General features: G+C 36.8%; 1 protein-coding gene across 1 annotated transcript; it reads right to left on the reverse strand.

Moving 5' to 3' along the window:
- Nucleotides 1-23,433: 23,433 nt before the first annotated feature.
- Lrrc4c (leucine rich repeat containing 4C) lies at nt 23,434-59,152 on the reverse strand. Its single transcript, XM_038331794.1, has 2 exons — nt 59,101-59,152; nt 23,434-25,398 (listed from the first exon to the last, which is right to left on the reverse strand). The coding sequence occupies exon 2, from the start codon at nt 25,354-25,356 to the stop codon at nt 23,434-23,436; it is 1,923 nt and encodes a 640-aa protein (XP_038187722.1). The 5' UTR covers nt 25,357-25,398; nt 59,101-59,152.
- Between the last annotated feature and the right edge of the window lie 12,937 nt (nt 59,153-72,089).

Genomic DNA, 72,089 nt, shown 5'->3' on the forward strand with positions numbered 1-72,089 from the left:
CTTCTGATGCTATTATCAAAATGTATTTGAAAGAGGCCTAATTTATTCTTTTATCCTTTCTTTGATGTGACTATAGATGGAAGTAGAACACAGTGTAATTGTGTTATTACAGACAATAAAACAAATGATCTACCACAGAGAAGTAATCAAGCCATTCAGATTTTCATGGTTGGTTGAACACCTGTCTCATTTCCAAAAGCCTGACTATATTTTCTAATACTTTGGAGGGAAAAAGTCCTTACAAAACCATAAACTTTTCCTTGGGAAAATTACATTACCTGGAGTATATGATCTATACAAATATGTGTCATGAGATGGTATAAAAGTTTTGAGGGAATATTTTAATAAGAATTATCATTATTTCTTTCCTTATTAAAGTAAATCGCAGTTGGAAATCTCTTTCTATTTTGATTCTTATGATAGGCTAGTTAATTTGCTTGATACAATGAAAAAGATTTCAAGGTGGCTTCAAACTCAGCAGCATAGATGTCACCACCCATTGGTATACAGGTATAATTTGCAAATTTCTGATTCAATTAAAAAATTTTAAATTGGAATTCTGCTGTGCAGAACCTTTTAACTCTTTTGACAAACTTCTAGTGAAATGGTGAGTATAGGTAGGAGGAATAGCTTGGATTAGTTTGAACAAATGAATCAAATGTAGATATATTCTGAAAAATGTTCCTCTCTTACTCTCTTGAATTATCCTCAGGTTTTTGGTAAGTGCGAATAAATTTCACTGCAAACTCCTTGCATCTTTACATGTGAATTATTGTGGTGTTGTCATCAAATTATCTCATTTATCAATACCCTCAGACTATATAAGAAATCAAAACAAAGACAGAATTCTTACACCTCATAAAAATAGTCACTTCTAAAGTCCCCACAAGTCAATACTGTTGACAGCAATCTGAGACAGGTCGAGACATAAGGTCCCAGGCACTTATGTGATGCCAGTTCTGATTAGTGAGAGTCATGAGAAACATGAAGCTGAGACATGGGTTTGGCAGCAACTTTGCAAGAGTTAACTGATGTGGGATTTCACTCTGTGTGCTCTGAATATGTTTTATTATCATTGGTTAATAAAGAAGTTGCTTTGGGCCTATGGCAGTGCAGAATAGACCAAGGCAGGGAATCCAAGCAGAGATAGAGGAGAAAAGAAGGCAGAGCCAGGGAGGCACCATGTAGTTGCATAAGGGAGACAGATGCCAGGCAGAACATTACCATGGGCTTTGTGGTAAAATACAAAATAATAGGAATGGGTTAATTTAAGATGTAAGAGTTAGTTAATAAGAAGCCTAAACTAATAGGACAAGTAGTGTTTTAATTAATATAGTTTCTGTGTGATTATTTTGGGTCTGGGCAGCTGGGAAATGAATGAGGGTCCTTTGACAATACATTGGTGCCTAATGTAGGGGCAACTACATACAAAAACCCGAGAGAGCTTGAAAAAGAGTTCTACACACATACAAAAACCAGGGTTAAGCACATCTTCTTGATAACTGCATTTTTTTTGGATGGGTTCTATTTGCTGGTGGCTAGCAGGGGCACCACAGCTTTTTTAAGAAAGGTCTTCTTGACTCAGCATTGTCAGCAGAAGCTGTATGGCTTCTTTAGGGGAGTGTTTTTTGGTTCATGCTAGTTGCCTGAACATCTCTAACTCTTTCAGGAAGACAAGCACTTAAATGAGGCTTTTTAGTAGTATGTTATAATTGCTTATGGGTGACATAGACCTACTGTGACCCTGGAGCTGGGGTGGTATGCATGGCTCTCAGAGGCAGTAAACATGCCTCTGCCAAATTGAACTGGGTGCATCCAAAAGGTAGGGCTTCTTAGTTGGTACTAGCCATGTCCACTTAGAATTTTTAAATAAAACCACTCCTACTCAAAAAATAATTACAGATATTCATGCAATAAAGACAAATTCATATTAAAAAGACCTCTGAAGCATCACAGTGTTGATAAATGTATGTAGGCTTGGGAGAAAGAAGAAAAAATATAGGCAGTTATAAAAAAAATAAAGCCTTTAACCAACAGAGTACAGAGAGTTATAGATTAAGGGATTAAAGAAAAATAAGCCATGTATAGATGGAAAATACACAGAGAGTCTGGATTATATATATTATTGTGTTTTCTGTCATTTTTCTTTTTTTTTTTTTTTACTGTGAATGAGCTAAGTACAGAGAGACATTTCATTGTACAGGCTTCTAAGCTAAACCAACATATATATTTTAAGGATATCTTGACATCAAAATTTGGGTCTAAGGTTATGTTGCTTTGAAAAAAATGGTTCTGTTTTTGTTTCCACAGAGGATGAGAATCTGTAGATTACTTTCAGATTAATTTGGTTTGGACCAAAACCCTCTAAAATGTCTCTGTCAACCCCAAAAAATACTTGGCCCAACAAAAAGCAGAGAGCAGTTTGGAGGGACTTATGCCCAAATTCACAAATATTGTTTATAAATATTTGTTTTCATTTAAAGGAGGATATGATATAGCATAAATGTTTGCATTGGTAAGGGTCTTGGCCTATTGATGCAAATTTAAGGTCAGTTTTGTTATATGGAGCATTTGAATGGCATTTGTGTGCCCACTCAGGATTGGCAGGAAAGTGGCTGATACCATGCCCATGGCTCAGCACTCCCCACCTGGGCAGGTGGCAGGATCAGGCCTACTAGGCTTGCACAGGCTGGAGAGCATGGCGGATTCCCACCACCATACACAGAGATGTTTCCAGGCTGTGCAGTGCTCTGCGTGGCAGATTTGGCTGTTACTTAGATAAAAAGTGTTTGTGTGCTGCATGCTCATCTCAGGGTTGGAGTGCTGAGTGGGGTTCTTGCCTGGTAGCCCCAGAGCTTACAGTGGTGGTGCTTCCAACATTTTAAAAGAGGAGAGAGGTGGAGCCAGCATCCAGAGCAGCTGCAACCAAGCTGCTTACCATTTGAAAAGCTCTTCAAGACAGAAAATAATTACAGATATGCAATAAGAACAAATTCAGATAAAAAGACATATAAATGGGTCACACTGATGAATAAATGTATGTAGGCTCGGGAAAGAAAAGTAAAAGAATATAGACAATTATAAAAAGAAGCCAATGGTTTAAAAAAAGGTAAAGTCTTTAAAGAGATGGAGTTCAGTCATAGATTAAAAGGAGTAAACAAAGAGTAAGCCACGTAAAGATGGAGAATTCACAGAGAGTCTGAATTATGTATATTATTGTGTTTTCTTTAATTTTTTTACTTTGAAGGAGCTAAGTACAGGGAGATATTTTAGTATATGTGTTCCTAAGATAAACCAGCATGTATATTATAAAGATATCTTAACTACAGAATTTGGGTCTAAGGATATGTTGCTTTGGAAAAGAGGGTCTTCTTTTGTTTCCAACAAAAGGATGACAACCTGTCTATTGCTTCCAGAATAGTATGGTTTGATGGACAAGACCCACTGAAAGGTTACCTTGAACACCCCTCAAAAAATTACTTTGCCTAATAAACAATAGGAAGCAGTTCGGAGAGTACTATGCCCAAATTCCCAAATATTATTTATAAAGGTTTCTTTATATTTAAGGGGAATATGCTATAGAGATTTGCATTGGATGGATCTTGGTTTATTGTTGCAAATTTAAGGTCAGTTGTGTTATATGTGTATTTCTACCCTTGATTAAGGTGTTGTGTTTGTCTAGCTCACTTAAAAATATAATGCATAATTAAGAAATATAGGTTAATAGATACTCATCAAGCTTGTAGTCATATTAGTTAGATTTTCTAGTTGTATGGAGATCTATTTCAGATGAATAGGCATTTTTCAAGTCTTTCAAAGACTATAGAATATGCCATTTAAAATGTTTAAGAATTTAGGACTTTTGATTACAATGAGACACATCTGCTCCTGGAAGCATCAAGTTACATCAATAGGAAGATGGGCATCAAAGAAGCTCTTTATATAGTTGTTTAGCCATTTGTTAAGAAACTGCTCTTGCCTAGACTGTTGAACAGGACCCATGGAGAACTGACTGCTGAACGTGTGACATGATCATTCAGGTTCCTGCTTCATGAAAGAGTCTGCTAGACACTCTGCAGGACACAGAAGAAAGAGGAGACTGACAAATGGCCAATATAGGCAGAACTGTCTTTGATATTTCCTGCTATGTGAAAAGTCTGATAGACACTATGGGCCTGTAGGCTGAATATGGATGCCCCAACAGTACAGAAGAACTTTGGGTGACTGTCCAGGTAGCGAGATGTCTCTGTCATTCTTAGAGTTTTGGAAGTTGCTTACAATGTATTTACTGTTTACTTAGGTAATATTATATCCTTCTGGAGTCTTGCATGGAATTAAAGAAGTTATAGTTATGGTTTTCTTTAGTTATGATAAAACATAAAGTAGATATAAATATTGTAACTATAATTCTTGTTTGATACCTGTTTTGTTATATGTAATTTTATTATGTTAAAGATAAAGCCTTCCTTTCTGTTTAAACAGAAAAGGGGTAATGGTCTTTTTGTCTATAGGTTGCTTTTATTGGTTAATGAATAAAAAACTGCTTTGAGCCTATGGAGGGAAGAACAGAACTAGGCAGGGAAAGCCGTTCTATAGGAAGAAGGGAGGAGTCAGAGAGATGCTGTGGAGCCGCCACTGGAGACAGACATGCTGAAACTTTGCTGGTATGTCATGACTTCGTGCTGATGCACAGATTAATGGAGATGGATTAAATTATGATGTAAGAGATAGCCAATAATAAGCTAGAGCTAATGGGCCAAGGAGTGATTTAGTTAATACAGTTTCTGTTTGATTATTTTGGTTCTGGACAGCTGGGACAAACAAGCAGCTCCTCTTCCTACATGTTTATATTTCTGCTCTTGATTAAAGTATTGTGTTTGTACAGCTTATTTTAAAATATAATGTATAATTAAAACTACAGGTTACTAGATAGTCACCTATAAGAGACAAACTGTAGTCACGTTAGGCTTTATATGTATATATATATACATATATATTTCAGATGGAAAGGTATTCTTCAAATCTTTCAAAGACATACAGAATATGACACTTAAAATACTTTAAGAACTTAGGACGTTTCATGATAGTGAAACATGTCTGCTTCTGGCAGCACTAATTACTTCAGGGAGATTGATGGACATTGAAGAAACCCATTATAAAATTTGCCTTCAATATGACAAGGCTAGCCATTTGAGTAAGAAACTTCTCTTGCCTGGACTGCTTAATTGTATGTTGTATAAACTGGACATATTGGACCCACAAAAAATGACTACTAAAGTTGCCTAAAGGAGGTAAGACATTCTTGCTTCATGAAAGAGTCTGCCAGACATTCTGCAGGACACACAAGAAAGTGACTGACACATTGCCAATATAAGACAAACTGTCTTTGTAATTTCCTGCTTCATGGAAAAGTCTGCCATACACTGTGGGCCTGAAGGCTGAAGATGGATGCCCCAAGTATTATAACTAAATATTATAACTATAATTCTTGCTTGATAACTGTTTTGTTGTATATAATCTTGCTATGTTAGTTAAAACCCCTGTATATAGACAAAAAAAAGAAGTGATATGGGATTCTGCTCTGTATTCTCTGAATATTTTTATTTCCATTGGTTATTAAAGAAGCTACTTTGGTGCTATGGCAGTTCAGAATAGAGCAAGGCAGGTATTCTAAGCACAGATAGAGGAGAAAAGAATGTGGGGTCAGGGTGATGCCATGTAGGAGACAGATGCCAGATGGAATCTTACTAATAAACTACGTGCCTCATGGTAAAATGCAAAATAATAGGAATGAGCTAATTTAACATATGAGTTACTTATTAAGAAGCCTGAGCTAATAGGCCAAGCAGTGTTTTAATTAATACAGTTTCTGTGTGGTTATTTGGGGTCTGGGCAGTTGAGAAAAGATTGAGCAGTCACCATCAACAGTTATCAGCTCTACTTTCTACTGTTAATTTTTTTACATGCTTAATGGATTCCTTCAGAGCTATTGTCCAAAGGTCTCTGTTTCAGGTCATTGGTCTGAGTTTATCACTCTGTTATATACATAATATACTTAATACTCAGGAAGACTGAAAACAAGTTTAGTGTCAGAGTGCTTTGGACAAATTAACCCCTTTGGACTATGCTCCTTTTTATGGACCTAAGAATCTGTGTTCAGCTAAATAATTTTAAGATATTATTAGCATGTCCTCAGATCTTTCCTTATTTTCACAAATTTTAACAAATATATGTGTTTATGTGTGTGTGTACCATTCCAGTATACAGAGATGTATATGTATGCATGGGTACAGTTGCATATTTGTTTGCAAATGGAGGACAGAGGACAATCTTAGGTTTTTATCTTCAGGTTGCAATAACCTCATCATTAGGACAGGATCTCTAGATGGCCTGGAACTCAAGGAGGCTATGACATAATTCCTACAAACCTTAGTATTCTCTCTGTCTGCTTCACTGGATTATAGAGAGCCAGCACAAACCATCATACCTGGAATGTTTTACATGGGTACAGGAAATCAAACTGATGTCAGATTGCTTGCTTAGGAAGTGATTTATCAAATGATCAAGAGCCTGTAAGTTAAGGTCACAGACAAAGTAATAGATTGCACTATGACATTTCTATACACATATGCCTCTATACTTTCTTTTTATTTGTTCCTGTAATCCACTATCCTTTTCTAACTTTCCTGCCCCCTCATTATTAACCCTTTAGTTTTCCCAAATATTTCCTCATCTGCTGTTGATGTAAACATACAAAAGACATGCTTGTTCATGATTCTTTCATGGAAAATTTAAAGAAAAGACAATATATTGGGAGATGCTATATTTTTAACTCTTATAGTGCTACAGCTTCAATATTTTAAAGCTATTCAAAGTTGGCAAACTAAAACTAAAGAAAATGGGTAGATTTAGAAGTTTTAAATTACTGAACAGGAATGACTATTGTCTTCCTATTATTAAAAACTGATGAAATTTATATGACTGAGGTAAAAGAAAGAAAAATATAGTCATAAAAGTCAAGTGAGTCATTTTCAAATGTACAATGTACACAAATGATACGGAAAATACATACTGAAGCAAATACTGCCATCATGCAATTTAAGATAATCAATTTTAAACAAAACATTTGAACCTCAAAATATAAAATAAAAAGTGTTAGCTAGTAATTTGCTGTCCATTTTTTAAAAAAATTTTGAGAAAATGCAAATAATAGAAGTTAGAATATAAACATTTATTTAATAATATTTGAACATTTCCTTTATCCTTCATGTCTATTATAAAATTTCCACTGAATGGAACTGACTGTCAAATTGGTAAATATATTGGTTATAACTTGAATAAAAAGAAATCTGTCTACTGAGCTTGTCTCCTATGCTTAAATGAAACACTTTTATAAGTCAAATGTCTTTAATATTTATTTAATGTTTTTATGTATGTATATGGTTATGCCTGAGTATAAATATGTACACAACATGCTTTCAGGTGTCTTCAGAGCTTGGAAGAGGCATTGAAACCCTAGGACCACAGTTATAGGTAATTGCAAGCCATCCAATACGACAGGTAGAGACTGAACCAGGGTCTTCTGCAAACAAGGGCAACAAGTGCTCTTAAACACTGAGCCATATATTTTAATATATGTATATTTCCTCATCATGGTTCATGTGAACAAAAGTTTCTAGGTATATCGTAAAATAAAAAAATTAAAGCCATTTGTTTTATGAATATGTCTGTGCTCACCTTCTGAAGACCAAGTGAGAAAATAATTATGAAAGTAAATATGCAATGCATGTATGACTAATTGCAGACACACAGATTCCATTTAGATGTTTTATGGATTAAAATTAATAAAAATCTACAAAAGTTAGAATATACTCTAGACAAGTAGTCTATATGAAGTCTGCACTAGTGCTACATTTTTTGGCCTGATAAGGAAGTAAGCAATAATTATTTCTTCCTTCTGCTGTGATGTGTCAATCGAAGAATGTGAAAAAATAAGGAAAGGAGAAACTGATGCTAAGTCATATCACTTGTCTTAGCTATAGAACACAGGCTGTTTTATGAAAGATACTTTGTGTCATTATTTTCTGCTTGTTTACACTATGTCAATTCTCACCTTTATTTTTTACTGGTCAACTTGAGATTGATCACTCACAATTCTTCATGATTTGCATTAATTATTGTTGTATGTTTTGGCATGAGGCAATCTGAGGATGAAGTTTCTAGGTTATATATAAAAATTGTGTGTGTATGTGTGTATGTGTACACATGCACTCTTTAAAGATACCTTCTAAGAATGAAGTTTCTAGGTTATTCATGAACATATGTGTGCGTGTGTGTGTGTGTGTGTGTGTGTGATTTAAAGATACCTGCTAGGCTGTGTGACTGAGTCATACCATGTGCAAGGCTCCCTTAGAAACCTGTTATTGATACTATAGTAAGGTATTATTTATTATAAATACATTTTCTATTTTTCTAAATCATAATTATCTAAAATTATACACAAGTGTTTTAGGTAAAAGAACACTAGGGATCTTTGTCATTTACTTAACAATATAATATTGTTTCTCTCAGAAAAAGCCTGAAGACAAAAGGCTACCTTTTAAAAGGGCAGTAGATCTTGGATTAATAATAAGTGCAATACAGCTAATTATTGAGTTGGAAGTCCTCAAGCAGATAAAATGAAGACACACAGCTTCCATTCCAGTCTGCCTGTTGGTACTCAGAACAGTATGATTTCCTGTACTCTGATTTTCCAGATGTTTTTCTCATTACATGCTGATGCTCCGTAGAATTCTTTTATATTCTAATTGCAAGCTGAAAAGCCTTCATTTTCCCCATTCATTGTATTCCATATCTGTTTATTTTACAAGGGTGCTTAGACTGTTTCCTCTGAACTTTTATGATTCAACTAATAAGATGTTAAAGGCATGATAATCTAATTTTATTTCTGCAATGAATTTCATAGTATTTTGAAGTTCTTGCTTTATTGTTCTTCTATTAAATGAAATTTTTTTCTTAATTCATTGTATATCAAGGGAAGAAATTCCTAAAGTGGATTAATTAGCCATTTAGGAAACATCAAAATGTTTGTTCTTCATTCCTTCAAATCACTATAGATACTAAAGTTGTTAGAGTATGTCTCACTGAATATATATGTATGATATAATAAAAATAATTATATTTTATATATTATATATTTAGTATATATATATATAATATAATGAAGTATATTTTCTACTTACAAAATTTTAAATAACATATAAAATAGAGTATATTTTTATTTTAAAGTACCATAAGTATTTTCTGTTATATCTTGCAGTTTAATTAAGTTGGAAATCAAGGTAATGCCACTAGTTTTCATCTCATTAACAAAACTTCATAGTTCTCATGTGAATTTTGGCTACTATGTAATTTTCCACAGCTACCTATTTTGCTTTAAAACAGACATAACTTCTTTGGATTGACAGTACTTCATTTTTTGTTGTAATTTCCTCTGACATCATGTATTTCCCATTGGGCAAGGGACGCTAGTGAAGACACCATATATTTTTAGAGGAGAAGAAACATGTAGTCATTCAGGGAAGTTCATTATGACCAAGAAGCAAACAACTCAAAGGCATCAGTAATTCCCCTGATGTATGCAATAAGGACTCTCAGGCAATCTGAGCTGCCTGGGAGGGACACCCTCTACTCTGTTTAGCTGCCTGTGAATTGTGCAGTGACTTCATGGTTCTAGCTCTCACACCACCCACGCAGAGGTGGGTTTTTGGTACTGCTGGTGTATTTGGGTTATTTTTGTTCTTCTAAGTATTCCATAACTTACACTTCTCTGAGTAGACCTAATAAAACTGCTTTTTAATACATTTAAAATTAATGGGCTTTCTCTTTTTCTTCCTATCTACCAACTCTTCTTATTTCTCACAGTTCTGTCTTTTTCTTGCTGGATTCTTGTATTGCATACTGGGTACTTCCATAAATTACCAGATTCCTTTACAAGTTCTACATTGAAGATTATAAAACTAATAATACTAGGTCAGAAAAGTTTCTTGTCAATCAGCTGTAGTGGGAGTTTCCATCACTGTTTAAACTCCATATCCCAATAATTCAGGAAAGAAGTCACCTTCCCCTCTTTACTCTCCTGGAAGTACTTATCCATCACCAATTATTAACATCTCCCTTTTCTCCCTGTCCAGTATCTTTTCTCTTTAGTAAACTTGAGATCAGGAATCCATCTGATTTGATTGTTCATGGGATGAAAGCAAAGAACCTAGCTCCCTCTGTTTTCTTTATGCATTGTATTTCTTATTTTGAATGTTTGAATTGCACAATTCAGTTCTAGCTGATTTTCAAACTATTTGGAGTATTTATTAACTTTATGTTTGACAGTTGTATACATTTATATGATGCATTCAGATTTCTCTTCCCACCTGCCTTATCTTCCACATATTAATTTCAACCACTCTTTGGGGTGATATTTTGTTTGTGTTTTAACAAATAAAGCTTTCCTGAAAATCAGAGTGCAGAGCTATCCACAGTAGTTAGCCATAGAGGCCAGGCAGTGGTGGTACACATCTTTAAATCCCAGCACTTGGAAACAGAGGCAGATGGATCTGTATGAGTTCAAAGCTAACCTGGGCCACATGAGATTAAATCAGTCTAAAAGAGAGACAGAACCAAGCAGCGGTGGCTCACATCTTTAATCCCAGCACCAGGGAAGTGGAGATGGGAAGTGGTATGGTTGGGTGGAGAGAGGAATATAAGGCTGTAGAAGACAGGAACTCGGGATTCAGTCTGAGGTTTTGTAGAGATGGCATTCAATCTGAGGACTTGTAGAGACAGGATATCGCATTTGGTCTGAGGATTTAGTAGCACTTACGAATTAGTGGCTGGCTCCTATGCTTGCCTGAACTTTCATTTTCACCCACTAATGTCTGAATCTGGGTTTTTATTATTAAGACAAATTAGATGACTGTACTCACTCATTAGTGGATTCTAGCCATAAATAAAGGATACTGAGCCTATAATTCATGATGCTAGAGCCGCTAGATAGGAAGGTGAACCCAAAGAAAAACATGTAGTTATCCTTCTGGGTACTGGAAGTAGACAAGATTGCCAGGCAAAATTGAGAGCTTGGGGGTGGGGGTAAGATGGGGGTAAGGGGAGATGGGGAGAGAGAAATGAGAAGGGGAGGATGGGGAGAGCTTGAGGGAATAGGACAGTTGGGATGGAGGAAGAGTGGATATGGGAGCAGGGAACTATATATCTTAATTAAGGAAGCCATTTGAGGGTTGGCAAAAGACTGGACTTTAGAGCAGTTCCCAGGTGTCCAAGGAGATGTCCCCAGCTTGCTCCTTGAGCAGCTGAGGAGAGGGAGCCTGAACTCACCCTATACTATAACCAAACTGGTGAATATCTTGCATATCACCATAGAACCTTCATCTGGTGATAGATCGAGATAGAGACAGAGACCCACATTGGAGCAGTGGACTGAGCTCCCAAGGTCCAAATGAGGAGCAGAAGGAGAGAGAACATGAGCAAGGAAGTCAGGACCACGAGGGGTGCGTCCATTCACCGAAACAATGGGACTGATCTAATGGGAGCTCACCAAGGCCAACTGGACCGGGACAGATGGAGCATGTGATCAAACCGGACTCTCTGAACATGGCTGACAAGGAGGGCTGACTGAGAAGCCAAGGACAATGGCACAGGGTTTTGACTCTACTGTATGTACTGGCTTTGTGGGAACCTAGTCTGTTTGGATGCTCACTTTCCTAGACCTGGATGGATGGGGGAGGACCTTGGACTTCCCACAGGGCAGGGAATCCTTACTGCTCCTTGGACTGGAGAGGGAGGGGGAGGGGATATAGGGGGAAAGAAAGGGAAATGGGAGGAGGTGAAAAATTTTTTAAAATTATATAAGTTAATAAAAATAAAAATAAAATAAAAATAAATAAAAGACCAATTAAAGATTGTGCTACATCGCTCTTGACCCTTTTAAAGATTCATGATTTTCAGTCACTTATTTTACCTGTTTGGCTTAAGTGGAGGCATTTCTGTGACCACTGGATTAGGAGTATCCACTGGATTATACTGGGATCACCACTGGGAACACAACTGAAGGCATTGGCCGACCCTCTTCTCTAAATCTCTTCATAGGAAATAGTTCAGTACTAAGTAGGGGTCTCCAAGTCCTGCTTGCATACTGGTCTGCCCAGTGTGGCTATCCACCGATCCTGAAGGTTTATTATTGCAATACCCATGTATTTTCCAGAAGATGGCATGCCACAGCCCTTATCTTCATCTTCCACCTTTCACATTCTTTCTGACCGCTTTCCACAATGTCCAATGCTCTAAAGCCATGTCCGGGGACAGCATGAACCTAGGGGGAACTTAACTCTGTTATTTAACTAAATTGGTGTAGCCTTTAATCACATCAAATCATAAAAATGGCTTCTTTTCTTCACTTTTTGTTTAGTTTTTAGATTTTCACCTTTAACACATCTTAACTAAATTTCTACCACTTGCTACTATCACGTAGAAACACCCATAAAATGAATTTCTCTGTCATATTACTCCTTAAAAGTATTTTTCTCTGTATAAGTACCCTATCTAAATAAAAAATTTGATACTGCCATTCATAACTGAATATAAATTCTACAATCAGGGATTCCAAGCATTGTTTTTGCCTTGTCTGTAGCAATCTCCAGTTTGCATATTTTGAAAAACACCATAGAATAGTCAAGAACTCTGTTGGCTTATATGTTCCTGATGTTGTATTCTTATTCCCCACTGACTTTGCTATATATTGTGCTGAGATATCATGCTCGTGTCTTCCTACACCAAGCAAATGCTATTTCTCCTGTTATGCCAGTTGTCATCTCATGTTAGAATCAAGTCAGATTCCTCATGTGAGATACACAGCCCTGAAATGTTCCCTTTCTCTTTGTGTTTTAACAAATAGCAGTTGCCATACTGGAAGTTTTCTGAAGGTAAAGACTATAACCTTATTGATTTTATTTTCAACTATTTTATTAATTGTTAGAATAAAACATTGAATAAGTGCTTCATAATTAGATGTCTAAATATACTTTAAAGGAAACTACATACCTTGATGTAAACACTTAAAATTAGCTAGTAAATCTGTAACTAGTAGTATATTCTTAATTCTGTCACTCTCACTTTTATATGTATTTAAATGCTAGTTTATAGTAATCAGTTAATTCTCTTACCTATTATTTTAACATAATATTTTTAATATAAATTATTTGGCAAAAGTAAAATGCACTAATATAAAATAATCTACTACTGATAGATGAAGGCTTTGTTTTCTCAAAAGTATTTGTTTCATTTAATGAAGTATTTTTGTATTCAATATTGCTTATTTGAATCCCTGAATTTTATGATTAAGCCTTTGGCTGATAGGAGCATGTTACATGCATGCAGGTGTTTGGGTAGGTCAAATACAAGTTTTACAGCTTAAGGGGTATATTTTATAAAGTATATTTATACTTTAGCCAGCTTTGGGTAGTGCATTGCATTGTGAGAAAAATTAATTAAAGATTTTATTGACATTATGTTAAGTTTCTATTAAAATGTTACAGAGCTATGGAGGTTCATAAAGAATTTTTTAAGAAAAAATGAAATAAGATCTTTTAACTAATACGTTATTCAGAGATATCCATCAATGACATTTGATTATAATATAAAAGTGAATCACAATGCAGCTCTAAAAATAAAGTGCCTGAAACTGAATAATTGCTTCAAAAATAGTGTTGATTGATTTATTTTCATCTCTGAATGGTAGTCACACCATAATGTCTTCCATCTGAAGTTATTTTGTTAAACTCCATGAAATTTTAGGAAAAGAAGTTTCAAAGACTAATTAACCAGGAATTAAGAGGTTTTGACTTTACCAACTTCAGCAGTAAACTTAAACAAATAAGAATGAAATCAACATAAGTTATCAAAAATATGTCTCAGAAGAGAAGCCTGTTTCCCAGGAGAACATGATCTCATAGAACCCAAGAGATGAAATATTCTGAGAAGAGAGTTCACAATTTTCTGTTCTGAATAATAAATGCCATTTCTAAAACAAGGCTTGCAGTCACCATCTGGAAGCTCTAGTTCTTTCTTTTTGCCCTTGATTTTTTTTTCCAATTTTGGTTGGTGGGGTGAGCAATTTTAATTCCCTCTTCTCTAAATAGGAAGTAACAGTATCTACCATAAAGGGCTTTGTAAGACCAGAGTTGCTGCCTGTGGCTGTAATATATAAATGTTGGCAATCCTAGAACTCATCTCTTCCTCTTCACCAGCCAAACGATAGAGTGTTGTCCAAACCCCTAGAGAATTTGATATTTCTAACCTTTTGCCTTGCTGTGACCCAGATCAAGAAAGAAAGGAGATCTTGGGGCTTGAGAAGAGGGTCAGCAATTAAGAGTACTTGCTGCTATTACAAAAGCACTGTGTTCATTTACCAGCACCCACATTGGCATGCTCACAACCACCTGTAATTCTAATTCCAAGGGAACAGACACGCTTCTTGTCTCTCTAGTACACACACAGAGTTAGACCTACACACACATGCACACTCACTCACACACACATACACACACACACATAAATAAATAAATTTTGGCAAAAGCAATCAGTGTGTAATCCACTGATTACTAGTGGTTAATATTATATTGCATCACCATAATCAATGAGGAAGTCATATTAATACAAATTAGAGAATTACCTAGACCATTGTCAGAATGAAAGGGCTGAAATTTCACTGAAAGTTGCCCTGGACTGAGGAGTTTCTGGGAACACAATTTTCAGTGTTAAACCAAAAAGATCTGGGTCTATTGATCTCAAACGGTTACCCTGCCGCTAAGGACATGACTTACTTGGGTAAATCTGTATATCCACCAAGTCCTTAAATTATGTCTGGTACTAAATTAACTACACCAATCAGTTTTATTGTATGCAAAATTTACAAATACAAGTATATAAATGAATTTATTATAATATGAATAAAACTTTCCTTTTTGTACTTTTTGCATTAACTTTTCTGTCTTCTTTCTATTATAATTTTTTAAAATACATTTTACATATTCATAATATTCAGATTATCTATTTTTGCTGTATATTTTAAAGAACATGATCTCACTAAAATGTGCAGGTTGACCTTGATTTTATAATCCTCCTACTTCAATCTATGAATAGTTTCTGCTAGAGACATGTACTAGTGGTCCAACCTGCTATCTTTTCGATATTCTATCTTCCTGACTTGAACTCGTCACTAATGCTTCATACCAGGAAATGCAGCACTGAGGAAATTAAAAAGACTTGGTTCTTACTTTGTCAAGTTGAAGGAATGATAAAAATAAATGAAAGCAATTCTTATTCTATAAAATACTAGGTTTTTTGTTTTTAAAATTATGAGGCAGGGTCTCATACAGGTCATATATGTCAGACTGTCCTGTACTTCCTCTGTAACAAAGGATGACATAGCATTCCTGATTCTCCTGTCTCTACCTCTTTATTACAGGGTTTACAGGAAGTAGGTACCAAATCCAGTTTTAGGTTGGTGAATGCTTGTCATATACTTCCCAGATTGAACTACATCTTCAGGCTCCTAAAATACAGGTGTCTTAAAATTGTTTTTTGAATGTCTAAAAGTAATACCACAATTACTGAGACTCTGTATTAGGTCTAATATCACTATAATTGTAGATATTTTATTTTATAAACTCCTTATCATCTTATCATTGCTTCCTACTGTGGTTACTAAAATAGGTTTATAATAATCACAAACTAGTTTCAGAACTTATTCTTAATTGAATTTAGTAAGGTTTTAGTGATTATTTCAATAAAATAAAACTACAGGCAAACTAAAATAGACTTTCATTTCATTAGCATAGATATCTAATATATATATATACATATATATGTATAGGTATACATATATGAGCATCTATCTCTCATAAGACAAATCATAACATGTCTTTCAAAATTCTTCAGTCTTTATCTTGTAAGGATATTTCAATATTATGAAAATCATCTATATTTTTGAAAATACTCTTTAGATTAATAATGTTAACAATCCTAGATATTTCTTAGATCACGAGACCATACCTTTAAGACAGTGATCACACTAAACTAGCAGATTCCACAACCTAAAGGAAACAGACCAAGCACTGATGCAGTGATCTCTCTCAAACCACCCATCTTTCTTGAACACTGAGAGTTAAATAGCTATGATGTACAGTGGCCAGGGCCTCCAGCTTAACTCCAGCTTATGGTTCTATCAAGTACCTGGCTCCTCCAAGCTCCTTGTCACCTACGTTGTCCCAGAATAAATGGCCCCTGAATCATTCTAACATTTTTCTTTAATTTGGGAGACTTCTAAGGCAATTCTATTCTGTGCCTATCATCTTGCCAATGGTGGAGATCTCTCTTACTCTGGCTTGAAGCTAGTATTCTAATAAAACTCCTCTCCAGTTTTTAATGGCAAGCCTTTTGCATTCCCTTTAATGTCTCAGTCATATTGTTTCTAACTTAATGTACTGTCCCTTATTAATGCTTCCCTACTTCAAGACCCAATCATCCTTCCTATGGTCCAGGGTCTCTTTCCTAATAAAGCTTATTCCTGAAGGGTAATTTTGTATAAGCTCTTCTTCTTAACAAATTACCTTAGCACATTTTCTCTATATAGGAATAATTAAAGTTGGATTAAGAGTAGCAGTTAAGAGGCATTATCTCAAGTAAGGTCCCTGTAATGTAAAAATCTGTATATGTGGTGTGCTATTTGAGATTACCAAGAGCTGACTCAGAAAGGGGCATCACTAGTCTCTCAGGATAGGATGTGTGTGTTTATGTCAAGGGTCCTCCAGAACCCATTTCCTAACTGAAAAGGAGAGGGAAAAACACCAAGCATATAACAGTATTAATAACACCGTATCCTTGAGAAGAATTAGAAGGTGAGACATTTCAACAAAGGTCACTATCATTTATCCTCTAAAAGCAAAGAAACAAAAAATAAAAACAACAAAACAACCTATATTGGAAAAGAGAAGCTGGAAGCGTATACTTTGAGAGATTTGAGAGGATCCTGTCAATCAGGGATTCCTGCTGTTTGTTCTGCCTCACTCATCCTTGGAAATTTCTTTTTTGCCCCTTTCTTTCTTTTCTTTCTTTCTTTTTTGTTTTTTTGTTTGTTCGTTTGTTTTGCTTTGTTTTGTTTTCTAGAGACAGTGTTTTGGTTTCTCTGTGTAACAGCCCTAGCTGTCCTTGAACTCTCGTTGTAGACCAGGCTGGCCTTGAACTCATAGAGATCTGCCTGCCCTCTACCTCCCAAGTGCTGAAGATTCCTTTGTGTAGTTATTTTATTATTATTATTTAACTTGGAAATTTAACCAGAGGAAACTCCCCACTCTTTTTTTGCTATTCCTGGGGTTCTCTGGAATGGGAGCTCAGTACTTTCTGAGGGTTTTACTCTTTGGTTTGATGTACTGACACCACCTGTCTGCTGATCTGTCTGTCTTTTACTGCCTATTTATTCTTTTATTTTTGTTTTCCTTGTATTAGTAAATTCACTCAACTGAAACCAAAAGCACAGCTACTTAGATCATTCTCTGTACCAAACAGAAACCCACCCTCACCCTGTCAAATAATATACTCTTATCTAGCTCTGAACCAGAGACTATGCAATTAAATGTTTAGCAACAAAGAGGTTCTGATTTGATACTGTTCTTGGAAAATGAGAAATTCGGATGAAAAACCAGCACCATGGAGAAAATGTACTTTCCCACTGGGAAGACTGTGAATTGAAAAAGAAGCAATGGAATATATAAATATATAAATATATAAATGTTGCCGGCACTTTCTTTAGAGGGCTTTGCTTGCAACACTAGTGACTTTTTCAAAAACAAATGCATAGTGACTTGATGTGTTTAGGGTCAAATTAACCGAAGTTCATTCTGGAAGAGTCCACTAGCACTGAGAAATCTTTTAAGCTTGTGTTATCCGCCTTGAGGACTTATGGAAAGTGAAATTTTATTACCCCTTCTCTCTCCTTTTGTAAAGCTCAAATTTTAAAACCAGAAATAGCAATAGTGCCTGAGAGTACTTTTCAAAATTAGCCTTGAAGGTTTTCTTCAAGTTTCATTAAGATAAATTTTTCATAATGATTCCATATCCAAAGAAACCTATATTCCCCCAGTATTAAAAATTATTTGTTTTAAATTTTTATAGAGATGAACATAAAAACTCTATTCCATAAAGTATATAATGGTTACATTGTGAGTACTTTAATACAGTGAGTGAGATTTTATTATCATCTAGATTTCTCTTCTTTTCTGTGATTTTTGTTGTTGCTGTTATGTTTTTTATTTATATTTCTCATACTATACAAGGTACAATGCTGCCAGATTTACCTGAAAAAACATGCTAGATTCCGTGATGTTGTGGTTTTATTAAATAGGTAATCAAAGGCTGGATAATTAAGGAGATTTACTAATTTTTCACTCTAAATTCTCTTTTGTATATCCACAAGTTAATGTTTACATAGGTTTCCATCATGATAGCCAAGCTAGGGTTGGATTAAGTGGATGTTCAATGAGGTTTTCAGTGTTAAAGGTCATACATCAAAATGAGCTTTACTTTCTCAACTGAGGTCAGCTTCTCATAAAAAAAATAATGGACATTCTTCTACCAAGAACAAAGAAAATAAACATAATTACATTGAGCAAAAAAAATCAAAATTGATATTATTTGCAAGCGTAAAAATCTGAATTCCCTACTATTGTTTATAAATGAAATATTAATAATCAATAGAAAATAAATTGTTAGAGCAAATATCAAATAAAGAAGATTTTACATCTCAATTTCCAAAGTTTTTATCTACACTATTTTGTACAAGGGACATATGGATAGGCTTATTTAATACAGATAATAAATTTTGCTAATGAGTTGTTTTTTCCCATGCAATGAACTTTCATCAAAATAACTTCACTTATTGTCGTTTTGGCAGCAAAAGAGCTCGCTTTTCATTTATATTTACTTAAAGCAAAAGAAAAATGAACAGATGTGCTAGTTATTACTGCCAAATAATTATTATAAAATTTAGCTACATTATTTTAAATATAGTTTATATATAGTTTCAATGCTAGGAAAAGTTGAATTTTCAGAATTTCCCACAGTTTCACTTAGGAAATAATATGATATGAACTGGCATATGTTGTGAGAATGCCTCATTCATTATCTATATTTAGGACCCTGACTGACAAGTGTGCTACATTAGTTTTAGAAAATTTCTTTTGTCTCTACTACTGCTAGATGTAGCTCATTCTTTATCTTGGTAGAATATGGGAAAACAATAGTGTCACAACTGCTTCCTATCCCCCCGAGAGCTTGAAGCAATCTCAGTTGTACCTTATTAAAATAGCAGAAAGAGAAGATATCTCAGTGTTCAAAAGCAACCTTTCAGACTATTGTTTGGCAAGAGTAGCTGCTCTGCAGAAATCACATTCTAATAAAATAGTGAAATGGATATGGTGTCAGAAGAAGATTTATTTTTTTAAGAGATTGGACTCTGCGGTACTATATTTTACAAGAAACAATTGGCTTCCTAGAAGAATATGACTCATGTCCTAAGTATTTGTATGTTGTCACTGGTATTGAATGGGAGGATGAACTTCAAGTTCCTTGTTGAAACATGTGCAGTGAAGCAACCAGTAACTGAATGCATTGTTTGAAAACTGCCATTGCTATTGAGCACTGTGTTCATCTAAGATTTCCGTTGATCTAAATACCATGAAGATTATGCTGAAAGAAGATAGAATGGTATTTTTTTTCTACTTTGGTTAAAATATACCCTGGAAAGATTGTGCACTCTAAAGCTACCATCTCATGTGTCTCTCTTACTTCATTAATTCATGTTATTAAAATGCTTTATGTCTTCCCCGTGACCAAGGTCGTAACCTTATTTTGTCCTTTCCTGTCATATGTTTACTCAGAATAGTATAGCCTACAGAGTTTAACTATCATCCAGATATTGGAGTCTTTAATCATAAGGCTAAAAATTATCATGGATTAGCAAAAACTTTTTCTTCCTTAAAAATTACTCATAACACTTCCCTGTCCCATTGACCCATGTCAAGCAGTAGAAATAAGAATAGTTTATTCCAGAATCTTTTAGACATGAGAGAAAATTATGTGCCTATGTGTCTGTGATATCCAAATTCTTCCAACATTTTACCAAGGTATGACCATCTATACAAGTGGTGAAGAACATAAGAGACTGGTCATTGTCCTGTATGAAGATTTGATTTCCAAATAGGTAAAAAAAAAAAGTTAAATAATCTTCTTAAAAAGGGCTGTGAATGATACACCCACAAAACACACACACACACACACACACACACACACACGATTGCCAGGTTTCCTTAGCTTAGGTGTTTCTAAGTGCAATATTTTGTGTGTGTGTGTGTGTGTGTGTGTGTGTGTTTTCAGACTCTGGCACTCACTTGGGTACTTTTACATAGGATGAAAAAATAGGTAGACATGGAATTTGTTTGTCTGAAAGGATAAGGAAATGATCATATAGGATTTTCCTTCTAAAGTCATGCAGAATATGTCTCTAGAAAACAAAACCATTAGCAAACTCATGAACGAATATGCATATAATTAGCCAGATAAGATTTTGACTCAGCTGCAGTTTTCTTTAATATATATATTATATATGTATATATATATATATAATATATATATTTAACACTTCACTTTTAATCCCAATAGCTGTGATGAGGATGTGAAAAAAGCTTGATATTTTTATATAACTTAATTTGATTAACTTAAATCTTCCATCAATATATTTTATTTCTGAAATGTGTTATTCTCAGCTGTTCTAATATTCCAACTGCTATATCACATAGTTTATATTTTATTCTTAATTTTATGCTTGTTTTTTAAGTGCAAGTTTGGATTTCATTGAGTTTAGTATAATATGCCTAACTATTTAGCCACCCTACACAGTTAATTGTCAGAACATTTTAGGTCTAACCTTATAATAATCATAAGCTAAAGAGGAAAGAGGGTAAGTAGACGGAAGTTTGTAAGCATAAACCAGGAATAGTTGTCAAGTAGAGATGGCAAGACCCATTTCCCTACTTACTAGTAACACTTTTCTTCATACCAGAGACAGTTTCACAGTCAAAAGTGTATGTATGTGTGTGAGTATGCATCTCTGTGTGTATGTATGTACTTCCACATGAAATACCAAATTTACCTGCTGTTGGAATATAAGACATTAAATGTATTCAATACATAGTAAATCAACAAATGGCGGTCAGTGCACACTTTCTCTTTTCCTGCGTTTACCGAATGGTAAAAGCATGTACATACTGTTTGCACCAAAGGGAAGCAGGGGGCACAGGAGAAAAAGTCAAACAGAATGGGATTGCAGAATAGAAGAAAGACTATTGTGTTCTTGCATTCATTTGTTACTGCTTCCTCCATTTTTCTAACCTACAGTGCGGGAAAAGATTGGTTTTTCACACCTGGAGATCACAAAATCTGGCATGAGGTCTAGTCTGTAGAATTAAATGTGAGTGTTCAAGCTGTCCTTCCATTAGGAGATATGTTTTCTTCTGTTCAGTCAATCCTTGTCTTCTCACTTTGCTAGAGAGGGCAGGTTTCAAGGCCAGCAATTAAAAGGTGTGTGAGTGTGTGTATGTGCGTGTGTGCACGTGTGTGTGTACGTATTTGTGTATGGGGGGGGTGCGTGCCTTCCTGCCTGCCTGTCTGTTTGTTTGTATATTGCTCTGCAGACATAAAGATAAAAGTCATATACATAGAATATTGAAATATCAGGATCATGCTAACAATCACAGTCAGTGGGTCTCTCTCTCTCTCTCTCTCTCTCTCTTTGAAAGTCAATATATATCCTCTTAACTAAAAATTTCACAGCTCCTTTAAAGGAAGTCTTAGTAAATTACCATTGCAACAGTTTTCTCATCTCTTTGTGTGGACCCACGTTTCTAGGATACCTAAGATGTCATTTTCATACCTTTTAACCCCGGGAATCTGTATTCTAGAGGCAAAAGTTATCTCTACAATAAAAATGTCAGAAACCATGAAACCAGGAAGCTCCTGTAATAATAATAATTGAATATTTTATGAGTTTGTGATCCCAGGACACTGTTTCTACCCAAATATCAAAAGTTAGTGCTAATGCCTAGGCATACACTGAGAATAATCCTTGGGAATGATACAAGGGTAGGAGTCAGGCCTTGTTCTTTTTGTACCCATATTATCCAGTGACCATTTAGTCCATTTTAATTTTTTGATAGTTTTCATTGAATTGAACTAAATTTGCTAACACTCAGAACCCAAAATTATTTTCTTAACTATAGGAACATTGGCATGACTCCACTTTTGTGGCAATATTTCACCTTGTCTGTGGGATTCTTATTAGAAAAAGGCAAATATATCATAGTGGTATATTTTCCCTACTTGAAATACATTTTGTTTATAGACTGATATCTTTTCACCTGAAAATTTTGCAAGGGCATCCTATTGAGAAGGAAAGCCTCTCATTGCATCATAGCATCCTTGAATACTGATAGGCAACTTAAGTCGAATAAAACAGCAGAGACATGTAGAAAATGATGCTTTGGCTAAAGTGTTTCTTAGAAAATAAGGAATCTAATTACCTTCAGGTTTCTCATATTTGAACCAGGCTACAAATGAGCTATGTCCAGGTACAGAAAAACCAACAATATTTTATTTATAATCTTATTTTAAGTTTTTGAACTACAAATTCTGGTTCTAGAGTTTTTTTAAAGTCATGGGTTTTATAGATGTTCATATGTAAATTAATCTGTTGTTTGCTTACTTTTTTTCTTTCTCCACAGAATGTCCTCCTCATAAATACAGAACAGATCAATGCATGAAAAATATAAGATCTTGCATTTTCCTCATTCTTTCTTAAAAATCTATTTCTAATATTGCATTCCCCATTGGACTACTTCAGAAGGGTATGAAGGAAAAAGGGAAAAAAATGAAAAAAATTAGAGAGAAAAAGAGACAAAATAGACTGGATCTCACCACTAGAATTCACCATAAAAATCTCAAAGTGTAACAGAATTCTTACAAAATTTCCTAGACCAGTTCTTTAGAGAATTGAGATCTATGAAAAATATGGCAATCAGGGAAGGGAGGGAGGAGGTGTGGGAAAATAGTAAGTGCAGCAAAAACAGGTTCTGAGGAATACACATAATTTTGTCTGCTTTAGATCACAATAGAATTTTTAATAAATAAATTTCTTTTCTTTTTTGTTTTTTTGTAAAGACACTTTTTTTGAAACAGTAGATTTAGCCCAGTCATCTGTGTCATTTTTTTTAATAAACTGTCCTTTTTGATTGTTTGTTTTCTGTAACTGTAAATGTTTTATATTTGAGTCTCTTGTACATTGTCTTTAGAGTTCATTCGGATCAATAACGGTTCATGCACTGAACTGTGTATTGAATTTATTGTGTTTACTGTTGTTGTGTGGTTGAAGGGAGATTTGTAAGAGTTATAGTGGTTTAGGTGCTCATGCTCAATTGCAGGCATGGGCAGGTGACTTTCCATAGGTGGATCCCCAGTGAGCTCATCATCCACGTTAATGATTTCAACAGTCCTTGTTGGAGCATGGTGGTTTTGCCGATGGTGCTGCTTCCTCATCTTGTAGAAAATGACCAGCATCACAGCAGCCATGAGTGTGATGGCCACAAAACACCCGATAATGATTTTGGTTGTTTTCATGACCTCATCAATTCCTGGGATTCCACTGTTGATGTCAGTCACTGGGATGGTGAATGTTTTCTCTGTTGACCTTGTGCTCTGTGGCGTAAGAGATGTGGTTGCGTTAGTAGTCTCCCAATCAATCACTGGAGTGGGACCCACATGGTTATCTGTGGTTCGTGCCTCGTCCTGAGAAGGTTCCATAGTCTCTACTGTTACAGTTGAAAAGTAAGAGAAAGGAGTAGTGGTTGCAGCTGTAACATTCAAGGTGGCAGAAGCAGTAGTGTTGCCAACAGAATTACTCACCATACATGTGTACATGCCTGTGTCTTGCACAGTTACATTTGTGAAATTTAACGTGCCATCACTAAGCACAGCTATCCGCACTTTGTATGCCCCATGGGTCATGACTGTTCCATTTGGAGTAATCCAAGACACGGAAGTCAGGGATGTAGATGCCCGACATTTTAGCTCAGCTGCCATGCCTTCAGTGACATTGAGGTCTGCAGGGGGTTCCACAATCACCGGAGCATAGCATGTGAAATAATTCTGGTCCAGCTCTCCGATATATCTTCCTTTCAGATTGGGGGGAGTGTTACACCTGGCACAACAAGCTGTGTTCGAGGGAGCCATGTCTCGTATCCACCAGCTGAGCCACAGGATATCACAGTTACAGTTCCATGGGTTGTGATGAAGGTGTATCCGCTCTAGATGATGCAAGGGCGTGAAGAGGTCATGAGGCAGTAATGTTAGATTGTTGTGTGCCAGGTTGATCTCCACTAATGACTGGAGGTTATCAAAGGCATTGCGTTCAATCACTTGAATCTGAGACTGTATCATCCACAGTTTTTGAAGGTGCATCAACCCCTGAAAAGAGCCAGGTCTGATGGCAGACAAATGGTTCCCAGAAAGATCTAGTTCGTCCAGTTTGATGAGCGGCGTGAGGTTAGGGATTTCACGGAGGTTGCACATGGCAAGGTTCAAATACCTCAAGTTGGACAGACCTTCAAAGGCACCTTCTGAGATGTAAGAAAGCCTTTTTAATTCCCCCAAGTCTAGGCGGCGCAAAGAAGGGATTCTGTTAAAAGCATAGGAAGGGATGCTTTCAATGGGGTTGTTGCGCAACCAGAGCTCCTTCAGTTTAGAGAGATACACAAAAGCTCCATTCGGGATGGTAGTAAGACGATTGTCAAAGAGTTCCAGAGTGTTGAGGTTCGCCAAACCATTGAAGGCCCCAATTTCAATGGTTCGAATATGATTCCTGCTCAACTGGAGGATTTCCAAGTGCCTTAAGTGCTTGAAGCTGTTCACTTTGATGATCTGTATTTGGTTCTCATGGAGGTTCAGCAGCCTTGTGTTGGTGGAGATGCCATCAGGAACCTCACGAAGGTTCTTGCGAACACAAATTACCTTGCTGAACTGGTTGCTGCAGGAGCACACTGAAGGGCAGGTTTGAGCTCGGACCAGACCAGCCACCACAAGAAGTTGAAGAGCCAACAGCACCACAAGCAGGGGGTCAAATAGGGCCCTGTTAAACCTAGGACCTATCATTATCTGCTGTGGATGTAAGGTCATCTTGTTCAACATTCATAATTTATCTGGTGTTGGTCCTTCTGGAGTTCAAACAGTCTGAAAAACAAGACAAACAAAAAAGTATTACTTCTTCAAATATCTTCCTATTAGTAACATATTTGTATGCGCTAAGGCCAATATTGGTAAAATTAACATTAAACTTAACTAATTGCGTTCCTCATCTTTATATTCCCAGTACTAAGCAAGATGTCTGGCTGAGAATCACCAAAAGTAGAAACTGTGATGATAATAACAATGCTTAAAGTTTTCACAGTGTGCTAGGTAATATTTTAAGTTCTTTATCTGCATTAACTTTTATTTAATTAATTTAATAGCTTTTGTGGCAAACAAATTTAATAACTCTTGGTGGTATGTTGCCAATATTCACAGAGAATTATTTCTGTAGTCCAAATTACCATTCAATCACTGTTTGTATATAATCAGATGATTAATCAAAAAGAAATGGAATATTGAGACGGAGAGCCCCAATGTAGTGCTTAACAACTGCCAACTGTATAGAAGCCAATGCATAGAGGTGTATATCATGAATTTTGTCCTCTCTTCAGTGTTCATCTCAGATGAGAAATGTACAGAAAATAAGATTCAGTTACTAAACCCAGCCAACTACAACTTCCCATGCAAAATCACTAAGAAGAAGTCTATCTATGAAATCCTTCCTTTATAGCAAGCTATAGAATTCATAAATAAAGTTATACAGGAATGGCAAGTTTCTTGTGTCTAGCAAAAAAGTAAATGTGTGATGCCTTGTTAAAAATTATTAAGAATTTTTAATTGATGATAACTGATCTTTAACCAGAAATGTCTAACTGTCATCTGGTTTACAACTGTACATAGTTCATGTATGTGTCAATTTCTAGTATATTCTCAGTGTTTAAGACACTCCTCTGACTTGGACACTATTCTCTCCCCTTTGAAGAGTAAGAATCATAAGAGAAGAAGCATACAGGGAGCCATATGGTTAAAGTGCAAAACCAAGACTCAGGGCTCATCAGATTGGTCCCCCAGTAGAAACATCTTGTGAACATGGTAGTATAGCACAAAAGTTAGCAGGTAATATGTTTCACAATTAATTTATAGCTTCCATAGAGATTTATATGTACTCAGTATAATGTAGTCAGGTGTCTGCAGTAGATGGGTCACCTGCTAAGTCACTTTTATAAATATCGAGTGTTATTTACAGAAAAAAAAATGGGTGTTAATGGGATAATGACTTGTGTCCTTATTTATATGGATTTTGTACAATTGGGGAAATAAAATGTTATTTTCTGCATTATTTCCAGCAGTAACTTCTAAGCGTAATTTATCAATTTAATTGGCTAATCAGGTGCCAAAGTGTCTGTGTATAATATATCCCAATCTCTCTTACTACCATGTTGCTTTTATGAACCTTTTAGAAAGAAAGAATGGAAGGAGTGAGAGTTTCACAACATTCTAAAACTGAACAAGGTTAGTTACAACACTGGGCAAGATATTCATATATTCTGTGGCTCAGTTTCTTCTCCTCACTGGTAAAACAGAAATAGCAACATCACTCATTCCTTAAGGTTGTGAGGATAAAAGTTAATGCAAATAAATATTTAAAGTAAACCTATCTTGTGGTGAAAATTGAGTAAATGTTTGACATTTATATTATTTTCAATGTTTAACTTCTAAGCTAGACATCTTACTAAAGTACTAGAAATATAGAGATGAGGAATGTAATCCTTGTCCCTGGAGAAATGTAATTTAAATGGTAAATAATCAGAGGAACATATGTGTACAATAATCTATGTTCATCACTATGAGACAAGACCCCCATGACACCAGACCCCAGTGGCACCAGACCCCAATGGCACCAGACTTCAGTTACAGATTAACATAGTACTGGGAATTCGCTGGGAAATTTTAAAGAAGAAGGTCATATTTTCCAGCTTGGTACTAGTTAATGAACAAAATAAATGAGGATAGAGAGATCAGCTTGAGCTAAGACCAGAGGTACATGACAAGAGTCACGGCACACTAAGATTCCTCTGTTGCAGGAGAATTAAAGACTTGAAGATGAGGAAGAAATCAAGAGAACTATGTCAATGTTAGCTGTCCTCAATTCATCTTATAGACAACATACTTATTTTATGAAAGAAATTCAATACTTTGCTTTGCTTTAAGCAATGGACTAATATAAGGGAACAAAGAGCTTTGCAAGAATGTCAAAGCAAAAGAACAATTAGGATGCTATATTGTCCCTAGTGAGCCTTGGAAAGGAGCCAGAAAAAAAGGCAAGTCCAGACTCCCATATGTCAGCTCCATACTTACCACCGGAGGATGGGAAGGTCTGGCTTCATCATTGCCCTTGGTGGTAAGATCCCCAGTGTAAATTAACATATGTTACCAGCAATGTTATCATAGGACACAGAAGACAGAAATGTGACCTTCCCAAGTACAAGTGTGCCCCTAGCAACCCCAACTGTCATTAGCCTATTAAGCATATTAAGGGTCTCCCTCCTATTCTCAACAGGACCCTGTCAAAAAGCCTAGGCTGCCTCTTTGCACATAATTTCAATTCTCCTACTCTTCAACTGGACTTTGGGAACTCAGTCCAGTGCTCTGTTGTGGATCTCTGCCTCAGCTTCCATCAGTTGTCGGATGTAGGGTCTATGGTAATATTTAAGATAGTCATCAATCTGACTACATGGCAAGGCCAGTTTGGGCAACCTCTCGTCTATTTCTTAGGGTCTTAACTTAGGTCATCTTTGTGAATTCTGGGAATTTCTCTAGTGCCAGTTTTCTTACTCACCCCATGACAGCTCCCTCAATGAAAATCTTTTTTCTCGCTCTCCATCTCTGTTTTTTCCCCATCTCGACCATCTGTTCCCTCAAGTTCTCCTCTACCCCCCCCTTTCTCATGAAGGAGATACCCTCTGAAACATTGGACCTGAGTTTATGGGAGCCAAACAACTCTGGCCTGATAGTAAGGGAACCAGCATAGGACCAAACCAGGACCTCTGAATGTAGGTGGCAGCTGTATAGCTGGGGAAGACTGTGGGGCCACTGGTAGTGAGAGCAGGATTTATCGCTACTGCTTGTATTGACATTTTTTAACCTTTCTCTGTGCAAGAATACCTTGCTAAGTCTAGATGTAGTGGGGAGGGTCTTGGTTCTGTCTCAAAGCAATGTGCTAGAATTGGTTGACTCCCCATGGGAAGCCTTACTCTCTCTGAGGACTAGATGGGGGGTTGGGATGAGGGAGAAGGTGGACAGAGCAGGAGGAGAGGAGAGAGTGGAAATGGGAGTTGGTATGCAAAGTGCGAAGTCAGTGTCGGTTTTTTAAAATAAATAAATAAATAAATAAAAGCAAGCCTAGGCTGCTTTCAATTCTAAGTGCTTGTTTTGTTCTTCTCCCCATTATGACAAAGAAACTTAACAGAGCACTGTGAGTTCATGTTTCATTTCCTAGAATCCTTGGGTACACTGGTCTACTTCCATTATTAGGGCAACTAAAGTTTTGAGTTGAGTTTTTATACCACCTGGGACAAGATACTTGTTCTGGGTTTGTTTATTTGTTTTTATTTGTTCTGTTTTGTTTCTGTAGACTCAATGAGGAGAGGTGTCCCACCTGACAGTCTCCCATGTGTCTCTTGCTAACACTAGTGACTAGCATAGTTAAGCACTAAATATAATGCTGTCGCTAATTCTGAAAATGTGTAATATCTTACTAGGGATCATTGCATATATTGGATAATATTTTATAATACAGTAATTGTGCCTTTTTATGTTCTTTCTTGATAGTTTCATGCTCAGGATCTTTGCTGAAATTTAGCTATTTAACATACAGCAGCCGTAGTGTCCTGCCTCATCACACCATCACAGCAATGGAGCCAAAGCCATGTCCTAAATGATAATTCAAAATAATATATTGCTATCAGCTGTTGGACTGGGTATTTCACAATGTAACAAAACACTGACTAATGCAGGGTCCTTATAAACACTCATACCAACACAATTTAACTTTACTCACTTTAAGAGCTAGTAACAAGCATCAGAGGACAGCTCTTGATCCATAATCTGCACAAAAGACTAAAATTATACACTTCTAGACCATACCCATATTTGTAATAAAAAACCCAGAGACAGAACATGGGGTTCAACCTGAAGGACAGAAAAGAAAAAAAAAAGAGTCACTGACTCTTACCCTTACCTCAGTCTGAAATGGTGACCCTGCCTCCCAGAATCTCAGAACGAGACTGTGTGAGAGGTGTCTCCTCCGATCTTATACTTCTCTCTAGTGCTGGGATTAAAGGTATGCACCACTATTGCCCGGTTTCTATGGCAAACTAGTGTGTCTACTGGGATTAAAGGTGTGTGTTACTACTGCCTGGTTTGTAAGGCTGATCAGTGCAGCTATTCTACTCTCTGAACTTCAGGCAAGCTTTATTTAGTAAAATACAAATGAAATACCACTACACATATTTTTGTCTTACCCTTTCTGTCTCATGACAGATTCCAACTATTCCCAGAAAGACTCTCCTCTTTTAGAATCATAACTAAAAATATCCCTTTTTATTTGCACACCTTTCTTGGCTTGTTGTCCTCCACATACAAGAAAAATCACAGAACCTTCCCTTTAAACAGCAGGTCCTGACTCTTTAGTGAAGCCAGGGAGTAGACTGGATAGGTGTCATTACCCATCAAAATGAGGACAAGTATGTGCTTACATATGCTACATGTAGAGTGATAATGTCTGCATGGTAATGGACTCTACAGGCACATGTATTTGGATTCCAGCTGTTGTCACTGTTTGGAGATATTGTGGGACCTTGGAAGGTAGCAAATGGACCATGCATCATCTTCAGAGATATGAGAAAGCATCCTTAGGTTCTTGCCATCATAGTCAAGATCATTCCCAATGTTTATACCAAGGATCCCTCCGTGCTATGAAACCTTGAACTAAAATAAGTTGTTTCTCTCCAAATTGCTTCTGTAGGGTATTTGTCACAAAAACAAACCAAGCAACACTCTGGGTCAAGATAAGAGTTATCACTTTCCTTAAATTTAAACAAAACCTTCAAATACTTCCCTCCTCTTGAGCATGTCCACTTGGTACACTTGTGGTATGGAAGTCATGGAAGAAACTAACCAGTTGCAAATTAGATGTAAGTCTGATCCACAACTTACCTATCACTATTATTTACAAGAATGTATGGCTAGACAGAAAATATACCCTAGAGAGAAAACCTATCCCATTTTTCCTGCTAAATTGACATTTATTAATATTAAACCAACTCCTAAAGACATCACTATTCCTATCGATTAAGGCATCTCTCAACCCTCATCAGAGAAGCTATGTTTGCAATAGATGATCAACACAGAGATGCAGAACTGGACAAATTATAGAGAATAAGACTCTACAGATTGTCTAGGTCTAAATGGAAGATACATACTGAATCTACCTTCCAAGTGCTTGGGCACCATTGTGGAACATAAGGAGTGAAGAGTCCAAGAGTCATAGGTAGTACATGAGTAAATGTAAGCAGGGATGTCTGACTGCAGCAAAGCAGCTACACATATGAACATAGCTGGTTGTGATAGAAAGCACAAGAACTTAACACTATTCTGAGTGAGGTAACCCAGACCCAAAAAGATGAACATGGGATGTACTCACTCATAATCGGTTTCTAGCCATAATTAAAGGACATCGAGCCTATAAATTTGGGATCCTTGAGAAGATAATAAGAAGGTGAACTCCCAAAAAAAAGATATAGTAATCCTCCTGGATATTGGAAGTAGACATGATCGCCAGGCAAAATTGGGAACTTGAGGGTTGGGCAAGACTGGGCCAAGGGAAGATGGGGAGAGAAAAGTGTGAAGGGGAGAACGGGGGGAGCTTGGAGGAATGGGGTGCTTGGGATATAGGAAGGGTGGATATGGGAGCAGGGAAGCATATATCTTAATTTAAGGAGCTACCTGAGGGTTGTCAAGAGACTTGACCCTAGAGGGGTTCCCAGGTTTCCAGGGAGACGCCCCCAGTTAGTTCCTTGGGCAGCTGAGGAGAGGGAGCCTGAAAAGGCCAGTTCCTATAGCCATACTGATGAATTTCTTGCATATCACCATAGAACCTCCACCTGACGATAGATGAAGAAAATGACAGAGCCCCACATTGGAGCACCGGACTGAGCTCCCAAGGTCCTGATGAGGAGCAGAAGGAGCGTGAACATGAGAAAGAAAGTCAGGACCGTGAGGGAACCTCCAGCTGGCGACAGATGGGGAAGGTGACTGAGCCCCACATTGGAGCACTGGACTGAGCTCCCAAGGTCCTGATGAGGAGCAGAAGGAGCTAGAACATGAGGGAGAAAGTCAGGAACGAGAGGGGTGCGTTCACTCATGGAGACAGTGGGACAGAACTAATGGGAGATCACCAACTCCAGTTGGAATGGGACTGATGGATCATGCGACCAAACCCGTCTCTCTGAATGTGGCCAACAGCGGGGGCTGACTGAGAAGCAAAGGACAATGGCTCTGGGCTCTGATTCTTCTGCATGGACGGGCTCTGTGGGAGCCTTCTCAGCTTGGTCGATCACCTTCCTGGACCTGGGGGGAGCTGGGAGGACCTTGGTCTTAGCATAGAGTGGGGAACCCTGATGGCTCCTTGGCCTTGAGAGGGAGGGAGGGGAGGTATGGGTGGAGGGGAGGGGAGGGAAGGGGGAGAAGGAGGGGAGGGAAGGGGGAGGAGGAGGGGAGGGAGGGGGGAGGAGGAGGGGAGGGAGGGGGGAGGAGGAGTGAAGGAGATGGAAATTTTTAAATATAAAAAAAATAAACCATGAGAAAAAAAAAGAAAAAAATTTAAGTGGTAAAGACACTATTTGTTCCTTCAGGATACCCTTTCTATCTTCAAGTCCCTTCAAATTTAGACTCCATACATACACACACACACACACACACACACACACATAAATATATATATATATATGTTTATATATAAAAATGGGATATTTGTCTAGCTTTTTTTGCTTAACACAATGATTATCAGATCCATCTATTTTCCAGAAATCAACAACCTAAAGGATGATGAGCTATCTCATGATCAGTGTTATCATAAGGATTAGTTGACATGAACCTGAATATACATGAACGCATGGGCACCTAAACTCTAGTGTCACTTCTAGGTTATGAGTCTCTTATTAATGTTAACCAAGCCTGGTTTGTAGTTTCTGCTTCTGGCTTTCTTCATGGTCATTGTACTCTTGAAATTAATGAAGTTTTCTGATGAATAAGTCATAAGCAATGATCTATACATTATACTTGTTTCAAAGCTAATTTGTAACCTATAGTGAATAATTCTTGGTACATTGCACTGAATCAAATAAACTACTATCAACAAAAAATTTTCTACTTTAAATCCTAAATTATATTATTTTTCATCAAAAGCCAAACTTCAACATCTCTTTTATAAAATCATTTTTTCACATCAAAAGGAAATCAATTTAAAGTATGCACTATCCATTACAATGCCATCTTGCAGCATTTACTTACAAGTAGATTTCTATGGGATTTGAATTAAACTACTATGCTTTTAGCTATGTCCTGAAAGCTATCTTGACTTTGTCAATAGGTCTTTCTTCCTTCCTTATGCATTCCATGCACTGCTAACCTCGTGCATCTGGAAAACTTAAGGGGAAATATTTTGTTTAGCACAGTCTTTTGGCTGGATTGACACAGGCATAGACATTAGAATTAATTTAGAAAGTAGAAATAGATAGACGAATGAGTTAATGAGAAGGACTGAGAAACCAAGGACAACGGCAATGAATGTGAACTCTACAGCATGGACGGGCTCACTGTGAGCCTTAACCTTCACCTGGTGATGGATGGAGATAGAGACAGAGCCCCACATTGGAACACCGGACTGAGCTCCCAAAGTTCTGATGAGGAGCAGAAGGAGAGAGATCATGAGAAAGAAAGTCAGAACCATGAGGGATGCGTTCACCCACTGAGATGGCAGGACAGAACTAATGGGAGACCACCAAGTCCACTTGGAATGGGACTGATGGAACATGCGACCAAATCGGACTCTCTGAGGGTGGCTGATGGTGGAGGCTGACCGAGGAGCCAAGGACAATGGCGATGGGCTTGGTCTCTACGACATGGACGGGCTCTGTGTGAGCCTTGTCAGTTTGGTTGCTCACCTTCCTGGACCTGGGGGGAGTTGGGAGGACCTTGGACTCAACATAGTGTAGAGAACCCTGATGGCTGTTTGGCCTCAAGAGGGAGGGAGTGGGGGTGTGGGTGGAGGGGAGGGGAGGGAAGGGGGAGGAGGAGGGGAGGAGATGGCAATTTTTAATAAAAAATAAATAAACTGGAAAAAAAAGAAAAAAAATACCCAACTATCCACATGCACCCTTAATGATTCTTAACAAACATGGAACACCAAAACTTCTTATCCAAAACGAATCTTTATAATTACAAATATACCCCTTGTTTCTCTCTCTCTCTCTGTCTCTCTGTCACTCTCTCTCTCTGTCTCTCTCTCTCTATATCTCTCTCTCTCACACACACACACATACACACAAACAAGACTTCTCCATTTTACTTTTTGTGTTTCAAATTATATTTTTATTGATGGAGAATTTAAATCAATGTATTTTTGTTCATATTAACTCATCCTCCTCCACCTGTGATGGCTATTCTTATCAATTTGTCTACATCTGGAATTTATTAAACCACAGATGACTGGGCACACCTATGAGAGATTTTTCTTTCAGTCACTTGAACTAAAAAGACCCACATCTAATCCATATTTTTGAGGTGTTAAAGATACACCTTTAATCAAGACTTTTGAGATCTCTCCACCTTCTGCTGACAGCCAATATTAAATACATGGAAGAAGGAAGTTCTCGTTCTTTGTCTGCTTTCTCTTATTCTCCCTAGAAAATCCATTCCTTCACTGGCTTTAGAGACAAGTTCTTCTGGATTCTGACATAGACTGAAGACTAGATAAAAAACCCAGCCTAATGGATGGAATAAATATTGGATTCTTGGATCTTTCATTGTTAGATGGCCATTATTAGACTAGCTGAAGCACAACCTGTATGCTATGCTAAAAAATTCCCCTTTCTAGAAATAAACACACACACACACACACACACGCACACACACACACACACACTGAATATATTTTATATAATACATTAAATAATATAATATGTATATTATTATATTTTCTGTTCCTCTAGAAAACCCTAACTAATGTATCACGCAAATTTGTGACCTTTTAAAACCTGTTTTGTCTAAATGTTGCTTCCCAAATTCTCTAGGGTATGGGAACTCAATAGAGCATAGTCAAACAAACAGGAGTCACACCTTTAAAGCAGACTGATGCTTTTTCCCATTGCAGTAATGAATTGCTCATAATTCTTCAGCTAGGATTGGTACTTCCTGTGCATCTCTTCCATCCATTTTGAAATTTGGTCTGACTTGAGCAAATGCATGCCTTCTACATGCTCTTAGTTCCACTGTGAGACCATCTATGTAACTGTTCTCTTATGTCAGGGAAATCCTGTGTCACATGAATACAAACAGGGGAACTTTTTCCAACATTGCTTGCCTTTACAATCTTTCTGTCCTTTCATGATAATCTCTGAACCTTGGGAAGATGTAGAAGAGATGTAGATGTCTCATTTAGGGTTGTGTACTCCATAGTCTCTAATTCTCTAAACATTCAACTGATAGAGATTGTTAATTGCTTTCTACTAAGAGAAGTTTCTCTCACCCTGCACAAAACTTAACTCTAGGTGCATCAAGGACCTCAACATAAACTCTATGACTTGAGATGATAGAGGAAAAAATAGGGATTATGATTGTATTTTCATGTTTGTAAAAGGATTTTCTAGAAAAGATCTTGGTAGTTCAGTAATTAAGACCAATAATTGCCAAAAAGGATGTGATGGCTGTACTTGGTTGTCAACTTAGCAACACCTGAATTTAACCAAAACCCAAGTCAAGTAGCAAGGTGGAATTTTTCTTAATTATGTGAGATTTTTTTAATTAAATAATTTGAAATTGGATAACCCCCTTTTAACCTGGGTAGCACTTGTGCTGACAGCCTATGTAACTGGAGGCAAAGGTCATTTGAATTTTGCCTGCTTGCCCTCTCTCTCACTGGCAAGTCCATTCCTCAATAACCATTAGAACTTACTTTTTCAGTATTCTTATAATAACTGAAGACCACCAAGGCCATTCAACCTCATGGACTGAACAACTGCGGGTTTCTTGGACTTTCTGTTAGTAGATAACCATTGTAGGAATAGCATAGCCATGGTCTTTAAGAGACTAATAAAATATGGTTTTATATATATATATATATATATATATATATATATATATATATAGAGAGAGAGAGAGAGAGAGAGAGAGAGAAAGAGAGAGATTCATTGTTCTACTAGAGAACCCTGAATACTACATAGGGCCATAAGAAACTAAAATAGTTCTATATAGCAATGGACACCATCATTTGAGTGAAGAGGCAGCCTTCACCATGGGAAAATATTTATCAGTATTAGTTATATGAGGGAACCTCCAGCTGGCGACAGATGGGGAAGGTGACTGAGCCCCACATTGGAGCACTGGACTGAGCTCCCAAGCTCCTGATGAGGAGCAGAAGGAGCGAGAACATGAGGGAGAAAGTCAGGAACGAGAGGGGTGCGTTCACTCATGGAGACGGTGGGACAGAACTAATGGGAGATCACCAACTCCAGTTGGAATGGGACTGATGGATCATGCGACCAAACCCGTCTCTCTGAATGTGGCCAACAGCGGGGGCTGACTGAGAAGCAAAGGACAATGGCTCTGGGCTTTGATTGTTCTTCATGGACGGGCTCTGTGGGAGCCTTCTCAGCTTGGTCGATCACCTTCCTGGACCTGGGGGGAGTTGGGAGGACCTTGGTCTTAGCATAGAGTGGGGAACCCTGATGGCTCCTTGGCCTTGAGAGGGAGGGAGGGGAGGTATGGGTGGAGGGGAGGGGAGGGAAGGGGGAGAAGGAGGGGAGGGAAGGGGGAGGAGGAGGGAAGGGAGGGGGGAGGAGGAGGGAAGGAGATGGAAATTTTTAAATATAAAAAAAATAAACCATGAGGAAAAAAAAAAGAATATTGGTATATTTTGGCCATTCGAACTTCTTCTGTTGAGAATTCTCTGTTGAGTTCAGTGCCCCATTTTTTAATTGGGTTCATTAGCATTTTAAAGTCTAGTCTCTTGAGTTCCTTATATATTTTGGAGATCAGACCTTTGTCTGTTGTGGGGTTGGTGAAGATCTTTTCCCAGTCAGTAGGCTGCCTTTTTGTCTTAGTGACAGTGTCCTTTGCTTTGCAGAAGCTGCTCAGCTTCAGGAGGTCCCATTTATTCAATGTTGCCCTTAATGTCTGTGCTGCTGGGGCTATACGTAGGAAGCGGTCTCCTGTGCCCAAATGTTGTAGAGTACTTCCCACTTTCTCCTCTAACAGGTTCAGTGTGTTCAGATTGATATTGAGGTCTTTAATCCATTTGGACTTGAGTTTTGTGCATGGTGATAGACACGGATCTACTTTCATTCTTCTACAGATTGACATCCAGTTATGCCAGCACCATTTGTTGAAGATGCTTTCTTTCTTCCAGATCTAACGGGAGACCACCAAGTCCAGTTGGAATGGAACTGATGGAACAGGGGACCAAACCGGACTCTCTGAATGTGGCTGACGGTGGAGGAGGACTGAGAAACCAAGGACAACAGCAATGAATGTGAACTCTACAGCATGGACGGGCTCACTGTGAGCCTTAACCTTCACCTGGCGATGGATGGAGATAGAGACAGAGCCCCACATTGGAGCACCGGACTGAGCTTCCAAAGTTCTGATGAGGAGCAGAAGGAGAGAGATCATGAGAAAGAAAGTCAGAACCATGAGGGATGCGTTCACCCACTGAGACGGCAGGACAGAACTAATGGGAGACCACCAAGTCCACTTGGAATGGGACTGGTGGAACATGCGACCAAATCGGACTCTCTGAGGGTGGCTGATGGTGGAGGCTGACCGAGGAGCCAAGGACAATGGCGATGGGCTTGGTCTCTACGACATGGACGGGCTCTGTGTGAGCCTTGTCAGTTTGGTTGCTCACCTTCCTGGACCTGGGGGGAGTTGGGAGGACCTTGGACTCAACATAGTGTAGAGAACCCTGATGGCTGTTTGGCCTCAAGAGGGAGGGAGTGGGGGTGTGGGTGGAGGGGAGGGGAGGGAAGGGGGAGGAGGAGGGGAGGAGATGGCAATTTTTAATAAAAAATAAATAAACTGGGAAAAAAAAGAAAAAAAAACACACACACACAAAACGAATATTGGTATCAAGAATGTACAAGGCATGCAGAATACTGAACACAGAAAATAAAGCCAATTAGAAATTGGGACAAGGAACTGAACAAAGTTCTCAAAAAATAAAATCAAATTTATGAATAATTATATATTTAAAATGTTTAACATGCTTAGCAATCAAAGAAATGAAAATCAAAACTACTTTGTGATTTCATCTTGCCCATTGAAAATGGACAGAAAATTGTTTTTAAAGTTAGAATATACTGCCATGACTATGAAGAAAAGGAAACACTTATCCACTGCTTATAAGAGTAAAAATTGGAACAGCTAGAGTGGAAATTAGTGTGGAGGTTCATCAAAAGATAGAAATAGATCTTCTACATGATATAGCTGTGCCCAAAGTTATAGCTTAGGAATATACCCAAAGAAATTTATAGCCTCTTGTTGAGATTCTTGTGCATTTATGTTCATTGTTATAGTAGTTACAATAACTATGAAGTGAAACAATTTAGATGGCAATCCACTGAGGAAGGGGTAATAGAAAAATTACATTCATAAAGTGCAACATTATTTTGATGTTAAAAGTAAATTATGAAATTCACTGTTAATGGATGTATCTGGAAATAGCTGGTTCTTTTTGTAAGAAAGACCAGATTCAGAAAGAAGAATTTATGTATTTCTTTCATCTTTGAATACTAGTTTTGAATCATTAGAAATATATACCAAGAAACTATTAAGAGGTTACAGATAAGGTACATTCAAGAGAGGGAAGATAGATGGAAAGTCTGTAATGGAAGAGCAATAACAGGTAGGGATGATTAAATAGAGTGGTGATAGGAGAGCAAGGTAGAGTATGATAGTGGGTCCACACGTATGGAAACCTGCTGCTGTAGAAGCTCACTAAGATCTCTACGTCCTCATTTTCAAATATTTTTAAATAATTTTAAATTAAATAGAATTGTTATTTAACAGGGGTGCACTGCACCTATTAGACACCAGAGACTGGCAAATCAAAACTCTAGGACCAAGAATGGGTTACTTATTTTGGATTTGGTTGCCAATAGGGTCTTATTGATCACCGAACATTAATGCTGTTGTCATTTCTTTTGGTTCTATCCTAAAACTTGATGATAAAACTGTACTGCTGAATATACCTTGTAATTAAGTCATAAAATGTGAAGAAATCAAACTGGTACTAGTGCTGGAAGGTATTGTGCATACTACCAAGGAAGAAAATGTATCACCGGTCTCAACCAACTGTGAACGTCATGAGTTAAAATATCAACTACCCTGACGAAATATGCCTAGTGGTGTAATAGTGGCACAAATGGTATGGGAATTACCAAACTCCATGAGAAAGAACTGGTATTTGGCACTGTTGTTATGGACAAAAATTCGTGGCTAGGGCAGAATCTACTCGTATAGTTCAACTAAATGGACAGGCTATTGATCCAACATTTAACGACTTATCAGTACACCTACCTAATGTTTTTTTTTCTCAATGTTCATTCACTGTCTTTACAGCAACTCATTTCTCTTCTAGGACTATCTTGTCAGAAAAAAAATATTTTCATTGCATCTTACAGGAGATCCCACTAACTTATTCTTTTTGTTTGTTACTTGTTTACTTGTTTGATACCATCTCACATAACCCAGGTTGATTTAAAATTCTCTAATCCTTAATTACTTCAATTACTTCTCTAATCTCTAAACCTTTACTATGATTACCTAGGACTTCTCATCCTTCTGTCTTTACCTCTCTTATTCTAACACTACAAGTAAGCACCAATATGCCAGGCTTATGAGATAGTGGTGACAGAGCCCAGGTCTTCCTGCATGCTAGGGAAAAACTCTACTGAGTAATTCTCCAGCCTAGATGCATTAATTTTTCCCTGGAATGTTTCCACAGAGATCTGTACACCGAGATTAATAAAGTCTCTCACAGCACCATGCTATGTTCATCCACTTACATTTTTATGACCTAGTTCCTATTGAAAAATCATCTTCAAGTCTAATTCTCCAGTTTGAATAAAGTATGAAAGTATGAACAGATCTTTAACACTATACTCATTGACATTCTTAAGTGGTTTGGAGGAGCTTTTCTCCTTTATCATAGTGAGGAATGAACTCAGATATTTTAATAGACAGAGACAGAGTTGTTTTAAGAGTATTTTTGTCATATCAAAAAGTATGCTATTTTTTACATTGTAATTTATCATCATCTAAAGTCCATTATACCACATGTTTTCTCCACACATTCCAAAATTCTTTACTCTTCTTGAAAAACAATTAAATTCTAAAGAATCTACCTTTCCCAAGAACAATAATCCTGTGTTTATATTCCTGTTTAAACTAGGGCTAGGCAAACTTTTCTGAAAATTACTGCACACTAAATATTTTAGCTACTGAAATCTGCCACTGTAGCAGTCATGAGCTGCCTGACACCCAGTCGTTATAACTGTGCTCCTGTCAAACTATTTATGGTCACAGATTTTTCATGCAATTGTCACAACTTTTGAAATATTATCCCTCCTACCTCAACCTAAACAGTTAAGAATTCAAAAATATTCTAGTTTGCACGGTATACAGGAAAGACTGGAAGGCCAACATATAGGCTGTAAACTGTTAACAACATTGGAAGAATGGCTTTTGTTGTTAAAGACAAGTTAATTCTGGACATGGGACAAAAGTTACCAAGTAGATCCAAGGAATTTTTAGATTAGTAGATTATAAAATATTTTCCTTTCATAAATAATGAAAATGTGGAACTGCAGCTGGATATCGAATTCTGGATTCTGTTTCAGGATTACTCTGAGAAGACAAGACACCTGAGGTTGCAGCCATCCTGTTCAAAGGGAAGCCAATCTCAAGTTGAAGCTGATATTCCAAAAAAGACCAAAAAATGCAAAGAACTTACTTCTCAGATGTTGTGATAAAGAGCTGAATTATTTTAACATATCAAATGGTTCTTCTGTGGATATTTTTTAATCCTAACAAACTATTTGATACTTGACTGTGGAGAGTTTTTTATGCCCCCACCCCAGGTTATATGCATCTCTCTCTCTCTCTCTCTCTCTCTCTCTCTCTCTCTCTCTCTCTCTCTTTCTCCTCTCTCTCTCTCTCTCTCTCTCTCTCTCTCTCTCTCATTCTCTCTCCTATACTATCTCAAACTCATTTCATTTTAGGATAATACCAAAGAAAAGAGAAAAGAAGTTTAAAAATTCAAAGATTTGATAACACTATGAATCTTAAATCTTCCTCAGAAAATTAATCAGTTACCCTGAATTGGTTGTAAGAAAATTACTTAAGTTTATTCCCACCAGGACAAGATGAATATCTACTGAAAAATCATTTCTCAACCTCTCTTTGTATTTAAAAACTGCTAGACGAGAAAATGGCACAAATTAAATCACAGTATTAGCAAAGGGAGCTCACCTTTTCAAATCAAATTTGCTTTTATCAGTATTTCTTAATATCATTCTTTTTTTCCTTATTTTGAAATCTAGCCTTGCAAATATGTTGAGCTTTCCCTCTACTGTGTGCAGAAATACATAGACCTGCAGAATTTCAAGGATCTTTTTATATATAAATAAGCCCCTGGATGACCCTCTATGTAAATGTAATAAAAACACTACAGCATATAAATGGCTGCAATCCAGGGACTTGACCAGTCAAGTCAACAGACAACTGCTTATTTAAACACAGTGTCTTTGCAAATGTTTCTAAAGTCATATTTAAATTTTATGAGGTTTGTTTCATGAGAAAACAATCTGTCTCCACACTTGTGACTTTAAGAAGACTTAGCTTATAATTTTAGACTATCTGTATAGTGCTTAGAAATGACATTAGAATATGATTATATGAGTAAAAATGAAATATAAAGAATGATTTTTTTTTTATCAATGAACAAATTTTATTTTTTTTATATATATTTAAAAATTTCCATCTCCTTCCCTCCTCCTCCCCCCTCCCTCCCCTCCTTCTCCCCCTTCTCTCCCCTCCTTCTCCCCCTTCCCTCCCCTCCCCTCCACCCATACCTCCCCTCCCTCCCTCTCAAGGCCAAGGAGCCATCAGGGTTCCCCACTCTATGCTAAGACCAAGGTCCTCCCACCTCCCCCCAGGTCCAGGAAGGTGATCGACCAAGCTGAGAAGGCTCCCAGATTTTTTTAAAAAAAGAAGAAAATCCATGTGATAGCAACTGACAGAGATCTGAAGAATAAAATGAGGATTATTATAAAGAAACAAAATTTCTAAATTGTCAAGGCCTTCTGGGTTTTTGAATCTTGTTACAGCTGCAAAATGTACTATCAATTCACATATAGAACATAAAATTGTGCATATGTGAATTATGGAAATTTGATGTAGAAAATACTTATATGCTGTACATCATATTCAAAAGTTGATGTAGGCATGACTGATCTTACAGTTTTCAGAAGAGAGAATTTGAGATTTAACTATGTCCTTAAGAAAATAGGAACTACTACTGAAGCAGTATAGTTGTGGAGGAGATAAAAATGAGATTATTCATAATAGAGAGAATGAAAATTAACAAAGCTGACAGTGAAAGTAGAGAGCTCTTCTAGTAGAAGAGATACTTTGAATGGGTAGCTTCATCCATTGTGGGATGTTGCACACCTGACAGAATTGCTTCAATAGATATATTTGAGAAAAACCTTGAGACTTTCAAGAATGGAGGGAGATTATGAGAGCATTACTTTAGAAGGCTTCTGCCTTTGTGGTGAAAAGAAATTGAAGGAGAAAGACTGGATAATGAAAAAAAAGTGACCTCAGTAACCCATACACTACACATTCCTTTAAAATCGTACAGGGCTGAGCTTCAGTTTGATTGTCTGACTACTGAGTTACAGAGTTTCGGATCAACTCACACTAGCAAAAATCTCAAAGAACTTAAAATATGAATTCCAAAAAAGGGGAAGTGTTCTAGTGTAGAAATAATCATCCTGAAATCAGGGCAAATCACCTCTACCACTCACATTTACATGGGAATGGTGTGAACGGGGAAGTAAGCAAAATTTCAGCCTCTGTTCTTTGGCAACCTGGAAAAATATTAAAGTATATGAGGAAGAATTTTTAACTTCTCTCAGCAGATTCAGAGTTTGAAAAGTCAGATTTTTTTTTTACATTTTTTATTGATATTTATTGAGTTCTACATTTTTCTCTGCTCCCCTCCCTGCCTCTCCCCTCCCCTCTTCATTTCTCCCCCAAGGTCCCCATGCTCCCAATTACTCAGGAGATCTTGTCTTTTTCTACTTTCTACTTCCAATGTAGATTAGAGCTGTGTAAGTCTCTCTTAGTGTCTGCATTGTTGTCTAAGTTCTCTGGGATTGTGGTTTGTAGGCTGGCTGAAAAGTCAGATTTAAAGCTAATGGGAGCTCACCACCTTCAGCCAGATTGGGAAGGAACAAGCAGAGGACCAAACTAGTCCCTCTGAATGTGGTTGACTGTTGCATGGCTGGGGCAGTCTGAGGGGCCACTGGCAGTGGCATCAGGATTTATCCCTACTGTATGTACTGGCTTTTTGGGATCCTATTCTTTTGGGATGTGTACCTTGCTCAGTCTAGATACAGTAGGGAGGACCTTGAACCTTCCCTAAGGCAATGTGCCTTACTCTCTCTGAGGATTAGATGGGGGTGGGGTAGGAGGGTGTGTGGAGGGAATGGGAGGAGGAGACGGTGTAGGAACTTGGATTGGTATTTTAAAAAAAATTAATAAATTTAATAAATGACACAGATAAAAAAATAAATAAAATAAAAAATAAAGTGAAATATCTTCGGTTGGAGGGTTAGTTTATTGTTATTATTTCATTCAGTCTTTACTGAAATGGCTCTGTGAGCTACATTTTCCAAAGTGACATGATAAAACCCAATGAGTAAACACTGTGATGACTACATGAATTAAAGAGTATAGGATAACTGGAAACTGTCTCTGTCCCTCAATCAGTGCTGGTACCATATACCAAGATGTTCAATACAAACACCTATTTTCCTTTAGTGATATTTTTGTATTCACATACAGCCTGGCTTTATTTTGCCAGCACTGCTCCTAAACATAGCTCAGTTTTTCTTTCTGTAGCACTGTCACGTTCCTTTCTAATTTGCAACCCCTGAAATATTTTATTAGGCTCTCCCCTTTTCCCATCATATCTAATTCTTCATGAACCAAGTTTACTGAAATTTAAAGATATAAATATATTTCTGTCATTCCTCACTTGAAATTCTTTTTTGACTCCATATTCTTGGAATATAATGCAAACTGTTTTTGTTTCTAATTAGTGTTCTTTGAACCTTTTTGTTTATTTGAATCTTTTTATTTCTTCAATATACTGTGTGGGAGGTCCTTCTGTCTACATGTTGCTTTTGTTTGTTAATGAATAAGGAACTGCTTTGAGCCTATGGTAAGGGCAGACAGAACTTGGTGGGAAAAGGTAGGCTATATGCTGGGAGAAAGAGGGTGGAGTCAGAGAGAAGCCATGGAGTCACTGGAGATAGACGCTCAAGCTTTACCCAGTAAGCCAAAGCCACATAGTGATATACAAATTAATAAAAATGGGTTAAATTAATATAAGAGTTAGCCAATAAAAAGCTAGAGTTATTGGGCTAAGCAATGATTTAATTATACAGTTTCTGTGTGACTATTTTGGGTCTAAGCTAACTGGGTGGCCAGGAACCAACAGGCCTTCTTCTAACAAATATCACTGATTAACTTCATTTTTTAAATGGTTCAACTTGGTATGTCCTTTTACCTTTGCAATAGGGTTCCCTCTGCTCACAATATATAAGCTTGGATTTGTGTATTTATAGTGTCATCTAGAAATTTACTTTCAATTTTGCGCACTCAGAAAGCCATTGTAGGTTACTTACTATGCCTACTCATTCCACGACAAAAACATAATTCAATTTTTTCACTGTATCTTTATTAGTTATGTTCTTGTATGCACAAATGTTTCTCTTACTGTCTGTCACACCTAGTCAAATGTTAATTTTCATTGTAGAGACATACCCAGTTAACACAGTAACATTTCCCTGAAATTCTACTGATCAAATATTTGTTAAGACGTGTATGCAGAAATGAATGGGCCAGCTGACCCGGGAGGGTGAGGACACTTAAGGATGTAAACCCATTATCTGGGGAGATCCCTGTGATGTTGAACTTCCTGACAGATCCTTAACACGTAGTAGAGTCCCATTCCTGCAGCAGGAAATTGATCCATTTCTGTGTTGCTGTTTGAATGGTTTGCAGCTACTTTCACAGAAGCCCTAATACAGTGAGTTGAGGCCGTTTCACCATCTGCTTGCTCTTTCTTGCATGCTTGGTGGGTGGAGAAATTAGAGATTTCCCTTTTACACTTTTTGTTATTAGCCTAAGCAGCCCTGTTTGATGTATGACCAAACAATGCCCTCTGCTGTTTGTACCTAAAATAACATGGCTGCCTCAAAATTTCCTGTTTTCAGGAAGCAGATTGTTTCCATGGTTTGTTTCACAAGACAGCTGCCTACACTTCAGAACTAGGGAGAGATGTTCACTGCACTGGATCCAGCCATAGTTCTTTTCTTTCCTTTCAAACTTTTTCTTTTCAAAAATAGAGAATAAGAAATTATACAGCCGGTAAATCAGGGCTCTGTAAGTGCCCTTTAAAGGGCATGGCCCCTTAATCATCACATAATGTGCTTCATGGACCCATGAATACCATTTTTCTTAAAATCCATGAAAGAATATGGTTCCTGTGAGCTACCACCACAATGCGGAGAAACATTAGAGCAGATGAGCCGGCCAAGAGGGCAGTTATAGCTTCAATTCTTTCTTAGCCAGAAAAAGTCAAACTCATCTCAGTTCAAAAAGACACCTAGAATCCTCATCTCTTGACAAAACAAGATACAAAATTAGTTTGCTTTTGGTTTCTCTGTTTGCTTACTTTCTTATGATGCAAATGGAATGCATATACCTGGCATGAGGCTTCTGGCAGTGTGTGAACCTTTTGATCATCTCCACTTTTTGAGATTGATTATTTATGAAAAAAATGAAATATAAATGACTGAGCTGTTTCTCAAATTATATGGAACGATTTGCGATGTCCAGGACTATGTTTGTATTTTTATAACAACTATTTGTTTAACAAAATGCTTAGTCAATGTCGGAGGAGAATCTTACAGCGTCAAGTTCCAAATTCTTCTCCATGTTTCGTTCTTTCTGTTTAGACAGTCAGAATACTTCAGCTCTAAGAAACAAGTCTGCTTCGTATAATGCAAGCAGCATTCTTTGTGCTTATACAGTAACATCTGCGGCCTCAATACCCTGCAATTCCTATGCTTCTTTGTTTTTCTTCAGGTTCACAGGACACCAAATGATTAATGCATGTTTCTCCTTATTTCTAAAATTACTATTTTCTTTTCACATTTCATCATAGTAATTGTCCACAGTAGCATTTTTGATAAAAGTAACTTACCATCAGCTAAGGAACTAGACAACCAGTGTACAAATACATCTACCTGAGGAGTACTTCTTTAGATCTTTTCTACACGCACCCACTAGATGCCAGTACCAATCACCAAAACCACAGTGTCTTCCAGTACTTGCAGACAATTTTTGGGGGGAGGGGTCCAAAATGTATCCCTTACATGGCTTAGCATGGCATGTAAGGTACTCAGTGCTACTGTGTCGTATTATTGCCCAAGACTTGTCTGTTAGGAATGCTGCACACTGACAGCGGCACTGTCTGTTTAGTCTAAACATAACCTCCAACTTTTCATTTTCTGATTTGTTTTTTTTTCTTTTGGTTTTGGATATCTCACTCTGATTACTCTATTAAATTATGCTCAACCAGAACCAATTTGCAATAACTATTTCTATTCCCTCCTCAGTTTTACTAATCCATCCTTTCCTTAATTGTTAGTAAAGTCAAGCTTAAACTTGTTAAATCTATTAATGAATGTCAATGTTTGTCCAGGTGGCCATCCTATTTATTCACAAGCTTCTTAAAGAGTAGAACTGGATTCTATCTAAGCATCTAGTAAATATTTGTTAAATTGAATTATTGAGTATCACACTTTTAATCCTCTGTTGGGAGCCATGTGGATAAAGTAGTTTATAGCACTTGATTAATAAAATTGGTTAACAAAACTATTGTGAATCAAAGTGGCACAATTTATTGACTTTACCAGTGAAAATGGCAAAGAATAGACTGAATGATGACTTCTAATAATTCCTTCAAGAAAAATAAATAAAATATAAGTGAAGACTGTGAAGATATGAATTGGAAAATGAACATTTAAATGGGTGTTTGAAAACAATGTACCCCAGCTCCACCAAATGCCTTGCTCAAGCTGCAGAAAAGAGCCAGGTTAAACATCCACCAACAGACCACCAACACTCCCCTCAGTGCCCTCTGAACCTACCCACAAAACTCTCTTATCCTAGTCACCATATTCAGGCTCACCTCCCTGTTAGAATGCCCCAGCTTTACAGGAGGTCACACTGCCCACCAGAACTCCAGTGAAGCTTGTTGCCAACAGACTGTCCCCACTTTCTTAGTGTTTGCTCAGCCCACCCACAACTGACCCTCTCCTACCCATTACCTGTCACCTTATTCCAGCCCCCAACTCTAGTGGACTAAAGGGCAGGTCAGCCACCAGAACTGCAGGTAGCCTTCCCTGTCCCAGAATTGTCCCCACTTAGTATCTACCCCACTAATCCATCACCAGAATCCCCAGCTGGAACAAAAGCCATGTACACAGTCAGAACTCTAGTCTCCAACTTGGTAGAGACCCCCTACTCAACTTTAGGCCATTCTACCAAAAAGACCAGAGAGGAAACAGAAACCAAAGGGGAAACACAACAAAACAAAAACAAAAAACCCCACCCATCCAACAAAGACAAGCTCAGAGATGAGAACCTTTGAGTATAATTATTCCACAAACTATTCCACAAAATAGAAACAGAAGAAACATTGCTAAATTCATTTTATTAGACCATAGTCATCTTGATACCCAAACCACACAAATATTCAACAAAAAAACAGATGTATAGATGAATTTCCCTCATGAACATAAATGCAAAAATACTCAACAAAATTCTTGCAAACCTAATCCAAGAACACATCAAGATCATCTACCATGATCAAGTAGGCTTTATTACAGAGTTTCAGGGATGGTCCAACATATAAAAATAAGTCAACACAATCTACCATATAAACAACCTGAAAGGAAAATAGAATACATGAGCATTCATTAACTTCTGAAGACCCTTTGAAAAATTCTAGCATACTCCATGATAAAAATCTTGAAGAAATCATGGATACAATGGGCATAATATAATAAAGACAATTTAGATCAAAGCAATTCCAATAAAATCAGTAATAAGACAAGAGTGTCTACTCTTTTCCTATATACTCAACATAGCAACTGAAGTTTTAAATTTAAAAAAAGACCACTGAAGGAAATAAAGTGGAAACAAATTGGAAACTACATATTTAAAATATTGCGTTTTTTAAAAATATGATATTATACTCTGCATAAGTAACCCTAAAAATTCCACCAGAGAATTCCTACAGCTGAAAATCATCAGCAATGTTTTTGGATACAAAGTCAATCAAAAAATCAGTAGCCATTCTATATACAAATGACAAATGGACTGAAAAAGAAATTATGAAACAGCACCCTTCACAATATCCATAAATAATATAAAACATTTAGGGGTAACTCTAAGAAAATAAGTGAAAAACTTGTAAGACAAAAACTTAATGACTTTGAAGGAAAAAAATAAGGAAGATATCAAAAGATGAAAATACCTTCCATGTTCATGGATTGGTAGAATTAACATAGTAAAACTGACCATCTCCTACCAAGAGCAATTTACAAACAATGCTATTCCAACACAAATACATTACAGACCTTGAATGGACAGTACTCAACTTGATACGGAAAAACAAAACAAAACCAAAGCTCACACAATCCTGTACAAGAAAAGAACCTCTAGCCATATAACTACCCCTTATTTCAAGCTCCACTGCAGAGCTATAATGATAATATAGCATGGTGTTGGCATAAAACCAGACAGGTGGATCAGTGGAAACAAATTGAAGACTCAGATATAAATCCACAAACCTATGGACATCTGATTTTTGATAAAGAATTCATAGATACACAATGGAAAAAAGAAAACCTCTTCAACAAATTGTGCTCATTGACTGGATGTCAGCATGTAGAAGAGAGAAAATTTATCCATATCTATCATACTGCGCAAAACTCAAGTGCAAGTGGATCAAAGATTTCAACACAAAACCAGACACACTGAACCTAATAGAAGAAAAGGTGGTAAACACCTTTGAGAATGTTGGCACAGGATACAACTTCCTGAACAGAACACTAAACAGCACATGCACAAAAAAGGGGGGGGGGGCTTATGAAACTGAAAAAATTCTGTAAGTTGGTAGGGGAACAGAGTAGATTTTGTTGGATGGATTGGGATCAGGTGGGGATGGGAACAGGAAAGATCAGACTGGGGGTGGGAGAAACAGAGGGAAAGAGATCAAACCAGACATCTATAATGAAGCAGGGCTCCTAGCAGTGAGACTGGGACATCAACCCAAACATAAAACCTTTGTCTTACAGTCTCTCGTGCCTGAAAGATATGATGGGGAAATGGTGGTTCAAAACTTTTGGGAGTGGCCAACCAATGACTGATCCAGCTTGAGATCTATGCCACAAGAGGGAGGCCACATCTGACATTGCCTGGATGACCAGGAACCAGAGGGAGCACAGGCCAGAGACCCAGGATAAAATGAAAGAAAGTAGAAAAAAAGTCAATGAAATCATTCCACGTGATATTCTGCTATGCTCATAGATTTCTGCCTAGCTCAAGAATTCTCATAGGGGCAAGCATCTAACAACTGATGAGAAAAGATGCAGCAGAGACCCATGGCCAAACACTAGGGAGAGCCAGGGTTACCATGTAGAAGAGGGAGGCAAAGGATTGTAGAACCCAGAGGGTAGAAGATACCACAAAAACATTGCCCATAGAATCAACTAAGCAGGGCTCCTAGGGGCGTACAGAGAATGAAATGAGATACAAGGACCATGTGTTGTTCTGAGATAGGTGCTCTGCATGTAGCTGAATATCTCATATATTGATGTTCTTATGGGACTCCCAACAGTGAGAATAAAGGGTGTCTCCTACTATCTTGCCTGCACTTGGGATCCCTTTCATTCTACTTGATATGATGTTTTGTGCCTAGACTTTTTGTAACTTGTTAAGCCATATTTGGTGGATATTTGTGAGAAGCCTGTTCTTTTCCTTTTCATTTTTTTTTTATTTTTGGGGCTTGGAGGAGGAGTGGATCTTGGGGAGAGTGGAGCTGGGGTTAAGGACAGTCTAACAGGATCTATATCAGATACTATTAATAATAATAATTTAGTGATTGAGAGCTCTCTATGTATCAACTATTTGTGCATGTTTATTATTGTGTTTACTGCTGTTTTGGGATGACCTATAGACTCCAGTGAGAGGAAAGGATTATACCTATTTCCCCAACAAGTTTTCAGGAAAAATGTCTCTAGAAAAGGTTCTTGAGATGTAGCCAGGGTGTCCCACATATTTGTCTTATATCTTAAACAGCAATACTCCAATTAGTTTGTTATACCTTTTAGGCAATAAAATAATCAAGACGCAGAAAAAGAAGATACAGAATCTTCAAGAGGGGAGATCTACTCCAGAACTTTCCTTCACTTTAATATAGTTAATTACTCAAATGATAATTTCATTCACTAATTCATTAACATTTATTTATCTTCGGGCTATTGGAAATGAGCATGACTGATGATAAATAAGGAAATATTAGGGTTCTTAATGTCAGTGAAGAATAATAATGCAATAAGAATTATTGAAACAATGATATTTCATGAAATATATAACTGAAACCCCAATTTCTATTATCAAAAAAGCCCTCAAATAGGATGTTTAAGTAAAGATAAATTTCAGAAGATGGGCACAGATTTTATCATCCCTGGATATAAAATGGATGAGGCCTTTCAGACCTTGAAATTGAGGGTGGTGAATGAGAACAGAATGATGAGAAAACAAGTCCACATATCTTAGACTGTGCTAATCAAAGTATACAATGTATGTTTCTCTTCGTGATACTCTCCTGTCACCCCACAGGCACTAAATATTCTCATATCTTCTTTTATTATGCCTAATTTGATATATATGCATATATCTTCATGCTCCAGTTAGTTTGTTATTCTGTGTTACACCTTTAAGGTACATACATATCTACATATGTATATGTATTTTCATATATGGCATATATGTTCATTCAAGAGATTGGTGTATGTATACATTTCTGTCTGTCTGACTGTCTCTCTGTGTGTGTGCGCACATGTGTTACTTTTCTGTCCCTGTCCAGAATAGGGACAGTTTTTGAAAAATTTAACAGATTCGTCTGGAACAAAAGTCCTTAGCATGTCAGACAGAGAAGAATCTGGTTTGAGAAGGTTGGTGATGTAGTTAATGGCTTTGTTGTCTATGCTTACTTTGGATTGATGACTAGCTGGGAGGAATTGATAGTCATTAAGCCCCAACTGCTCATTAATCCTTAGGAAATGCCTTGTGTCAAGGTCATCATTGCCTCCATAGGCTAAAAACAAACAAACCAACAATAGCACCCAAAAGGCATATGGATTTTTGTAATGAGTAATGCAATTTAAATTGCCATGTGAGGCAATCTGAACAGAATAAATAGCACACAAACAGAGTCATTCAGATTGTAAAACCACCTTTCGACATTGTTTTCTAAGTGCTTCCTTGTTCATTATTAAAGAGTACATAGTCCTCATTTCCTAGATAGTAGCCAAAAACATTTATATAACCCCTAACAAAAATCATTAAAGATTAATTTTGTAGTAGTTTTGAGAAAGAGAATATGAAATATCCTGTTTGCTCTGTAAATATATGTCTAAGTATGCTTACCCACACAATACCTAGAGGGAACTCCTGCGATTCTCTAAGTCTCCCTCATAGATCATTTGAACCAGAATACTCCAACAGGCATAACATAATAATAATAATAACATAAATGCCATGCCCTACACTGAATAAAGAAGTGTGTCCTTAGTGGACAACTATTAGTTCAAAGACAGTCAGCATTGTTTGTGAAGTCCAGAAGCCTATGCAGACCTGTGATATGCTAGTATATCTTGATTTGAATGAGAAAAAGTCTAGCATTCTAAGGAAGAGACAGACAGACTTTGCTCTTCTGCAAAGGTTGTGGACTATATCCTAGGAGTCAGGCAAAGTGCTCACATATTGCCTCTTAGGTCTACAAATCTCCTGTTTAGGTTTTTATAGCATAATATAATTGATAAGTGACTGTCCGAGGAATTAAACAAAACTCTAGAAACGTTTGAGCAGCATTATAGCTGCACTACTGCTAAGAAAGGAAAAGAATTTGCAGAGAAGTATAAGTTTGAAAATAAATACCAGTTGGGTGGAGACTGTATGAAAATAAATATGAATACAGAGCAGAAAACAATGACCATATAAACTGACATCTATTAGTAATATGTTGTGATGTGTAGTGGGATGCAAAAAAAGGGGAGTGAAGTAATATCAAGCGGCGAGAAAGCACACACAGCATAGCATTTTCTATATAGAAGGGATGGAAACAACTTGTTTATCTTTGTGTCATAGGAGGATAAAACCTAAGGAGAATATATTTAGGACAAAGCAAGGAAGCATAAGTATGTGTTGGAAATAGGAAGCTAACAGAGTGTCCTCCATCAAAGCCTCTGAAACAATGGCAGTCTGGACTAGGTTCCATGATCTTAAAAGATAGCTGATATAGTTTTGATTTTCCAATAGCTAATTTAGAAGTTACACTTTGTAGACTCATTTTTCTATTTCTCAAATACTCACTATTCTGTTATTAGATGCTCTGACTTCACTGTCTAAAACACAGGAGGAGCAAGTCCTGGCTGTCTAGTTCAGACTCCTAGGAATCTGTAAGTCACAAGTCTTCTCATTCAGCATGACTTAGGACTTTAATAAATTCAGTCAAATGACCCACAGAAACCTGATAAGGAAACCCTTTAATTGAGTCTGTGTTTATGAGATCTAAGCAAGGGGAGGAAACAGAATAGACTCTTTCTGTGATTTCCAGGCAACGCATTTAATCAGAATGCAGATAGCAGGGATGGCCTCCTAATTGGAACTAGAAACTGGTTTCAAGTAACCGAAACCCTGTTAACAGTACATAATGAGGAAACCTTGGTGATGACAAGTCAGATAATGGGAATGACTGGAATCAGTGATCTCTTTGTCTCACCTTAATGACCACAAGAGGGAATCATTCAGTAAATTCAGGCATCTGAAAGCTGGATTCCTGTCTATTGTTTTTAAGGTAGTCTTACTTTTCTTTCACTCTGTGTTATGTTAACCTTAGAACATGCATAGTGGAGCTGAATTCTCCCTCTACATAACCTTGTATTTGCTCTCAAGTTACCCTGGAACCTTGCAAGCTAAGGACTTAGTTCTATTAATTAACTCTATTAATGAGTTTCAGTTAACACAGTACCTTGTAAAGTAAAAACGCCTTTAATTTTTCTGTATTCCTTGTTCCTCTGATGAATATTTTGCAGTAAATATGCCGTGAAAAACAATTAGACATGTGCATGAAAAGAACTAAGCAACCAAGTACCCCTGGGCACCTGGAAGGAACAAGGCCAGAGTATGCTGCTCCTTAAATCATCAGCAGTTAACCTACTTTTCTTACTTTAGATAAAAATTCCTTCTTGATTTCTTCTCCCACCATCTGTCTTTGTTCTCTGAAGGATTCATTTTAGGAAGAATGATTCAGTTTTAAAAAGAGCCAGAGGGTATGGAGGACCATCCTAAAATGCTGTCTCCTAGATATGACATGGCAACAGCATTTGTGGATGCACAATAGCAGGGACCATCTGCACAGAACTTGCAAAGTACACACATACATACACACACACATGAATACAATTAAACACACATACATGCACACTCATATACATAAGAGAGAGAAAATGAGAAGGGCTTAGAATTAGGACTGTCTGATTGGGAGGAATAAGTGGGTCAAAAACTGTGGGAGGGGAAATAAGATAATGGACGAGGGAAATGTGTTCACAATACATTGCACACATAAGCAACAGAATAAAACAGAAATAATTTTGAAAGGCACAAGGCAGAGTTGAATATAGATATTCAAGGTGTTGGGTGAAAATAAAATATCTCAAACTTTACCATCCGGTAAAAAATACATGATTTATTTCTATGACAAATGCAAGTAGAAAGATAAAGGTTAATGAAAAGTAAGCAAAAATTTTCCGCAAAAAGAAAGTAAAGGTGGTGTGGCTGTCCATCCTGAATTCCATTCCATATTCATACTTTCAAAAATGCAACTACCGTATTAACAGAGCTAAAACAGACATGCAGACACATGCAAAATCCTAATGTCAGTGTCTGCAAAGTAGCTATCTGCAGGTAAAATCTGGCAAACCATTTGTGATAGACTATAAAGTTCTATGAAAACATTCGCACCATTGCTTCTGCATAGTCCATGTGTTTCTTTTATAGTTCTTGAATTTTTGATACTGTTAGAATTCTATACATTTATTTACATCCCTTCTACATTCTTTGTCTCTCTTCCAATTCTTCCCACTTCCTCCATCAACCCCTATGCCTTCTTCTATGATCATTATTGTCATACAAACACACACATACATACACACACACACACACACACACACACACACACACACACACACCACCCTTTCCCAGTCCAATTAGTATAATCTATATGCTTAAATATTTAGGGCTGACCACTTAGAACTGGGTAACCTATTAAAGGGTTTGTCTCTGGAAACAACAATTTCCTTTTCCCTTAACTGCCAATGACCATGTCTTTCCATCTGCAATGGGCCTTTCTGAAGTTTTCTCCAGCTATGTTGGCATGTCAACTGGTGTGGTTAGAGTAAAACATTAATTTTAAAAGGTGCTCACAATTAAACAGCCTAAACTATTTTCTAAAAGATCAACTAGAATGGAGACAAACAAGCAACTGCATTTAACTCATGGAAAACAAATTAGAAATTTCTACTTATAATTAATTTTCATCTGAGAATTAAGAGAAAAGTTAAACCTTGCTCATATGATTGGTAGTGGAAGCATGGGTCTCATTACACACAGGAGGAATCCTGATTACAGGGAGTTCTGTGATAGAGGAGCTACCAGGGCACTATTACTGGTTTACATGTTTGCAGTCCATTGAGTGGCACTGCTGGTTGTGGGGCTGACTGTATGTTTTTTGGCTTCCTACTATCTACCTTTAACTAACCTATCATTCAGAAAATGGAGAATGTGGGTTAAGCCAATTTTTCAAATATAATTCAGAAGGACTGTCTTAATGAGGCAAGTACAAGCACACAGCATTAAAAGGAGTGCCAACTGTCAAGAGTGTTTGTCCTGGTTAATCTATATTCTTGTGTTTTCACAGGGATGAACGTCTTGTGGATGGTCTGCAAATAACAACTCTTACCGAGAGGAATGTCAAGCTTGGTCCTAGCCATATTTTCTCATTTATTTTTCTCGTCACAGCAGTTCTTCCTAATTCTCCAGTTATCCAGGATTATTTATGAATGCTACTTAAAATGTTTGGCTCTTAAAAATAAAAGAAAAGAAAATGAAGAATAAAAATGTATTTCTTTCTCACTATTCTTATCCAACCAGAGGCACTTATGCAAATTTCTATGCGAAAGCAACACCCTGCTCATCCTGTGGCTCCCTTTGCACGTTTCTTGGATCCTGAAAAAGGATTGGACACATGTCTGGAAGAGATGAACAGACCTGCTGTTTCATTTCTTTGCCAACTGTCCCACAAAGTTTCTTCCCTTGCCTTCACTGGAAAGATGAGTTCTAAGTCCTATCAGCTGGAGAGGAGAAGATGGAAGTTGGGAATAATGAATTTGAGAATCTTACTTTTGAAAAGGATCCTGTGGAACAACATGTAATCAGCTTTCTCACTCAGGATACTGGGATCTTATTCTTACTAACTCTGGGACTTCCATTTTACATCCTCCTCAATAGTTTTTTTTTTTTTTTCTGACATGGCTTTTATGTTAATTTAAAATAGTTTAAGAATTGCAAGGTTATTTTCAACTATGGATATTAGCTTGAATTTCGAAATTGATATTTTTTGTTTTACTTTGAGTACCTAGTAAAAAGGAAAAATATCAGGAAAATGGAGAGAATAAGAATGACAAAAGTTAAAGGCCATGTGTACACTGTGATAGAAGTTAAGTAGCTATTACATATAGTTGCCAATTCCTGAAAACAGTTATGACAAACAAGACTCGTGATCCTTCCACACAGATGAGGAGTCAAATACTCCAAGTCTATTAATTATCCCCACTGGTACAGTTAGTGATGGGTGCTATGTCTGTCTACATCTTCCCCTTGAACTGCTGTAATGTGTATGTGCTGGTTATAGACTGAGCTTACAAAATGCTACAGAAACCTTGCAAAAAGTACTACTTCTTTGACAACTTGTTTACTAAGCCACAGAGAAACACTTTTATAATTTACTGTTGCATTCATTGTTCATTTTTTCTCTTTCTCCCTCACCCACAACTCGCTCAGCTGATACTTAGGGCCTACCATTGAACTTGATTGCCAAATCCTTACGCCTTGTTCTTATACATTTTGTTTTGAAACAAGATTTCAATGAGTTTTCCAGACTGACCTTGAACTCTATCTATCAGATAGGCCTTAAACTTGATACCATCCTGTCTTAGACTCCTGAGTAGATGGGATGAACAGGTCATTGTCAGAAGGCATAGATGCAACTTTAAACTAAATAAAATCCCATTGCTTAGATGTGTTTACATTCATGTCGTTATTGTGAAACAAAAATGGCTTATTTCGCCAGGCGGTGGTGGCGCACGCCTTTAATCCCAGCACTCGGGAGGCAGAGGCAGGCGGATCTCTGAGTTCGAGGCCAGCCTGGTCTACAAGAGCTAGATCCAGGATAGGCTCTAGAAACTACAGGGAAACCCTGTCTCGAAAAACCAAAAAAAAAAAAATGGCTTATTTCTTCCATATTTGTCAAAAGTGTTATAATCATGCTGGGTGGGGCTGAAATTTGAGTCACCAACTTAACTGCCTTTTAGTGAAGCATCACATAAAACAACTTAGACAAAAACATCAACAAAGTTGTTGGTACATGTTTGGCTTTGTTTGTTAGTTTATTTTGTTTTGTTTTTCCTTTTCTTTCCCGGATCAACTACTCTATTCTCCTGGAATAATAAGTGCAAAATGTGGATCTGTTATTCCATTCGAAAGTTGAGGGTTGGAAGAAATTTCATCTTAATTGCATAATAAATCATGGAACAGTCACAGCGGGAGAACGTGGATCTTGATCCATGTACCACAAACTTCCAACAAGCAGTCAAAGGTTCCTTCCTGCCAGCATGTGTTACATTGGTAAACTTCAGTCTCAATTCTTTTTACTTTTGAAGAAAAACATTTCCAGCTAATAACACAATTACACTTAAGTATCAGGGTCCATTTTAGTATTATTGCATTTGTTAAATCTAACTGAGTCCAAATTACTTCCTCGATGCTAATAAGAGACAGAGGAGGACAGAGAAAGGGAAAAATGAAGGATGTGGAAGGGGATGGAGGTGGGGTAGGAGGAGAGGGATAAGTAGTCTTGAGGCAAATGAAATTTTAAAATGGTTTAATAAAGCAAAGACTTGTATACACAATGCCAGAGAGGAAAACAGAGATATCAATGTTCCATATAGCCTCAAGCCCAATAAATGTCAGTGAAACATGCTGCCCACAGTTTCTATGGAAACCCCTTAAGTTAAGTGTGGAGTACAGACATTTTTGGACTGTTATCCACAAGCTGTTTATTTAATTATAAAGAAACATGAGACTGTTAAGGACAATACTATTATCATACTGATGGCATTTAGGGTTCAACAAATAGGTTTGCAAAGTGAAATGCCAACTTTAAAAAAGTTGTTAACTTTGCATTAATGCTATGTGAATAAAAAGCATCTCATATTTAAAGGACTTTACACATTATTTCCCTCAGGCGAACCCCAAATTAGCCAAATGACATTCATTGAAAAGAGAGTTCTTCAGAGGCTTCATGCCAATTATACCCCCCTACGCCCAGTGAACAAAACCAAGGTCACAGCATATTTTCAATTAAACCCAAGATAGCACCAAAGTGCAGCACAGCTGGAAAAGCCAGCCCATTATTACCCCGTAGATCATTTGTGAGCAATGAATAGGTCTCCAGTGCTTTTCTGTTTTATAGGCATGTGAATATAAAAATAAAGAAAATAGCTTCAGATCAGCTTTTGCCTTCCAAAATAAATAAACATTTTTAGGGCTTTATGCCTGGTGGCCTGAGGAAAAAAATGATTGGAAGTTATCATGATCTCTCTGTCTGGTCTTTAATCTGGCCACAGAGAACCATCTGATTAATGGATTTATTCATTTCTTCCTTCTTTCACTAAGCAAACATTTCATTTCAACCTACACCGTGTGAATGAGTTCCTTGCTAAGGGACAGGGAAGACAGGATTGTTTGCTATCCCCTTCTTTAATTATGTGTCTTTCTCAGAGTAATGCACTAATTGGTCGCTACATTCTTTTAGAGAACTAACATGATGTAAAGGTACTGGATTTAGTGCCCACCTTCAAGGAGATAACAATTTAGTGAGACAAAGGGATGCATAATCATAAGGAAAGAGGCAGTGTCCTTCCTACTGCTTCCCAGCCCTAATGCCTCTAAGTAGGACTATCGGCTGTGAGTGCTACACTGAGTCAGAATGTAAAGGATTGTGTGTGTGTGTGTGTGTGTGTGTGTGTGTGTGTGAGAGAGAGAGAGAGAGAGAGAGAGAGAGAGAGAGAGAGAGAGAGAGAGAGAGAGAGAGAGGAAGAGGAGGTAAGATGGAGGGCTTCACGGCTCTCCTTTAGGGGAACCACATAAGCAATTGTGGACATGGACCCAAGACTTATGCAAACTATTTATTCCGTACAATGTATTGAAGGAAGAGGACATCATAGGAAAACTGAATCTCAAGGCCAGTTATCTCTGGAGTTGAATCACGGAACATGACGCCTATTTCAAATTGTCAAAAGGAAACCCATACAGATTCAGCAAATAAAACTCACTGGACAGGTCTTTTCTGCTATATTGTGGCATTTTTTTAAATCATTTATCATTTTTAGTAGCTGGACTTCTTACAAATTGCTCCAGCGAGGAATGTATGTCATTGTTATTATCAGATTCGACAGCATATAAAAAGCCACTTCATGTTAGCTGTTGTTGTCGTGTTCAGCATATTGTGGGAACCATTTAGTATGAATCATCACCCACCTTGTTCTCCATTGGGGTCTCTACACAGTAAATAGGCAACGTGTTTGCCAACCTAAAACACAAAACCAAAAACAAAAAAATATAAATCATATCCATTAGAACAACTCAGCACATTTCCTGATCTGCCATGACCAACAACACAGATACCACTGGTGACAATATTTATTGAATCACCACTGAATTTTAACACAACTCTGGGCAGAAAGCCAAAGAAGCTATTTTAACCACTGGCCATTTGGAATAATGTACTTTTTAATGAGAATAAAACATGCATTTGGAATCAGATCTGCAGTCCACACTTGGTTTTCAATTATTAGATTTGTGAACTTAGGCAAGTCACATTTTCTTTCTGATCCGATGTCCTAGTCATAACCACCTCAAAGACCAATACTTCAAAATAGATGAGCAGTTAGCTGTTAATAGCATCCAATTATTAATGCCAAATGACATGTTAAGAGTTTTACATAAGTATCTGCTGCAAATTTCATTTGAGTGTTTTTTTTTCTCCTGTATCCAAAACATAGGAAAACTAAATGTATTTTTCTTGAAAGAACTATTATGCATATAGGATGGAAGTTAGAATCTAAGATCGAGAGTCACACAGTATATCGAACAATGAGACAGTACATGACAGAATTTGGGTTTATTGAGTATCATTGATATAAAATAAATATTCTTTAATCCCAGCAATTACAGTAATCTATCTTAAGTTTGGAAATGTATTTGGTACAGACAGACTGTACTGAAAAGAAACCCAGACAACTGTAGGTGCAAAACCCACACAATTAAAACTAAAGATCAAACACTGAAGTGGATATTGACATCACCAAAAATTATTTTGATACTAGGATGGGAAAGAACATTGCAGGGGGCCGGGGACTGGTATTTAAATCTTCAGGCAATGAAGAGAAAATGACAGAGAGAACTTTGGCTAACTCAGAGAAGGAGATATTAGCAGGCCAAAAACCCCTGATAACTCATGAAATGAGTTTCAGAGCTAGGCATTTTATTGTGTGTGATGGCTTTTTTGGAAAAGGTGATAAAGTTAAACACATTTAACAAAGTAATATGCTAATCCTGATCAACATTATCATTAAGCAAATAAAAATGAGTTTAAATAAAAGAGATCTTAATGTTAAATGTGAATTTTGTGTTATTAATCTTAAATACATGTGAACTCAAGTTTATAAAAATTTCTAGCAAATCTTGATTTTTGTATGAAATATTGACTAGTCTTCCATAGGACATATGAAGGATTGGTTACCAGTCCATGATCACGGTACTAACAATACCTTGATAAAAGCAGAAGAAATAGCAAAAATTGTGTAAAGGAAATCCAAAATTATGAAAGGGGAGAGGCTGTATTTATTGCTGAATCAAATAACCAATTCTCCATTTTCATATTCATCAAAATTCAGTAGCGTTTGACATAGTGACTAGCACTGAGTACCTTTTGAAAAACACCACACACTTGACTCCTAGAAAGCTATTCTTTTTATGTTCCTTCACTTCTAGTGGTTACTCTGCTCTGTGCCTGCTACAAATGTCTTACCTCATAGACTACTGAGCCCTAGAGTGTCTCAGTGTCTCAGTGCTAGACTCATTCTTGATTTATTTTCACAAACTAGGCAATATACTATGGCTTTAGATGACATCTACAAACTACTTAAAATTTAAATTTTAACCACCTTTCAGATAAGTATATATAAATACTTTTGTAAGCCCATCACTTAAAAGTATCACAATTAATGTTTTCATTGTAAAACCATGATTTTTTATGCCATTTTCTCCCTGAAAATATTGTAATGGTAGAAATGTAACCTATTCATTATGTAATACAATATGTACAAAGCAATGGTAGGATCATTTATTTTCTTAGTAATGTAGGCCATAGTTGTATTTATAACATCTTTTCTGGGTGTCATATTTTTTACCTTTAGCCCACATCACCTTTATATTTAATCTGCTGTATGTTTAGCTTCCATATGATCTTAATCCTATTTATAAAGATTCTAGTCCTTTCTAGGTAGCTCCACAGCTAACTGTAGTTCCCTTTTTTTTTCCCAGGATAATTGGGCTTTTCTATAGCTTGGTAAAATATCTGTATTCTTTGTTCCTTTTTTCCACTCTCCTCAGTGTTTTCTCCAAACAGATATATAATCCTAAAAAAAAATTCACATTCTTTTGTCTTTTCCTCTGTAAAATCAATGCTCTTCTAGTGGTCAGCAAGTCTACATGTATTCTGCATTACCTCTTCTTCTCTGATCCCAATCTTGTACCTCAATTGTTATTATGTCCTGGCCAAATGTCTTCTTACATTTCCTTCAACATGCTAAGCATACTCTCTCTACCTGAATATCCTTCATAAGACTATGTGACCATGCAAGAACTCCATGGAATTGATGCCACTACTTAAGACAACGTTTTGTTTAAATTTAAGACTGTAAATTTCACATATTTAGAGTACTCCTCCCTGCCCATGCACACTTACATTTAGCCATTACTGTGTCCATGTACCTCTTATTCGGTATTACATGACACTTAACCTGAATTGTTTCAAAGAGGAAAGGAGCCATTGTTTCCATGAATCATCCCAATTTTCTATAAGAATTATGAACATATGCTTTTGTGTTTCTCTAAAAGAAGGACTATTGTCTCCATTGTAGAATAAAAACTGAAAATTATATTTACAGAGCCACTGATCACCAGCTCTTGACTCTCTCTTCCACATCCAGCTACACACCCATTCATGACAGGCAATGCATTTTATCCCATATGTTGAACAAACCACTGACTGCCAAGTAAGTATGAGTGCAATAAATGTTGCTGAAGCAGAAAATAAATAAGATCACGTGTTTAATAATAAAAAGTATATACAGGGAAAAAGTAAAAGCTGAAAATGCACCAAGATTTTGAACTGAAGAATTAGTTACTGCAAATTTAAAAATTACTTTTAAATGTACTTTATTTTTTATTGATTAATTTAATTATTAGATTTAATCAATTAATTAAATAGTTAATTAACTTAAATTACTTTAAAAATTATACATTTATAGGTCAAATATTTTTATTATTATTTTTTAGACTATAATATAATTACATCTTTGATCCCATTCTCTTTCTTGCCTCCAAATCTTACCACATATTACCTCCTTGCTCTTTTTTAAATTCATGGCCTTCTTTTTTCACTAATAATGATTCAACCATACATTCCAATGATAAACCATCATATTAGCAATATTTAGTTCAGATTTGTGGAAAATCCTTTCATGTCCTTGCTACTTCTGGTGTAAAGCAACCAGAGTATTTTGATGACCATGGAAATTTTTCTATTTTCTAGAATCAAAGAATTAAACAATTCAATGAAAAAGAGGTCTTATTGCTTAGTTGCCTTGTAGTTTGGTCCTCAAGTGCCAGGCTGAGAAAGAACCCATTTGTCTCACAGTAGCGTTACTGCACACTGGCACCACATATCTTTGTTTCATGAAACCAGGGCAGCCATTCAGTTTCTCTGATATCACAGCTCAAATGTAATGTCTCACTTTTTTGATTTTGTCCTTTCACATATGACTTGTTCAGATGAAGACTTTTTTTTTTTTTTTTTTTTTTTTTTTTGGTTTTTCGAGACAGGGTTTCCCTGTAGTTTCTAGAGCCTGTCCTGGAACTAGCTCTTGTAGACCAGTCTGACCTCGAACTCAGAGATCCGCCTGCCTCTGCCTTCCGAGTGCTGGGATTAAAGGCGTGCGCCACCACCTCCTGGCTCAGACGAAGACTTTTAAACACTTGCTTATTATTTATTTCCACCTTATTCTTTCCATTTTGCCTCTGATCACTTTGATAAGATAGACTATCCCCATTAATAAGGCCATCCATTGACACTGCACAGTTCTGTGCTTTGCATTTTCTTGAATAATAATTTTTAAATTATATAATAATTATTATTTTATTAATTATAATTAATATTTTATCGATATAATTAATAAATAATATTATTAAATAATAATTTTCTTGAATAATAATATTTTTCTTGTATTCTCCATTGAAGTTAAGAGGTATGTATAGATGAATCAATAAACAGATACTACACATTCGTTTCCATAACAGCAGATAAAGCTGAGCCAGACCAAGGTGCATGAGCTTAGGAGATGGTACAAACAGCATGTTCTTGATTTTTAAATAATAGCATCAGGCCAACCTCTGCTCTAACTAATCATAATCTCTACTCTGAAAGGACACATGATGGCTGTGCATTTATCTTTATGAGTGTAGTGATGAAGGATGGATCAGGCGTAGCAGAGTCATGACTGACTTATCTGACTCCTCACATGAGTGAAGATAAATGGCATGAAGTATGCTACTGTGAATCATAAACAGTAATTTCACATTTATGTCCACTGGCACAAACACTCTGTGGGCCTTTTTCCTGACCTGACCGTGGTTCCTTTTCAAAACACTGAACAATAACAACAGAGGACCTAGGGGAAAGGCAGACGGGATGAAAAATGCTAAAACCTCTTCTATTGACACAGGCTGCCCTGTGAGAGAAGACCTCAGAAGTCATCTCTCAGGGAACTCTCAACTGGTTGTAAGCCTCAGAATCAGATTTCCACATGTCTCTGGCTGCTATCATTAGGCTAATGTCATAAAAGAATCACAAAGAGCTCCCTAGGGTGCTTCCCTGGAAGCCTCTGTAGCCTATGGAAATCCAAGAGAATTTAGTTCTAACAATTCAGGAGGCTTCTAGATTTTCACCCAGAGCCCTCCTGATTAATGCTATTCTGTGATGATACTTATTCATCTTAGAGGATAAAATAATCCTGATTTTCTGAGTCAAACTAGGACAATGTCATAACATTTCTTAAACCTCTGAAAAGATGAATAGACTAAAGAAAGATGTAGAATATCATCATGAGGGAAGGTAATCACTTATAGCTTTATGAGGTGGTTGGCGCATGCCAGAGTGGCATTTCATAGAGACAATGGTACTGAGAGCACTAAGGACGGGATGAAGTAAACACATTCAAACTTATACCTATCCCAAGTGGATCCTGTTAGCCATGATTAAGACCTCTTGATGGAATAGACTGGAAAATGGCTATATCTAAACTACTAGAAGGCTAATTATTCTCTATGCCAAATCGAGTAAGACTCACAGTTTTTGAATACACTCAGATTTTCCCCAATTTCTTTAATCCTTCTTCTCATAGACTCAGACTGCCACCTCCTTAGTCAGGACAAATACTAACTCTTTTGTCTAAACTCCCTCTCATATTCAGTCCCATGTCATCATTAATTCAGATTCAATTCCAATATTTTATTCTAAAAGTTTATATTCTATACAACAAGCTTCTTTGGTAAAAATATTCAATCTAATTTCAAGACAACATCTCCATATGTATGTCAACCACGTTAAAGTATTTTAGCTCCTTCTCCCAAGTCTAGTTCTTCTTTATTACTGCTGCTGCTGCTGTTGTTATGCTTACTATCCTAAACATTCAATAGCTGAGTAACTGATTTGCTCTTTAAGTTTCTAGTTCTAGAACATTACCATACTAGGATCAACTATTGACTATTTTCCTAATTTTCATGGTCATGTAAGTAAGTGATTGTTACATACCCGAGACCATTTGAGGTACTAGGGATTTTATAGTGAATAAAACTTAACTTTTAAGAAGGTTAGATAGATAAAAAGCAAAAAAGATTTGATAATATATCACTAAGAGACAAACACTGAGAGGGAAACAAAAGACTCAAGGGTTAATAAATGTTGTAAGGAGAGGGCCTGCTTGTTCGTCCTGGCCACCCGGCTAGCTTAGCCCTGAAATAACCACACAGAAACTATTCATTGAAACACTGCTTGGCCCATTAGCTCTAGTTTCTTATTGGCTAATTCTTACATCTTAACCTATTTCTATTAATCTGTATATCACCATGAGGTCATGGCCTACCAGCAAAGTTTCAACACATCTATGTCCTGCAGGGGGTCCATGGTTTCTCTCTCTTATTCTGCATCTCTTCCTTCCATAATTCAGTTCTGTCTTCCCCATCTACCTAAGTTCTGCCCTATCAACTAGGCCAAGGCGGTTTCTTTATTCATTAACCAATGAAAGCGACACACAAACAGAAGGACCTCTTACACCAAATAACCAAAAAGAAATTTCAATTTGATTTATTTGGAAATATTCTTCAGAAAAGGGTCATATAACTGCAAGAATGGCAAGGAGAAATTCAGACATCAAATCATCTGAGAGGAAAATATTCTAAGATGACAGAATAGTTAAATGGCAGGCTCAAATTTTCTAGAATATTGTTGTACTTAGTTGTCATACTTATCATATACATATATGTGTGTGTGTATATATATATATATATATATAGAGAGAGAGAGAGAGAGAGAGAGAGACATAGAAATAGAGTACTGTAGAATATTATTTTAAGATGTTTTACATTTTTGTGCTGTGTGATATCTGTATAATTATGCAAAGATACGTTGCATTCTCTTATGATACACTTGTTTAAGTCTGCGATTCTGTGTTACTTTGCCTGTCTAAAACAGCTGATCGGTCTATAAAGAGCAGAATGGTCAAGAACAAGGCAGGAGAAAAGATAGGCAGGGCTGGCAGAAGAGAGAATAAATAGGAGGAAATATGTGAGAAGATGGGATAAAGGAGCAAGAAAAGGAGAAGGAGAGGAGAATGTCAGAGACCAGTCACACAGCCACACAACCAGCAATGGGGTAAGGAAAAAAAGAAAAGATGTAACGAAACAAAAAATGGTAAAACCCTAGAGGCAAAAAAATAGATGGGATAATTTAATTTAAGAAAAGGCTTGAATAAGCCAAGCTAAGACTAGGCTTTCATAAATAAGAATAAATCTCTGTATGTATGATTTATTAGGGAACTGGGTGGCAGGCCCCCCAAAGAACCAAAGAACAAATAGTAAGAAAACAGCAGTGTAGAGAGACATTAAATTACCTAACTTTAGTATATATGCTAGATATTAAGAAGATATCTAAACCTAGATATTTCCACTGTTCCTCAGTTTATAAGTACTAAGCTACAAGCTGTACATCCACTTTTAGATTGTCTTCTCTTCCACTGAATCTCATATAACACCATTTGCAATCTATCGAGGAGCTCCTTGTCCAATCTAAAATGACCTTATACCCACAGTTATGTGGAAGAAAACAGATTAATATTTTCAAACAAGGTTAAAACTACAAGTTCCACAGTCCAGTCATGAACATACACGATAGACTCCCAGGTCTTGTAGGTTACAGAAGAAATTTCCTTTGTATTTTATATGCAGTGGAAAGCCTTTAGAGCACTGTACATAGAAAATGGTAGACTTTGGCTTAGGCCTTTGAATGCTCAGTAAGAACTGATTAAAGGATCCATGTAAAAAACAGTGCTATCTTTGATGGCAATGATAGGACTAGAAAGAGGGAGAAAGTTGGGCTTTCTTTGGGCAGTAGAGTTGACAAGATTTACTGAGGGATCATATGTGGGGTTGTAGTGAGAAAAAACAAAAAAAACTGCCATCTGCCACCTACCAACATATCTGTTTTAATAGCATCTGCTCCTCAGCCACCACTGCCTTATCCCAGATGCCTGCAGAAGTATTCGTACCAAGGGACTGCCTATAACTCCCTAGGCGTTATTAGACCTTTGAAAATATCCTGTTTTGGCCTCAATCCTATCCTAATCTCTACAGTTATTTGTGCCATGTCCAATTTTTTGCCAAAAGTTTGTCTTATCCAATGGCATATATATATGTATATATATTCCATTGAAGGTCTCAGGAGCATTTGAGTCTGAGGCCCGATGAAGACTTCTGAAATGTCAAGGATTTTTAACACTTCATTCTACTACAAGGCAACTGAAATCTCTCTGGGAACAGGGCTAACCAAGTTGAAGAGCCTACTTTTTCAACAATTGCTGTCCCAGAGATATGTGTGCATCCTTTACTAAACCTGTGAAGAACTATCTTCTAAACTGTTTCTACTTCAAGGGTCTCTTCTGGATAAGTAAAGATATTTAGCTAATCAAAATAACACCATTTCTCATAGTTATACCTTTGAAAAATGATTGCAAGTCAAATATAATTTTCCCCCATGGTTAGTTTTAAATTCTGATAGAACAATGATTCCTAAAATGTTCTGAAGTAGCTCACTGAAGGTAAAGATAAGTAGTAACAGTGTTGGATGGTTCATAGAGTGAAGTCCTCTTGATGGAAGACATATTTTCATGTTTAGTCAGCTATTATAGTCAATTGCACTTGATGCTCATGGTTTTTCTTGGAATTCTGAGGAAGAAGAAAAGGCAAAAGGACATGTCTGCCATAATTTTCTGACATTAAATATTTTTCCTATGCTTTGTTTCCACAGATATGCCAATGAATCTGCAAAGATTTTCTCCTGCTAAAACCTGTCAAACTCACCTGAAATAAGATCAATATTTCAGAATAATTTTAGCATGATAAGTTTTATTTCCCAAAAACTATGTGTTCAATTTGCCAATTGGTCAGCCATTTGTTATTTTATCATATAAGAAACAAAATTTTAATATACTAATAAAATATGATTCCAGGAATGAGAAATTTGACAAGGAAAGAAAAAAAAACTGTGCTTTCTGCCTCAGGGTTACACTTCTTCTTAATCAAATAATTTTTAGTTCAACTTGTTATAAATGTGTATAATAAACCTAATATCCATAAGTAAATCAAAGTGCTTTATAATACTTCATATGTTTGTGTACACACACACACAGTTTATGAATGTATGTACACACATGTGAGGACAGAGCATAGGGTTGGACTAGTTGGCCTGTTAGTATACTTATGCAGGCCAGAGGTTGACTTCCAGTATCTTTCTGTATTGTTCTCCATGGATTGTGTGTGTGCGTGTGTGTGTGCATGCACATGTGTACATGTGTCTTTCTGTCTATATGTATGTCTGTGTATGTTTTTGTTTTATTTTTGTTCTGTAGTTTTGTTTTCTAATTTGGAGACATAGTCTTTCAACAAACCTAGACATTTCCATTTTGTCTAGACTTAATGGTCAGTCAGAATAGAGTATCTATCTGTCTCACCCTTTTTTTAACCCTTAGCACTGGACTTATAGGAATGAGATGCCATTCCCCAGTTTTACATGAGTGTTCCAGTGGGGAAGCCAATTCTAATAATGTCTACCAAGTACTTCACAACAGCCTGTTTTTTAAAGTTTTAAGCTGGCATTTAGTTCTAATCTTACATTTGTTTAAAGGAGAGCTTTTATGTTCATTATGAGACCCAAACTGAGTCAATTTTGCGTAAAAGTCGGAGAAAATCATTTTAAAAGTCTCCATAGAAGAACATTAATTCCTTAATTTACTCATTGACTATTTTATTATGTGTTACTTACATCTTTTGAGCACACAACGATGTGATGACACACAGGAAATAAGTAGATAGTGGGGTTTTGCTGGTCCCTTGATGGGCTATACTGTAAAAGAGCAAAGTACACTTTTTCACAAAGGGGGAAATCCCTGTACTGACAGGAATTTGGTTCATGATTATTTTTTACCCCAGAAGGAGTCTAAGATTATCTGTCATCAATGCTTGGATAATACTGATCAGGCCACAATATCAGATGTTGAGAGGACTTTCAGATTAGAGTAAGAGAAGCCATTCCCAGGTTAATGAGCACAAAACCGCAAGCATTTTAAAGAGTTTATTTGGAGAAAGGAAACGTCTGCAGAAATCAAGTGATTAAGATGTGATACTCAAAGCGAACTCTGAGTGATCTCATTAGCAGAAACTAAGAATAGTCTACAAATGCAATAAGAACCCTGATACAAGGTCACAAACAGCCTCGTGTGGACCAGCTGTGTGGGACCCAGTGAAAATGAAACCTCACTGGAAGAGAGCAGGAGCCCTTCTCCAGAAGAGGAGTAGTTCCTTCCTGACTCCAAAGGGAGGATGACTCAATATATAAATACACAAACTTTCATTACAGAATTTGGTAGTTCTGCAGATGTGTTTATGTGGAGTAAAATGTGTGTATGTATGTAATTCAACATTGCAGATTCAATTATTCTTAATCTGAGTTGCTTCCATACAAATATCAGTTTTACACGAGCTTTACAAATTTTCCGACTATTCTCCCATACTAACTTGTATAACCTTACATTGTTTTTCTCCAAAATAACATTACTTATCTTTTCCTCTTTTGAATATTCTAATACCTTTCCTTTCACAGAAAATAAGGGTCATTTTATAACTTCTTCACTGTCTTCTTACCTGAACTTAGAAAAGTAGTTAACATCTGTAAGCCAAACATTCCTCATGCAATGATGAAAAATAAAAAAAAACATAAAATTGCTATCAAAATTATGCATGTCATTTACAAATATCATAATGTTAAAATAAGTTTCAGCCAAGAAAATAGAATCAAATAAATGATACCTTTCAGAAGGGTTATACATTTATAATACAGACAGTCATAAATTGTTACTCATAATATTATACATGCAACAGAGGCACAGGTGTACCAAGGAGAGAATAATAGAACTATTGGTAGTTATATTAGGAGTTCACCCACAAATGTAGGTGATGGTACAAGTGTCCTCTTTATATATTAGAAAAGAATTGTCAGATTGTTAAACAGGATTCTTGTGCGGGTTATGACTTACTGTGTCCAACTCTACTGTATAGAAAATAATGTCTCTCATTTCAAGTTTAATCATAGGGCTCAGATGATAGAGATGAGACAGGAAATTGCGTTTAATTCTCTGCTGTAAAAGCTTGAAGAACAGATATCAAAAGCTTATCACACATAGCAGAGAGCCAAGCAAACCTGGAAGATGTTTTGGATCTTGTACAGAAATGCTGTCTGCAGGAGTAAACATCATAGCAGGGGGAATCAGAAAATAGATTTGGATTCTTGCAAGCTGAGGAAGATACACAATATGCCTGATGAGGAGACCACCACTACCATTTTGGGATAATTCAGATGGGAGTAAAAGTTCAGGGTAGGTTATAAATGAACACATGACAGTCACCATAATACTTGCATGTAACCAAGATCATGACAATGATCTCCACTCTAGACAGAAATAGGGGAAAAAGATTCTTTTCAGCCATCACTTGACTACTTGTAGCATGAGCTTTCAGAGGAGAGTCATAAACCAGAACTGGGCAATAAAAGGAAGAGAACAGAATGAAGGGGCGTGATCGATCCGCAGTTGGAATTAACCAGACTAGCTCTAACATAAAATATTCTTTAATTAAGGAAAGAAGGAGAACTTCCAAAACCTGGGTTCCAGCGATTCAAGAGAGCAGGAAACCAAAGAGGAAAAACAGGCGCACATGGATGGTTTTATAGACTATTTGGGGCCCTGGTGGGGGGGAGGGGAGAGACACACCCCACAAGCAAGGTGATTGGCTGAGCTTCCCCATCAATGGAAGTGTTTAAGCAGACAAAATCCAGCCAGCCATATACAGTACGGAAGGTTTCTCACCAGCTGCTAGGTCTTTACTGGGGAAGACACTGATTTTAAAATTAAAGTGAGTTGGAGGGTTTTTTGTTGTTTTGCTTTTATGGAGTTTTTGCTTATTTTTTTAAATAAAATCGTTATGCACAATAAAATGTTTTAAATTGCATCTAATCTAAATACTTGAATTATTATATAGCTTCAAATTGCATACTTACAAAAAAATTCCATGTAACAACAAAAGTAAAATTTGGCCAAAGAAATAAATGTTTAATAGGACACAAAGTATAATTTCTTTACAATAATAGTATTAGCAGATTGTATTACTTCAATACTGTAATTAAAATATAGAAAAGGATCACCTTTCAAATAATTTTATTTTTCTCTGTTTCAGTCTACATTTCATTATTGATGGCTAATGGAAGCAATGGCAGTTAATTATAGCATCAACTTGAGAAATGAGCTTTCAAAATAGGGCATATAAGAAATTTTATAATCAGCAATAAATAATTCCCCAATTTAAAATATTTTAAAGTATCCTGTTCCACTTTTTTTTCTGAAAGAGCTCTTGGTCATAAAAGAGGAAAACACTGGGAAATTATTTGAAATCAGAGACAATAAATCCTAAGATAAACTTTGGAAAAGTATATAATTCCGTGCTGAACAATTTGAAGAATCTAGGACAATAAGATAAAACTGTTATGTATGTGTGGGTGTGAAGTAGAGAGGAGGTAGCGACTTAGTCACTTTGTTCTGCTCTAAAAAAAAATTCAAGAGACTGGATAATTTAGAAATCCTTGGCATTTGTTTCCCATGGTCTGGAAGCTGGGAAGTCCAAGTTCAAGGCGATATATCCAGTCTGGTGAAGGTCTGTTTTTTGTTTCAAAGACAGCACCCTGTTCTGTATCAGCATTGGGCAAAAGAAATGAAATGGCAAAATGCATGCTAATCATCTCTTTCCAGATGTTAAATGTGCTAATCCTATTCATAAGACCTGTGTCTTATGTCTCAGTTGCTTAATATTATCAGATTTTTTGTTTCCAATATATGAGCTGTTGTTACATGTCAGGAATAAAAATGATAACCAATCTAATACATGAAAAGACAGGGACACAATAGAAAAAATTAATGATATTGATGGAAAACAATGCATCTGAAGTATTGTGTTATGGTGACCGTATGATATCATATTTCCTCTGTGTCTGTGGTTTTCCTTTCTTCGCTATTTTATTAAACTATTGTCCTCAGCTGATCTGACTGGGTAAAAAGCAGAAAAGCAGCCACTTTGTCTGTCTATCCCAGTGTAATGTTTACATTATCCCAGTATAATGGAGACTCTAAGTGACCTGTAAAAACTAAGAAAATCGAATTTGAAACGTCACCAATAAATAAACGAAATTATTAATTGTTTAAGGTATATACAAAAATCTGAAACTAAAACCAGTTTCCTGTTCTAACTCCTATATTACCAGTGAAATTGATTTTAAATGTTGTTTTACTTTTGAAATCTACATTCTA

Source organism: Arvicola amphibius, chromosome 5 (assembly GCF_903992535.2).
Source record: "Arvicola amphibius chromosome 5, mArvAmp1.2, whole genome shotgun sequence".
NCBI lineage: Eukaryota > Metazoa > Chordata > Mammalia > Rodentia > Cricetidae > Arvicola > Arvicola amphibius.

Bases quoted from the DNA above. Each gene is read 5' to 3' on its own strand.
- Lrrc4c (XM_038331794.1), bottom strand. From the start codon at position 25,356: ATGTTGAACAAGATGACCTTACATCCACAGCAGATAATGATAGGTCCT.